This window comes from Brachycentrus maculatus, unplaced genomic scaffold (assembly GCF_059751285.1).
Source record: "Brachycentrus maculatus isolate JH-2025_06_01 unplaced genomic scaffold, ASM5975128v1 h1tg000049l, whole genome shotgun sequence".
NCBI lineage: Eukaryota > Metazoa > Arthropoda > Insecta > Trichoptera > Brachycentridae > Brachycentrus > Brachycentrus maculatus.
The window spans coordinates 1,429,024-1,489,971 of record NW_028280803.1 but is presented as its reverse complement, the minus strand read 5'-3'; the positions used below and the strand labels follow the sequence as shown (position 1 = coordinate 1,489,971).

The 60,948-nt window shown below is 34.8% G+C and overlaps 2 protein-coding genes across 2 annotated transcripts in view; one reads left to right on the top strand and one right to left on the bottom strand.

Moving 5' to 3' along the window:
• Nucleotides 1–6,567: 6,567 nt before the first annotated feature.
• On the bottom strand, nucleotides 6,568–41,228 carry LOC148312178 (G1/S-specific cyclin-D2-like). The gene is made up of 4 exons (XM_088277640.1): nucleotides 40,740–41,228; nucleotides 34,806–35,021; nucleotides 26,525–26,681; nucleotides 6,568–6,857 (listed from the first exon to the last, which is right to left on the bottom strand). Exons 1-4 carry the CDS (start codon nucleotides 40,977–40,979, stop codon nucleotides 6,568–6,570), a joined length of 903 nt encoding a protein of 300 aa, XP_088133766.1. The 5' UTR covers nucleotides 40,980–41,228.
• A 19,608-nt stretch (nucleotides 41,229–60,836) lies between these two features.
• tho2 (THO complex subunit 2-like protein) overlaps nucleotides 60,837–60,948 on the top strand; it is a 46,345-nt gene continuing 46,233 nt past the window's right edge. Inside the window, exon 1 of the mRNA XM_088277694.1 lies at nucleotides 60,837–60,948. This exon is cut by the window's right edge and continues 3 nt beyond it. Within this exon, the coding sequence (XP_088133820.1) occupies nucleotides 60,890–60,948 (59 nt within the window). The 5' untranslated portion in view covers nucleotides 60,837–60,889.

Below are 60,948 nucleotides of genomic sequence, written 5' to 3'. Positions count from 1 at the left end.
AATTTATCTTGATATATTACTATCAGGAGCTAAATCTAGCATTATACGCAATCACATAAGTAAAAAATGTCGCTTATAAATATTTTATAACGTTGTAATTAATCAGTTATATATTTAGCTCCTGAGAGTAATATATCAAGATAAATATAAATTCAACTAACTAACTAACTAACTAACCATCACGCCGCTTCCCCGCAGGGGTAGGCAGAGAGAATAGAGCGCCACACCACTCTGTCCTTGCAAACATTCTTCGCCTCTTCCACGTTCATGCATCTCCTCATACATACCCGCCGATTGTTACGACTCCTAACCTGACCACTTTCAAGTATTTGGCATACCTGATCGTGCCATGTTTTTCTCGGTCTTCCTCTGCTTCTTTTCCCGCTAACATTCGCCTCATAAATTTGTTTTACCGTTCTTTCCTCACTCATTCGTTCTACATGTCCAAACCATCTCAAGACACCTTTCTTAATTTTATCGAAAATGCTTATCTCAGCTTTGCATTCTTTCCTTATTTCACTATTCGCACATCTTTTAAATATTCGCACATCTTATAAATTCATTCGTAAAGTATTCATTTTTCTGTTTTGATGATTGAAAATTATTGATAATTTAAACATTTTAGTGCCATACAAGTTTGATAGAACTATCTACAAGAACTATGTATGTGATTGCACTGTTCGGCATTAAAATAGTTAAAATATCATTTTGTTAGTGTCATTGACTGTAATTGTCGTAGATAATGTTTTGACCTCCACTGCAGGGGGATGGAATTACATTTAAAGTCTTTTTTTTATCAGCCTTCTATCTTCGATTACTGGATTTGGCCTCTTCCGCATCCTTCCATTTCTTTCAGTCGGTTGCTGCTCGCAGCCAATTTTTAGCCCCCACAGCGGCTATGTCGTTGGACAATCTTTTTTTAGTTCTTACAACACCTCTCTTGTTCTCCCAAGGTCTCCATCATAAAATTTTAGGGATCCATCTTGTGAGGTCTTGTCTCGCAACATGTCCTGCCCGTTGCCACTTCAGTTTTGCTACGCAATCCATGATATCCGCTATTCTGGTTCTGCTCCTAATTTCCTCATTTCTTATTCTGTTACTTAGGCTTACATATGCCCAAACATAAATCATTCCATGGATCGCTGTGTGCATTTGAGCTTTTCTACATTTCTTTTTGTAAGAGCCATGATCTCTTATGCATATGTAGTCCCTGGCAGTAACTACGTAGTGTAGATAAATTTACCTTTACTTCTGGACATTCATTTGTAACGGAATATTGAAACCGTTTGACAGTCAGTATCGTCAGGAAGTTAATGATGAAGAAGATTAATGAACATTTGTTTATTACTAAAAAGAAATAACGTCTAAGCTATCTCCGGTACATAGTTGAATTATCAACTTATGTATGTAATTGATATTTTATTTATTGTTTCGGCATTCACTTTTTTGAATGAAATTTTAACTGAAAACACTTGTTTTTTAACAGTTGAGTTACATTTATTTTAACAACTAGTTTCGGAAATTACAGATGCTTCCATCTTCGGGTCTGAATATAAACTAATATAATATAAGTTTATATTCAGACATGAAGATGGAAGCATCTGTAGCTTCCGAAACAAGTCGTTAAAATAAATATAACTGAAGTGGAAAAAAACAAGTGTTTTCAATTACAATTTAAGTAACTGATGCCTAGAGATTGTATACAGGATGTGTGTTATATGAGAAATGCTTTGTGCATTCAGCTATTTATGTGTAAAATTACCCAAAAATATTTTATTAGTGAGTCAGTGGGAACAAAATGTGGGAAAATAACAGTGTTTAATTTTTAATAATTAAAAAAATGTTTCTTGGTAGGTATTTATTTTATTTTAACTTATTTATTTGTACATTTTATTGCTGACACAATAAAGTAGAATTTTACAAAATATGGCAATCACTTTAAATTATAAATTACAGCATTTAAGGCACATTTCAAATGCAATTATTATAAGGCACATAAACTAGTGCAAAGTCAGTGAACAATATATTTTTATTGACATCTCAACATAGATGAAGAAGAATATAACCAGTCTGGGTATTTACATGGCTTACGGCCTGTTATAGGCTGGTTTTAATTATCACTTTATACATGTGCAACATTCACCATTCTACCCAAGATTGAGTTTTTAAAAAATTTCGTAATTTGCATATATATCATATAGTTGACGCATTCATTCGCATGTGAGTTCTCGGCAGCATCTACGGTTGAGTTGAGTAAGTTTTTTTTTCTTTGGCAGAGACCCTCATGTGGGTAAGATTGTTCCCGAATCATTTTACACACTAGGAGACATCTTCTTTTATGTTGAAATGTCAATATAAATAACTCATAAGTGGAGAAACCCAAATTTATGAACAAAGATTGGGACACATGAAAAATATTGTGAATAGTTTTTGTTTATTATTTTAGGTAAGTTTTCCGTTTAAACATGCTAAAGAAATATTCAGATAAGTATTCTTCGAGGTGGTAGTAAATATTTATTTAAAGAACTTATAAAAATGGATATTAACTAAAAATCTTCCTTTGTGTCATTGGGTTCACAACATGATTGGAAGTTTGGCAATAATATTTAAAAAGCTTATTTAAAAAAAAAAGTTTTCATATGAAAATAGTCACATATTCAATATATAAAAAGAAAGTATTAAATTAAAATGTTTACGGTTAAAGATTGCTATTAAGTCTTAAATGTTCCAAGATTATAAATGCTTATAATCTTAGTAGACTAGAAAACTATAGCGAGACATAATTTCAAAAGTGAAAATATTATTTTTACAAATTATTTGGATCTAGCGAATGACCTAAGTTTAATGTATATGATCATATTATACTTACAGAAATATATGTTTAAATAAAAATGAAGAATTCTAATAAAATATTTCACTCGGAGCAACAAAAAGCAATTCAAGGTTCAATTTGCTCGGAGAAAAAAATTAAAATAAGAATTTTATCACGCATTTCACTCGGATGAGTAAAATTCTAATGAAGAGCTTTCATAACATCTTCACCCGGAGGAACCAAATTTAAATTGAGAACTTTCACGATATATTTCACTCGGAACACAAATTTAAAATGAAGAACTCTCTTTAATCCAAATTAACATACTTCTTTAAAAATAGCCAGTCGGGATTTGTTTTAGTCGGTACCCTTAAAAAAATAAGAATATTACTACAAAAAAACATTCTAGCTAATTGAAAAATCACACAGGTGATACTTAGTAGTACAAACATATTAAAGTCAAAACCCAACACAAAATAATAGTTAAGAATTTTCAATAAGAGATCAAATGTGTTGAGTAAAATAAGGGAATATTAAATTTATACATATTTATACAACTAAGCACAACCAGTTTCTATTTTAAATAGCCTTAAATAATTAAATTACAATAAGTATCAGTTATACATATAACATAGGTTTATTTAGCTATAAAAAATCTAGAATACGAAATTTAAAGAAACTGTTATGTACCTTAATTATTTTTCCGTTTGTTTTTTTTTTTAAGGGAATGTTTTGTATTATACAATTTAAATAGATAATTATGTACATTGTTGGAAATGTGAAATTGAAAAGAAAACCAACTCATTTGTTTATTTAGGACAATTTTGGTCGATAAACATAGAGGGTTACATTTTCCTGGCTCCTCGTTACAGTTTTCAAGTATTTAGAGACAGATCAACACGGTAAAATTACAATATTACTATAATATATTATATTTACATATTTAAATAATGTCATGTATTCATTATTCACAACCCTAGTGTGGACAAAAAGTGTTTAAAAAGTTGCATTGTTGCATTTAGGTACTAAGAATATATTTCTATAAAACATACTACTGCAAAGGTGTGATATTGATCCAACATAAATGAAATACAAAACATTATTTATATTGAGTTATCAAATTGATTTATTTTTCCATTATATTTAAAAATAATAATACTATATTGTATTTTTCATGTGTACAATAGACATATTCATGATAAATAGTTTACGCTTTGAGATCGTATTAGGGTAGGAATTATGCTTAGTAAAATTAACCTTTTGCTGCCACACTTTCAAAACGTCCTATTTGATATATTTAAAAAAAATTCACTATTGAAAAGGCTTTGTTCACAACAAAAAGATTCAAAATAAAAATTAGTTTAACTCGAATAAACTAGCGAATAAAATACAAATTTAGGTCTACTTAACATTAGATATTTTCTAAAAATTGAAACTAATTTTATGTCAAATTACAGACATTTCCTAATCCTTAGTAATAACCAACAGTTTGTAACAATTCACTCGTAAGTTCACAACCTCGTAAGAATACAACTTATCGTTAATTTGTGGCACCGAGAGTGGTGCTTACACACGAGGAAACCAACAAAGACAAATTCTAACATATTGTTGGTGCAAACAAAATATATAGAACTCCAATAACAACTGACAACAGCAATAAATAATCTTAAAAATAGTCGAAATATGACAACTAACTTGTATTATAATATTCACTTGTGTATACCATTTTAGTTAATACAGGTTCAACGCGTTTAAAATAAAGTCAAAATTTGCAAATTATTGGAAACCGATAAGTTTGTTCAAAATCAAATTGTACTTTCTATATAAACATTGTAAATCAGTGTATTCATTAGTGTTTTAAAAACACACATAACTGGATACGAATCTTTATCTTTATTCAACATAACTCCCGTCAACACGCAGCTGCAATATTTGTATAAACACGGGAGCCGTGTTTGATGCACATAATGTGTTAACATACAGTCGGTATATGATTTAAAAAAATGAAAATACTACATTTGAGGGCCAGAAAGTCTCAGATGCCTGTTGAAGTGAAAAAATTAGTGAAATGGCATACAAAAGGAATGATACTTTGGTAAGAGCAGATAGGTATCGTTTCTTAACAATATGTATAAAATATACAAAAATTATCAAGTATATTAAGTTATACAATACTAAAAAAGTTACAGTAAACATACGTGTATTTTATTATACGATACTAGCCGGAATGAAATGAGAAGTCTTATATTAATGGATTAAATGTAACATTTACATGTGTAAAGTAATCAGGAATACCAGAAACATAATTAAACATAATATAAAAGTCTTATATCGAGCTTTGGTAAGTCTTTAATTACGACGGTGGGTGAATCATAATAAAACAGTATCCAATGCTTCAATAACAATCAAACGACAATTAGGACTTGCAAATCTTGAATTAAAAAGTAACTAAAACCATTTTACAAGTCATGAAATGGAATTTTTAAGTAAGCTAATCCGATGCCTTCTAGGTAATAAATATAATGAGCCGCCACAATCTTTGTTAGTAAGTAGATAGCTATAAACTATTTAATAATAGCAAGAATTGAATTTTTAGTATTTTGATTGTTCCACAAAACAAAAGAAGATCAATTTGCCTGAGTATTCTCTGCTTAAGGTGAGATGCTAATTTATTTTTAAAATAAACATTTTTTAAAAACCAAATTACTATGAGTTTTAGCTTCCTTAATGCCAAACATTAAATTCTACAAAAATACACTGTAATATCAGAATTTAATTTACTATTGATGCAAAAAAACTAGGCCGATAGTCGCCTGGTTAGTGTTGCGGGCTCTGAATAAAGTTTCTGGGTTTATTTTTAATAAAATAGTGTGATATTGAAATATTTTTGTATATTCAATAAGAATAATGTGAATATTATCTTTCCTTTAAAAATAAATAAAAAAATGAAAACAAGTTTACTAAGAATAGCTAATGTGACGTTGCCAAATATACTTGTGGCTTGTGTATTACTACATGGTATTACATAAAGTGAACACTGAATGATAAGGAGAGTATTATATTACCATACCACTAAGTCAAAAATGATTTTTTAAAACACAAAACATAGAAGGCAATGGTTGAAAGTATCCGAGAGAAGTATTTTTTGCCAGCATCAACATGATATTGACAGCTAATATATCGCTCACTCCTTTCAACAACGTCATATATCAAAAAACTTGATTTTTCAGGAGATGGTTTTTAAAGTTTAAAAATATAATGATATGTATTAAAAATAAATATCAAGCCACTTATTGAACTTTTTACTGTGCAACAGATGTTTTTAGGTAAAACCTCAATGTTTTTTCTCCATTTGAAAAATATAACAATACCTTTTCTTCAAAATGCAAAAACGCCACTTTCTGCCCTGTAGCGGGTAAATATTAAGTTAAAAATATGCCTCTTTCGCTGGGATATAGTACGTTTTCTGGGCATTCCAGAAACACGCACAACAGAAAATTGACAATTTTTGATTTAAATTTTATTTTGATTTGACTTAAAGGGAGTGAGCGATATATTTTTAATGTAATTGTTATTCAAGCACTGTATACATAACTAAAATGGTGGGGACTGACCGGAGCATTTCATAATAAAGTCGCTCGTGGCGAGCGCTCCGACTATGGATGGAGCGCTCGGCTCGCTGTACTGACAATACAAATGGCTCCGGTCGGTCCCTACCATAAGATAAATAGACGTGGAGAGATCACTAAGTCAGGTTAGAAGAGCACGTCCTGCACGTCCGTGGGCGTGCCGGGCGGGTCGGCGGGCGAGCCCGGGCGGTAGGCGCTCTTGGGGGGCGCCGTCTCGCGCGCCACCAGGCGCTCCACGCACTGCACGGCGCGCTCGGCGGCCGGCGCGCTGGCGCCGCTGAGCGCGCACGCGGCGGCCAGCGCGTCCGGCGCGCGCGCGCCCGGGGCGCCCGCCACGCCCGCGCCCAGCCCGCGCGCCGCCGCCACCAGGCAGGCCGTGGCGGTCAGCGAGGGCGGCGCGTACATGAACTCCGTGTCTGCAACAAGGATGAATAAAACGTAAATATAAAATAATATTTTTTGTTATCTGATAGTCAAGTCTTTTTTGTATTTTATATACTATTTTTCTAGTTCTACTTATAAAACCTATACCCTTATACCCTTTACTATGACTTAATTATATTGTATACCCACACACAGACCATGTCTTTATGGGATTTTTTTTTGTGTTTATATTTATATTTTATTAATATTTTTTTTGTATTTGAATGTATGTCATGTAATGCAAAACAATTAAAAATAAAGAAAAAAATATATTTACATTTAAAAGCTTTATACATAGTAATGTTTATATAAAGCTTTTTAATGTAAATTCACAGTAAAATTGGGATACAATTTTGTTTCTTATTTTTAATAAATTTCGCAACGTAGCAAAAGAAGGCCTGTCAGGAAGCCTGGAGGGTTCTGTATCAGATCTGGGTATGCTATGGGATGGCAAAAAACACATAAGTATAAATACACATACACAAACGATGAAATTCAGAACGTGACCGGCCGCGCTAGTATGCATGTGTGGCTACATATACAATTTATTTTATGTTATAATAAAGGGTACTGGTAGAATACAATAAATCTAAAATACAAAGATTTTTTTAGAATATACATCTATTAAAAATAAAAAATAAAATATATATATATATATATATATATATATATATATATATATATATATATATATATATATATATATATATATATATATATATATATATATATATATATATATATATATATATATATATATATATATATATATATATATATATATATATATATATATATATATATATATATATATATATATATATATATATATATATATATATATATATATATATATATATATATATATATATATATATATATATATATATATATATATATATATATATATATATATATATATATATATATATATATATATATATATATATATATATATATATATATATATATATATATATATATATATATATATATATATATATGTATATATATATTTATATATAAATATATATATAAATTATATATTTAAATATTTTTAAATTATATATTTAATATATATATATAAATATTTTTTTTAACTCCTAACCTTTCAAAAACTGTTTTCTTTTCAAAACCATATATTATTACGAAGAAAATCTTTTTCAATACAAAAACGGTGTTTTATACAAAAAAAATCGATTACGTCCAATATTACCTAAATTTATAAAAAAATAAAGTGCTGCATGGACATTTTTTAAAAACTATTTTTTTGGAATTTTCTGGCTATTTTTAAAACCTCATATGAGGGTTTAATGTAGGAAAGGGTTAACAGCCTTACGTACAAAATGCAATGGCAGTGTAAGCAGACTTGCTAAATACTAAGTTATAAGTGGTCCAATTTTCGGAACACATTGTGACCTCTGTATTGCTTTTATGAACTTGCTAAATATAAAGTTGCGAGTGGTCCAATCCTCGAAACATATTGTGACCTCTGTATTACTTGCAAGAACTTGCTTAATACTAAGTTGTAAGTGGTCCACCAATCCTCGGAACACGCTGTATGACCTCCGCATTGCACCTTTTGTTTTTGAGATGTATCTACCATCAGGTGCTCGGGCGGGTACAGATGCTGGCCGAGACAGGTGGCCAGCGATGCACCTTGCGTCTGCTACCTTGGCCGGATTAATGACTCGTAGGCGACCGAATGCACCCGCGCAGGCCTCCACCGACTCCGCGATATTAGATACCTACTACACTATGTTATATTAATCATAATAATGCTGATAAATTTAGCTACTACACTTCTGAGGGGTCAAAAAACCTATACGCGGAAAAAATATTACAACATCTTGCTCAAAATGTTGTAAATAAATTATCAGGTCAAATTATAAGCTGAAATAATAAAAAATGAAAGCGATATTTTCTGGCGATTCTCATGTATGTGATTATAATCCAGGATTCGGACCTCACATACTGATATAAGAGTTTCTAGTGAAGTTCTAGTGATTCAATAACAATGTTTCTGAATTGGTTCATATATATAGAACTTACAAGAATTTGAGTAGTGTGGTTGTCAATAATGGGTAGAATTTGTGAATGTTACACGTGTATAAAGTGATCACTTAAACCAGCCTATGACGGTCGTCAGCCCCGTAAATGCCCAGACTTCCATATTCTTTTTCATCTTTGATGAGATGTAAAAAAAAATTGTTGAATTCAAAAACGTAAGCATAAAAAATGTAGGACGTCAGATTTTTTAGTTATGGATATTTTTAATTCTGATATTGACTAAAGTTTATCTTATTATTTGTGTATAAATATATTTAAACATATAATGCTATCGTATTCAATATTCATAAGTTAATATATTTATACTGTTACTACATAATTATCGATACTTTTTTGTAATCCCTTAGACCTTAGACTAAAGCATGTCTAGATATCAACCACTATTACGGTTTCAACGTATGGGGTCCATACAAACAATAATATGACTGTAACATCAAAACTTGACGTGATACAAGCTTGTCACCATATAGAATTTGAATAAGAACGATTAACTAAATCCAAATCAGTCATCAAAATTTCAGTTTCAAAATCATTGTTGGCCAGTGTTATTAATTCAATACGCACATTTATTATTTTTCGATATTTGTTATTGTTTTGAAGAAGCTACGTAGGGTAACGTATTGTTTGCAAGTCCGACAAGCCCTAAGATGAGACATCGTATAATATCCAACACCCTACATCGACGCATGTGTAAGAACTGGTAATGAAATAACATCTGCTCTCGTACTTTTACCTGCCGCAGTATTCGCAATGCTTTTTTGCACCGTTAAGAGCGAGTACCTGAATAAACCACGTGGCCGGACGAAACCATCTCAAATTTATTTCATGACATCTCAGCATAGATGAAGAAGAATATAGAAGTGTGGGCTTACGACCGCTGGTTTAAGTGATCACTTTACAAATGATTGACAACCACACTACTCAAATTCTTGTAACTTCTAAATATATTGTTCAAATTCGAAACATAGCGCTTGAATTCATTATAATTTAACTAGAGACATCTATGGTGAGATGAGAGAAGCTTTTTATTAAGTAGAACCTCTTTTATTTGTATGTGAGGTCCGAATCCTGGATTATATTCACATACTCGAGAAACGCTAGAAAATATCCTTTTAATTTTGTGAGCTTATAATTTAAACAATTGTTTTATTTAAACATTTTGAGTGTGTCGAAATATTTAATAAAAAATAAAAAAAATACTCCTCATTGGAGATAATTCAGATTTGTGAATAAGTATTTGGACACACTAAAATTTTTTAAACCATCTCAACTTATCACCAACGCCAATTTATGCGAAAACAACAAAGGGTTCTGATACAGCCATTTAGTCCGCAAGTTTTATTGTTATTATTTTTATTAGGCGAACGGCCATAACAATAAAACAAGAGTTATTCATCGCGTGTAGTAGAGCGGTGTGTCGAGAGGTGGGTAGCCATACAGGTTCTAAAACATCTGTTCGTGTCGGATAAAAAAATTGGTCCAAAATCCGAGCGGCACGCTGCAGATCCAGATTTCGGTAATTTGAAGATAATTTAGGGCATGTGCGATATTCGAAGGACTCAAGCTCGATATTCGAAGGGCTTAAATACGATATTCACAAATAAGGATTACAACATTTTTAGTGTGTCTAAATACTTGTTCGCAAATCTGGATTATCTCCAATTACAGGAGTTATTTTTCATATTATTTTTTGACATCTCATCAAAGATGAAAAAGAATATGGAAGTCTAGGCATTTACGAGTTAAAAAAGAATTTCTGCTCAATAAATAGCTTCTTTTCATTTCACCAATAGATGTCTCTAGTGAAGTTTCACTAGAGACATCTATTGGTTAATCTAGTGAAGTTTCACCACTATATTTCACATGGTATTAACCAAGTAAAGCTTAAATTAAAAATGAAATACAGTGGAACCTCTCATAAAGAGTAATTCGCATAGCGAGCAAAAAAGATGCAACAAAGTTATTCCCTTAACGGGCGACATTTCGCATAACGAGTTACAGAGAAAGGTTAAGTCCCTTTTTCACGACATTAGAGCCGGGACTTCCGCGCCAGCCAAAACAAAAGTGTTTCGCTTAACGAGTGTTTCGCTTGTCGAGTAAGATTCTGGAACGAATTATGCTCGTTATGAGAGGTAAAACTGACTAACTAACTAACCATCACGCCGCTACCCCGCAGGGGTAGGCAGAGAGAATAGAACGCCACACCACTCTGTCTTTGCAAACATTCTTCGCCTCTTCCGCGTCCATGCATCTCCTCATACATACCCGCCGATTGTTACGACTCCTAACCTGACCACTTTCAAGTATTATGAGAGGTTCTACTGTATATCGCTCACTCCTTTCAAGAACGTCATAAATCAAAAATCGTCAATTTTTAGTTGTGCATGTTTCTGAATTCCCAGAAAATGTACTATATCCCAGCAAAAGAGGCATATTTTTAACTTAATATTTACCCGCCACAGGGCAGAAAGTGTTGTTTTTTCATTTTGAAAAAAAGGTATTGTTTAATTATTTTTTTTTTAAATATACAAAATATTTTTCAAATGAAAAAAAAACCTTCAGGTTTTACCTAAAAAGATCTGTTGCACACTAAAAAGTTCAATAAGTGGCTTGATATTTATTTTTAATACATTGTGTTATATTTTTAAACTTTAAAAACGATCTCCTGAAAAATCAAGTTTTTTTTATTTATGACGTTCTTGAAAGGAGTGAGCGATATGTGAAATATGCTAGGACAAAGGTGTTTAACGAATAGCTGGTCTAAATACCGAATTCTTCAATGAAAACATGGGCCCAATTCTATGTCAAATAAAAGAATAAAGCTCATCGCATAGTGTTCCAATAATTACTCGCATATTTGTAAGTATTCCATACGTATTTGGACAAAATAAGGGCATACGACGATAATGAATGGTCGCGTATTGTAAAGAAATGGAGCGACATCGCTAACACGTCACACAAAAATCAAATGTTTGGTTAGCGACAGCTGTTTAATTTTTTTCATCGGTCGAAACATCTGATAGCCGAAGAGACGCGGCTTGGCTCCGTGTGAAGTGCGATATGTGTGTCGTTATTCCAACACGAATGTAGCGGACTCGTTCCAGATAAAGGAAGCAGACCGGCGGATGGATGGCCACGGCTACCCAGAAACAAAGTAGGACATATTCCTTTCAATGTATCAATAAAACACCATAAGAGAAGATGTGGAGGGTGTGTTTGTGACGTAGACGAATCTGATCAAATGAAAGACGACAGAAGAAATAAAGGATATCGCTCACTCCTTTTAACAACGTCATATATCAAAAAACTTGATTTTTCAGGAAATCGTTTTTAAAGTTTTAAAATATAATGAAATTTATTGAAAATAAATATCTAGCCACGTATTGAATTTTTAACTGTGCAACAGATCTTTTTAGGTAAAACCTGAAGGTTTTTTCTCCATTTGAAAAATATTTAGTTTTTTTGAAAGATAATTAAACAATACCTTTTCTTCAAAATGCAAAAACAACACATTCTGCCATGTAGCGGGTAAATATTGAGTTAAAAATATGCCGCTTTTGCTGGGATATAGTACATTTTCTGGGCATTCCGAAAACATGCACAACTGAAAATTGACGATTTTTGATTTATGACGTTCTTGAAAGGAGTGAGCGATGTGTTCTTAATGCATATCTTAGAAAAGTGGACTAACAACATTAACGACATAAGTATATGGTATTCTCCATATTTTGTATATTTAAAGCATTGCCAACTTTGTAATATGGTAATATAGCACTCTCCTTATCATTCATCGTTAACTTTGTGTAATAACTTAAAAATACTACTTCATGCCTAACGGGTTTCGGTATAAGCATTCCATCATCAGGTCAAATGTAGTCTACATTTGACCTGATAATGTATTAAACAAAGTGAACGATAAATGATAAGCAGAGTGTTATATTCTCCAGAATTTTGTCCGCCTCCGTAGTGTAATGGTCAGCAAGCTCGGCTACCGTTCTGGAGGTCCCGGGTTCGATTCCCAGAGGGGGGTCTAACAAATATAAGTGATTTTTTTCACTCTTATATTTATTAAATATTACTTTGGACTGGTACCTGAAGCGGAGGGCTGATCACCTTTCCTTCGTGTATTAACAACGATCAAGATAACACTGCGTTTATATGATGCAGTGCCCTATGCACCATTGGGGTGCGGATAAGGGTTCGAACGAACGAATATATTCTCCATGTTTAATCAAAGCTTCACTTGTTAAATATTACTATTTCTAAAAATCCATTGTAACACGTGTTTCGATTCATTCAGGATCTAGACAGAGAGAATCGAACGCCACACCATTCTGTCTTTGGTCTTTGCAAACATTATTCGCCTCTTCCACATTCAAGCATCTCCTCATGCATACCCGCCGATTATTCCGACTTCTGACCTGACCACTCTCAAGTATTTGAAATACTTGATCACGCCAAGTTTTACTCGGTCTTCCTCATGTGTAATAGAGGTTCGAATGGTGAAATAAGGAAAGAATGCAAAGCTGAGAATTCGAACATCTATCACACGTCGTTTCGCCACACATTCATCAAAGGGATCGCTTTCATCCTTCTTTCGCCAACTCCATGCTTTTGTCCCATACATAGGTTTGGAACCAACCAATCAAAAGCGACAATTTAGAAAAATATAAACAGTAGTTCTTTTAATATGATGATATTCCGATACGGGTTTTATATCCAAAGCACCTTTAGTAAAAAAAAGACCATTCCACGTTTTCCATTTTTACAGAGATGTATCCTACCCCGAGGTGATCCAACACCTGCCATTTTAGGTGAACCTTTTTGATTCGGAAGTTCCTAGTTTAGACCTATGCGCCACATGGTCTTTAAAAAAAGATATAAAAATAATAATAAAAACGTGGCAACAATAAAGGATTTTTAGGCTAAAGGCGGCTGTGTTGGACCAAGTTAGATCAGACAAAAATTACAACTCGATAGCAAAACAATTTGATAATATGGAAATAAGAAAACTGCGAAAGCTCTATCTATCGTTTCTCAAGGCGGGATAATCGATGGCAACTAAATTTTCTTTACACCCAGGTAACATTTAACGTAATTGAATTTTTTGCTTAAAACGCCTTTTTTAATGAAAAAAAAGTTTTTCATCGAAATAAATATGAAGTTTTGAAAAGAAAAGAGTTATCGAAACGTAAGGAAGCCCAGATGACATTTAGCGTAATAGTTTTTTTTTATTGAAATACCATTTTTGTGTTGGAAAAATACGTTTTTCTTCGAAATAAATATGTGGTTTGGAAAAGAAAAGAGTTATTGAAAGGTAAGAAGTTTTAATAAAATATAAAAATATATACACATAAATAAAACACAATACACATAAAAAAATTCAATACATATAAAAAAAAACTAATAGAATAATCAACGGGTACGTATGAGGAGATCAATGAACGTGGAAAAGTCGCAGATTGTTTGCAAAAACAGACTGGTGTGGCGTTCTATTCTCTCAGCACCCCTACGGGGAAGCGACGTGGTGGTTAGTTAGTTAATATACAATGACCTGTAATATTTTGACCTATATTTTAACATATTATTGTTAATTTGATGTGATTTGGAACAAATAGTTAATAAACATCAATATTTTTATCGTCGACTCAAAAAATGATCGATCGCGCGGCAGTATAAATATTTATAAAACTATCGCATTTAGTGTGGTGAATCGGGTAGGCCCGCGGGGTGTCTCAGTCGATTCCTCAAGACAATTGCTATAAAATGTTGCCGGGAGGGTGTGTGTGGGGGCGGGGGGCGGGGGTGCAGCTGTCGCCGTCACCTGCCCTACGTCATTATGCCTCGGCGTGCCTTGGGAGGAAGCCTTTGTACGGGGCGAGTGGCGAGTCCAATGCCCGGCTCCTTTTTTAGCTCTTATCAACGACAAAAAAACGGGGACCGTATATCAACAAGAACTAATGGCACCAAAATTTCCGAACGGGTTCTCTAGTGTGCGGTCATTGTTGAAATTAGTGGCATACAATCGTTATTGAAAATTGAAAGTTGGTACATTTGTGTCGGGTTGTGGTCGTGTGTGTAGTGTCGCGGGCTCTCGAGTCAGACTTCATGGGTTCAAACCCACTCTACCACAATTCGATACCTATTTTTAATAATGAGCCGCTTAGGCCCACAGAAATAGTATAAAATTGAAGTATTTTTGTAAATAATAAAAACACATTTTTTATTAATGTTTTTTTTTATATTTTAAGTAAAATACTCGTATAATAAAAAAACAACTATGTATATAGTTTTATCCACATTCCGTTTATTTGAAAAGTGATCGGGCTTTGCCGTTACCCACATAATCGCACTGGTTGGTTGAAAATCTGGCAAGGGTTGAAAATCATGATTTTATATAATTTTTCTGACAAAATAAATTTTAATAGAATGAATTTAAGTAGTGTATGTATTATTATGTAATTACATATATATTATAGTAAGAGTTTTAATTAGAATTTTATATAAACTTTATTATACAAAAACTTTAAAATAAGTAGGTATATTCTAATTTAAATACATTATAAAAAGTCAAATAAAATAAAAAGTGGAAAAGTGTTTTTTAAGTAGTTTGAAGGGGTGGTATTCGTTATTTGACCATTAAAATCAAATAAAAACAGATGAGATTACCGTTACTTTCATTGTACTACCGCTGACAAATCAAACATGTACATCTTAATTTTTTTAATCTTTTCACCTTGTCTTAAAGACTAAAAAGCAAAATGCTAAGAATAATCCATTAATATTCAACGCGCATATACAGTCTGAGCACGGAATAGGATTCGACCGTAAGACGATACCGACATAAGAATATGGGCGATAAAATGAGTTTCAAACGTTAAATGCCGATGACCGCGAGATCAGTCGATTCGGGATCGATGACGATTGAAGAGTTCACGCAACATTTCGAGTGTGTCCAAATCCTTGTTCGCAAATCTGGGTTTCTCCATTTTTCATTTTTTACAAAGCTACATGGATGAATATGAAAAATTACGTTTATAAAAATATGGAAAATGACGTTTAGAAAAATATGGAAAATGACGTTTAGAATATGGAAAAAAAGTGAGTAGCGTGGTTGTCACTCGTGGTAGAATGGTGAATTTTAGACGTGTATAAAGTGATCACATACCAGCCTATGGGGGGTCGTGAGCCCTGTAAATACCCAGACTTCCGTATTCTTCCTCATCTACGTTGAGATCTAAAAAACGGAAGAGTTCACGGTTTTCTAACGAATATCTCACCGGTCCGATGAACCCCTTGACCGACCTCGGTATCTAAACGCGACTAGTTTCATTAAAAATGCGTCATTCTTACAATGTCGAGGACATCACAAGGTGGCTTTTCCCCGAGACAAACCCGATAATGCCAGTCATTATCGAAAACGATCGTGTGTGACAAGAGTCGGGCAGTTCTGTAATTAGGCGCGACCTACCTACGTCACAAGTACGTGCTGAATAGGTAGATAGGTAGATGGGTAGATGGGTAGATAGGTAGATAGGTAGATAGGTACATGGTGGCCAAGTCACGGGGACAGTTGGCCAAACGGATAAGTCGAGTCCAACTGACGACACACAAAGAAAACGGTAGCGGTAAGGAGAATGGGGCGCGAATAGGAAAGGGCGATACACCCTCAAGACGGGAGGGCCGGACGAGCAGGGCGTAATAATTAAAGAAAATGTGTTTGCAATAAAGAATGGCCAGATACACGTGGCACGTCGGAGAGAAAATAAACATTACACCAAATTAACGTTTTTCATTCCGAGAAACATTAAAAAATATATTTTCAAAGGAGAGCAGACGATATAATGAAGCCTGTTATAGAGAGGATAAAATAAACAATATATCAAATCGAAAGTTGTCTGTTTTAAAAAAAAAACACTCAAAAATATATTCAACGGAAAGTAAACGTCCTAATAAAGCCTGTTTTAGAGAGAAGAAAATAAACAATACATCAAATTAAAGTTGTCTTTATTCAAGAACCACTAAAAATATTTTTAAATGAGAGGAAATGCTCAAATAATTATGCTCTTATGGAAAGGAGAAAATATATAAATAATAGATCAAACTAAAGATGTCTTTATCCAAGAGACACAAAAAAAATATTTTCAAAGGAGAGGAAACACCTCAATAACGCTTGTACTCGAAATAAAATAAACAGTAGATCAAATTAAAGTTGTCTATATTCAAGAACCAATAAAATATATAGAGCGAACACTCTAAGAAAGCCTCTTATAGAGAGGAGAAAATAAACAGTACATGTAAGTAAAGTTGTGTTTATTCAATAAATAAATAAATAAATAGTCGAAGGAGGAAACGTTCTAATAGAGGATCTCATTTTAAGCAAAGAAAATTTAACTAAAAATGTATAATATTTACAAGCGATAGCAAATTTTTTTTTTGGGAATTGTTTGATTTTTTTAATGTCACGTGGGTGGTGTAAATAATAAATAAGAAGGGCGCAGAAATGCCTTGAGCCGACCCGCGGGTCAATATACCCCGAGCGCGATTCCATCGCACCTCGGCCGCCGTCCGCCTTCCCTCACAAACAACAGGTTGATTTTCAGTTAAACGACTCCGCAGCTAGCCGGGTGGAGGTCGGCTAATTATCATGTATGCTAATGCTGCACGGTTCAGTTCAGCTCTGAGATCGGACCTCGATAAGCGACCAGGATAGCCAAAACGTAAATTTATATTGGCAAGGTGTTTCCTTCGTATGGACTTCCCAGGACTAAGCTATCGATCCAATTCTGGATCATGTAGAACTGTACCAATTACGACCAAATTTACCAAAAAAATTAACTAACAAACTAACCGTCACGCCGCTTCTCTGCAGAGGTAGGTGGAGAAAATAGAACGCCACGCCACTCATGTGTCATTCTTCATTCTCCAATACATTTTTGCCTCTATCAGATACATGCAACTTCTCGTACAAACACACCTGCCGATTATTCCAACTTCTGACCTGACCACCCCCAAGTATTTGAAATACTTGATCATGCCAAGTTTTCCTCAGTCTTCCTCTGCTCCTATTTGAGACAACATTCACCTCATAAATTTGTTTTATGATGTGAATATAGTAACTTTCAAAACTTATTTAAAAAAAATTAACGATAATGCTTATCTTAGCCTTGCATTCTTTCCTTATTTTACTATTCGAACATCTATCATAAGTCGTTTTGCCGCACATTCGTATCAAAGATAGCATTTCGACTGCATTCAGTACGTTCATCCTTCCTTTTTTGCCAACTCTGTGCTTCACTTTCATACTTCATCATATTATTGTACAAAGTTGACCCCAAATCAATAAATAATTCATCAAATTTCGTTAAATTGATAAGCAAAATCACAGTTACAGTTTCAAATGTGAATTAAAGAAAATTGTGGAATAATAATTAGACCTAGTTAAAATTTTGGGGTGACGAAATAAATGTGTAAATTAAATCAGTACGACTTACTTGGAGGGTTAGCCAACAAGCCATAGTTAAACGATTTCCATGCGTCTCACTTTGTCTCACAGATCATAGAATTATGCAAATGCCCCGCTGCAACAACTAGCGACATATCAAGCCAAGTACGCATTTAAAGCTACTCAGATGCTTAACAAGACATAAAATTAGGTGCGTCCTACGGATAGTTAGGCAGTAGCAGCAACCCCTAACGCTAGAGAAAATAGAAAACTAGTTTTTTCGAAAGCTCCGACATTTCTGTCTTGCAAAGGGAAAAAACGGTGGCGAGTACAGCTACCCCTAAACTTTTGAAGGGGTAAAATTGTTTAACAGTTATCCATGTCTCCAACGAGTGAATATAATATGATGCATAAGATGTTTGTACAAGCACTCGACGCAGTCGAAGTATACATACTTTAAAAAATATTCCCCTCTTTTCAGTTATTGCATTATGCGTAGGCAATAGTTCAGAATCGATTGAAGTGCCTACGACATTTTTGAAAAATTGTATTAATAAAAAATATAAATGGATAGTGCAAGGCAATTTTAAATTTCATCAAGTATTTGGAGCAACGCAACGCTTTACAAAAATCCCGATTTAAAGGAGCCTATTGTGAGGCCAAAATATAAACGAACCCAATTTTTCGACTCTATTTTCTTCATAAACTCATATTCCCCGATCCGATTCTCATTGTTTCCTTCTAGTCGCGCAACTGCATTGTACTCTGCGATGTTATTTCTTCTCAGACGTCCCAACAATGGTTTGCGCTAAAATTTATTTGCGCTAAAATTGCAGGATCGGAATAATGGGGCCACGTCACAAGGCGAGAACAGGCAGCTGCAAGGTACAGCCATTGTGTCTGGAGTCTGAGATGCCCGTTATGTTCTCGAGCTAAATTGCGGATCAAGATCCCTCGGTGACAACTGTTCTACCTTCAAGGAATAACATTTGATCGGGAGAAATATTATATAAGAGTGCAAAGGTTTCGAGAAAGCCGATTACGTCCAAGGGATGGTTCAGCTGCCCGAGACACGCGCCTAAGATGCAACTGCCAAACATAAGATACAAAATCGGGAGCAAAAAACCAAAGCAAACAATGAACCGCGATCTTCGTACAAGGGTCAATGCGGAATAAAAAGTTACTGTCTCCCAATAAGACCCTCTATAAGATTCATAATCTTAGATTGTTCAGTTTTGTGTATCAACTGCGGCGACTGCGTGTCCATTATATTTCGTGAGGGTCCGTAGAATAATATCACAGTGTGTTACAGTCAACAGTTTGATATTGGAAATGATAAGGGTGGCAGTTGTATTTACCACATGGCATGTATTACCGAAGTACCTACACGGGCAGGTTTAAGCTTACATAATAATATCAAAAGCTATAGGAAGTGAACGGATGTGTTGCGGGTGCATAGGAGGCCATCGACTCCTACGTAAATAAAATTAGAAGATTGTTTCGCCTAGTTATTACATTTTCAAAATGTCATGCCATAACTAGGCGAAACAATTGTCACAACATTGATCTTTATGTGTTTTTTTTAACAAGAAAATGCAACTTAGTAGACACAAAAAGTGTATGTTTGATTTAACATTTAATACATAAGTAATGGAGTTCTACAAATTAAACGCCAAATTCATTCATTCATCGTTCATTTTGTGTAATACCACTTTAATTAATGTGGTATTACAAAAAGCGAACGATGAATGATAAGGAAAGTGTTGTATTGACATACCACAAAGAAAACAATGCTTTTAATATACAAAATATAAATTAATATATTCGAGTCACATAGTTTTCAAATCAAAATCTAACCGAGAAAATATTATATTATTTTGTAATAACAAAACACACCGTGTTTACACAAAAAGGGATTCCTTGTGGAATACACGTGAAAGAAGAATACAATGACTTCCGAAACACACCTGGCGGGGTGTAAAGAAGACGGCATATCTGTCTCGGCCAATGTTTTGTGCATCTAGTCGCATCGGGGTGGAAAGACGGAGAAGGGTGTAAGGGGTAGTCGAGCCAAGGAGACTTTCCTTTTCTCGCTCGAGGGTATTGTGCCCTCGCTATTGTACCGTCACCGCCGGGCCAATCTTAGGGTATCTTTCGGGAAGGGTAGCTTTTTCAGGAGCGGCGACACAATGCAAGCAACAATTACCGCGGAGCGATGAGTACAGTGTAGTAAGAAAACGGATGCTGTTCCGTTGTACCGCGATGGCGAAACTATCGGTTGGTTTGTGAAGATTCATACGGATGCGAGGTTCTCTAAAGATCATCTTACTACATTACTGTTAGATACAAATTATGTAATAGATTCAACGTGAGTTGAAAAGAATCGCATAATCAAATTAACGGGGCAACAGCCTACTTCCTTTCCCCCGAAAATGAACGGGTTAAGTATATTATTACGACAGTTGAATTGCAAGGAGTTGAATCAAATTTGATAAAAATAATCTCGCGCGTTAGAAGTGAATCTTTTTAGGATCTAGAAACAGTTCATTTTATGCATTGCTCTTTGCATTTGTTGACAATTTTATTATTTCAGGGTTAGAAAATGGTTACTTGGAATTTAATCGAAGAAAATCTCTCATATAAATTATATTAATTTTTTATTCATCGATTTCTATTAATTCATACTATGACGTATACGACAGAAGGAATAGATTTTTTAAAATAACCTAAGGTCAAAGTCACTCTGAAATCTAGCTACGGCTTATGAAACATCGCTTATCACGTCTCTGCTTCGGCTTCAACTTCATAAGTTTCAAGTCTCTTCCTACTTATGACTGGGTTTACTCTATGTTCAAAATTACGTTAATTTTAGAAACAGTTCTCCCACTCTTTCCTTTCAACTGATGTTTTTTTTCGGAGAAAGGAAAGCGTTTCACTTTTCCGTCTTATCCAAGCTAATTCTTCCAACCGCGCGTAATAAAGGTTCGCCTCAATAGCGTTCAGATGAACGGTAAAGACGAATACGTTTTAACGGCACCCTGTTACAATTTCGGCCGCATGCAAAGTAGGACTTTGGTTCCTCCGATGCAACGTCAGAAGGGTGGGGAAATGGCGCGACCCCTAATTCCATACTTCGACCGGATTTGCCCATTAATCTTTAGGATAAACTTCTTTTCGATTCAGACTCTCCATTGTGCGGCGATACACGAATTCACGGCGCAAGAATCAAGAAACTGCGACGGCAGCTGCAGGGGACCCGAGGAACAAAGGGCTTCGCAGACTGGAAAATGTTAGCGCGCCGTGATAACTCTAGGAGGCGGTGGAGACTATGGCACTCGAAGTTAACGAATTTGATTGTATCGGCGAATTAAGATCAGATCCATTGTTGTTCAATGGTATTTGAATAGGGCACAGAGGAAACCGTTGGCAATTCACGGTCATGGATAAACGCATTGTAATTGAGCGTTATACTCGTCAATTGCAGACAAGAGACCACTAACTACCTTAAAAATAATAATTAAACACGAAATTTGAAAGGGTTTACAGTGAGCACAGTATTGATGTCGTGGTGTGTCCCTCGTTTCGTACAATTTGTCTTTGACTTGAGCTTTGATCTTTCACTTTTCCCCTTTTTCTCCCTCCCGTCCCTCTTACAGGTATTCTTACAAATGTGGAATTTTGTAACTGGAACATTAAAAATACTTTTTTTAACCCTTGTTCATCGGTATAACTTTATGCTACTCTTCTGTTAAATTCAAAAATAAAATTTAAAAAATCTTAGGATGTAAGGAAAACAATAAAATTGTTTCATGTCTATGATTAATAATTTCGTTGATTGATTTGGCAGTCACTTTGTGGTAAAATCTATCCACTTTTAATTTATGTTTTACTTCTATTCTATTTTTTTTAAGGAATAACCCGCAAAGACTCTATTAGAGGCTTGTCTGCAGGTAGGACAATAAGGATAGGGAAGGTAAATGTTAAAAATAAATCACAAATACCCAGACGAATTGAAAATAAATCTTTCTTGAATTTATTTTACACTTGGCGAGAATCGAACCCGCGGCGCCAGTTTCGAAGTCGAGCGTCTACCCAACTACGCCACGGCGACTGTCATGTCATTTCTAGTGGTATTTACTAAGTAGAACTAAGTTAAAATGTACGATTAATGTTTGATCTCTTAAAAGATGAATTAGATATAAAAATCCGAAAATTTATGAAGGGGCCAAATCATAGCCCTTGGGGAACGCCGTAAAAGTCTTAGCGCCGAAGGTGATTTATGACGAATACATTCAATGCAGCTTTGGGGCCGGTCGCGCGCTGTATGGAGGATTGACACGTCACAGGCGAGACGTAATAACACGCCTGCCGATTACAATAACAATGATAATAAAACCAACAGCTGTAAAGTCATGAATCGGCGACTGTAATTTGAATACTACGGCCAGCAACTGGCGCGCGCCGAGATCACGGAATAATGACTTCGATATTGTTTCGCGTTTCGTCAATGGCGAATGGCCACTCGGCGGGGTGGCCCTAGAATCCCTTGGTCTAAAACCTTTTACTATCGCCTTCAATACAATTTAATGCCTGACTAGAAGAAATGAGGATGTAGAAATATCATGATACATAAAAAAGAAATTAAAAGTAATTTCTATTACTAGGATAATCTAACTAATTTCCTGTCATTTTTTTTTTAACTAGATTTTAGTTTTGTTCCGAGGTTTGTTTTATTTTTTTAATTAGTTACTAGATAGTTTTTTTTTATTTATTTTTTTATTTTATTGAACCAGTTATCGGGTTTTGTCGTTACCGACATCTCAAACTGATGGGAGGCTAGAAAAATTCTATGTTATATACACAACTGGGTATGTAACAAGTTGTGTATATAATATATCATTTTTCTAGTCTCCTGTGTATATAGCATAGAAATTTGTCTAGACTCCCACCAGTCTGATGATATTGGTAACAACAAAACCCAGTCACTACTAAAATAAAATAAAAGTGGAAATAGCTGTAAAGTTGTTGTTTTATTATTATTTAATAAATTTATATTATCCACTGACACTTCGTGATGGAATTGCATTTTTAATTTATTATTAGATTAAAACCAATATTTTTAGCTTTTCCACTTTTTTATTTGACCAGCGACCGGGTTTCGTCGTTACCGACATCATCAGACTGGTCTGATGATGTCGGTAACATAACCAGTCTGATGATGTCGGTAACGACGAAACCCGGTCGCTGGTCAAATAAAAAAGTGGAAAAGCGAAAAATATTGGTTTTAATCTAATAATAAATTTAATAAATGCTTTTCTTTCGAAATTTTATTTTTTCACTAAGGCTCATTCTTTTTATCATTAGTTCAATTTACCATAGAATAATTATTATATTACTTTAATATATTATAGAATTTAATATACCATTGAAGCGTCCTTGAGATGGTATTTTACAAATATGGCGCTATATAAATTATGGTATCCAAATTTATGATTTTTTATTATATTTTTAAAGTTTTTTTGCTTGATAAGCCCTCGCACCAAAGTTCGCCCGGTGCTTATTTTGTTCCCTTTGAAATACAATTAACTTTGACTGGGTGGTGTACTTTTTGAGGGCGCGGGGTGGGAGTGAGGTGGGGCGAGGGTCGGGCCAAGGGCAGGTGTGCACATTGCAATACATTCAATCCACGGCATAAAGCCATTGAAGGAATTTTATCACCCGTAATAGGGTGCCAAAAAATACCCCAAATTTGGTTGGTAAAAATAATAATAAAATATGTAACTACCTACAGTATAGGCACGAGCTTTCTTGCAATAAAAAGCACAAACGTAATAATTTTAACAATGAAAGATCGATTAAAATAATATAATAATATATATTTTAGATTAAACCGAGTGTCAATTCATTAACAATTGCTAACTATTTGGAAAGATGCACATTTTTAGCTTAAACCGAGTATCATTTTTTCAGCAAATGCAAAATATATTAATATAAACCGAGAATCCATTTTATCAGTAATAGCTACATAAATACCTGAACAAGTATATGCACATTTTTAGGTGAAACCTAGCATAATTTTTTTCAACAATAACAAAATTTTTGACGTTTTTTAGGTTAAACCGAATATCATTTTTATCAATTGCAAAATAACTTAATATAAACCGAGATAAAAAATTTCATCATTCACATTTTTAGGATGAATTGAGAGTCAATTTTTTCACCAGTTCCAATTACGATGACGGTACTTATTTTAATGGTGGTAGAATTAATTTATGGATTTTCGATGCAATAAAATTGGATATATAATATTTTGTTTATGAATTGGCCAGCCATATCAGGTTTGCACCCTTACACGTCGGAAAATTAGTATATCCAGCCATTCAAATGACAAATGCTAACCCCCGATGTCTGGCATCTTAAACAGGCTTGACCAGAGATCGCACATCCTACCCCGGTCTAACGAGCCACCGGCCGAGTGCTCGCCAAGTTGGCTGTGCATAATACAGAACGGCTCTTTGTGGAGCAATGCACCTGGTTATATAGAGTGCATTGTTTTATCGGCGGGGCATGGAACTATCGGGAATTTTTTAATGGCACGCGACACTGCAGCTTTAGCGATTATTATAAGGGTAATAAACTAGAGCTAATAGATGGAAAGATGGACACAAAGCCCACTGCACGTGGTTATTTATTAACATAACCAGAACTCGCCGTTACTTAATTCATGGCTAATGATCGAAAAACATGTTCATCAAGATTTTTATTGATATCTCATCGTAGATTAAAAATTCTGGACTGTCATTGGCTTTGCCAATTAAATGTTTGGCGCATTATACACAGTATACAGTATAATATTCCCATTTTTTTAAAGGAATAACCCGCAAAGCCTCTATTTATGGCTTGTCTGCAGGTAAGATAGTTTGGAAAGGTAAGGTAATGCGAAAAAGGGATAAGAATGAGATAATGAACTATCTCATGATTTGAAAGATATTGCTATACAGCCCGTAAATGTACTCAATTTATCACAAAAAAAAATTGAATAAAAATAATTAATATATAAAATATTCATATTTTCAATTTTGAGTATTCAGTGTGGGTTCCACTATACTTATAAGTATTTAATTTGTCAAATCAAACAGATTTCATACTGTTTTATAGTAATTACTGTCGCGTTTTTATTTTTTTAATAAGTATATATTTCTAAGAGGGAAAGTGTAGCCATTTTATTTGAGGAAACATAAATTTATATAATTTAAATTATCGGAATTGGAAATGGTCAAATTATCATTAATTACGCTCGGGCAACTTGCCGCGTTATCGGCTCGTGCTGGTGGAATTACTGATGCGTGGTCGTGTCAAATTTAAAACAACGAAAAAAAACACAATCACCCCCAAAAATAAGGGGAGATCTAAATTACCGACAGAAAAGTGTTTTATACGAAAAATACCGATAGACACAAAAACTACGTATTGCACTTTCGAAAAATGATCGAGGGATGAAAAATATTATAAATATACGAGATTGGACGGGGATCAGGACCGTCGAGGTGCTTATAATCGTTTTTATTTGCTAATTAATTTGATTTTTTCACTATAATATTTATTCAATATTACCATGGACTGGTACCTGAAGCGGAGGGCCGATCACCTTTCCTTCATGTGTAAACGATCAAGATAACACTGCGTTTATATGACACAGTGCCCTATGCACCATTGGAGTGCGGATAAGGGTTTTATTATTATTATAATTAAAGAAAAATACTTTCGCTTTAATTCATTAGAACATGTTTTTTCCTGTAAAAATTGCAAAGAACTTGTTCTTCCTCCATAACGACAGCCTGATCACGAGAGGCGCAATTTATGAGTGCTAAAATATTTGATTATCTCTTATTATCCTTTTTTAAATCCATGAATGAGAATACGTTCAAAAATAAATATTCTTATAAAAATTCCATATTAAAATCATCCAGTTTTCGGTAATCAATAAATAAATAATGCAAATTTTTCAAACGCTAATTCTCTTTATACCGAGAACTCCTCTTAACAGCTGCCCAAGACAAGGACAATTACTCTATAGTCGGCGTTAGGGGGACCTGACATGACACGCACAGAAGAAGAAGAAGAAGATGAAAATTAATATCTTACCGGTGTAACAGAGGGCAGCCAGGGTGTGGGCGTGCCTCCTCATGAGGGCTCTGGTGCTAGTCCAGGGAATCCTCACGAGAAGGTGTTCGATGAAGTCGTAGTTGGTCACTGCGTACGTCTGCCACTTCAAGAGTTGCAAAACCAGCATCTCCCAATGCTGTGAAAAAGAAAAATTTCAATAAAATAAAGGGTAATATAATTCTCTTATAATATAAAACTACCCTTTTGCACTAAAATAATTGAAAAAAAAAATTATGTATTAATTTTAAATCAAACACAAATTTTTCGAGTCTACTAAGTTGTATTTTATTAACAAAAACACATAAAAAATTATATTGTGACAATTGTTTCGCCTTGTTAGGGCATTATCAAACGAATGTTTGTTTCAACAAACATTCTTTCAACAACACGCATTATCAAACGAATGTTTGTTGAAACATTCGTTTGATAATGCCCTAACAAGGCGAAACAATTGTCACAACATAATTTTTTTATGTGTTTTTGTTAATAAAATACATCTTAGTAGACTCGAAAAATCTGTGTTTGATTTAAAATTAATACATAAATTAAAATGGAGTTCTACAAATTAAACGCCAAATCAATAAATGAAAAAAAATCTTAAACACACAATTATGAAAATTTATAAAACAGTAGTGAAGCTCTTATATTGATATGACTTGACAAAAATTCAAAACAAGAATCAGGGAACGTTTTCTTTAATTTTAAATTTTAATTTCAATTAGTAAATACCAATTCGTAATATGCAAAATGCAAGTTGATATGCAAAATGGTAGTCAAATATTTTGAATCGGTAAAAGTAAGAAGATAATAGATAAACGATAGACAGGAAGTTTCATATTAAGGAATGCGAATTCATGACGACCAGTTCTGGGAATGCGATAAGAATTTGTCTCGGCAGTGAAACGGATTAAGGCTGTTGGTATTGAAATAAGATCAAACACTATTATTATGACATACGAAGAAATCGAGCGCAAAAATAAAAGATAAAACCGAAAGGAATTTGGCATTGTTTGCACACTGCATCTATGTACACCCGTATCAAATGGCAAGGAGCCAGCCGTGGGTGAAAGCGGTCTACTGTTTATCATCAACAAACTAGCGAACGACTATTCATTCATCGAGTCCGGATGTTTTGACTGAGCTTTTGTTTGACCTTTCACTCACACTCAGGCGCCACCTACAAACAGACTTGACCAGAGATAAGAAATACATACAGCACAAGAAAAAACCGAAAGAAATTTAGCATTGTTTGGGCATTGCATCTACACCCGTACCGCATGGCAAGAGGCTAAGGATGGTGAAAGGGGTCTACTGTTTATCATCAACAAACAAGAGAACGCCTATTCATTCATCGAGTCCGGAAGTTTTGAATGGGCTTTTGCTTGACCTTTCACACTCAGACCTAGTCGCCTCTTAACGCCTACAAACAGAACTTGACCTGAGGTAAGAAATACAGCGCAAGGCAAAGCTGAAAAGAACTTGGGATTGTTTGGGTATTGCATCTACTACACCCGTATCGCATGGCAAGAGGCCAGGGGTGGTGAAAAGGGTCTACTGTTTATCAACAACAAACTAGAGAACACCTATTCATTCATCGAGTCCGGAAGTTTTGACCGAGCTTTTGCTTGACCTTTCACATTGAGGCTCAGACGCCTCCTTACGCCTCCAAACGGAACTTGACCCGAGGCAGAGGTCAATGGGACCTACGACCGCGCAAGAAAATGAGTGCATTTAACGGAACCGCAATCCTTTCATTGTTCCCCGACTTCCTCTCTTACGACCAGTCCCCAAGACATCCTGGGACACCGCCCCGTGATAAGGGTAATTTATATAAATATTAACTTCCTGATTCAACAATACCTACTCGACAAGGGTCGAGGTAGAGATTTCAACACTGGGTATAATTTGCTTACAACAAAAACCTAGTAATAAATATAATAGCTACTAGCCGCTTATAACAACTACTCGCAGAGGTAGGCAGAGAAAATAGAACGCCACACAGGTCTGTCTTTGAAAATATTATTCGCCTCTTTCATGTTCATGCATCTCCTCATACATACCCGACGATAACTTCAAATCCTGGCCTGTTCATGTTCGAATATCAGTTTTCCTAGACATTCTGTTTTTATTCCTAGCTATATTCGACGCATATATTTGTTCTAACATACAATTCCTTCCTCACTCATTCGTTCCATATCATGAGAAAATAAATATGATGCAAGAAAATTTAAAAATATGATAAATAAACTACAACATATAATTTAAAGAGTAGTGTCTCTAACAAGACAACAATGCAATAATACAAGGTTGAGATAAGCATTATCGATAAAATTAAGAAAGGTGTATTTAGATGGTTTAGACATGTGGAATAAACGAGGGAGGAAAGAATAGTAAAACAAATCTGTGAGGCGAATGCAGTTAGAATTAGGAGCAAATGAAGGCTAAGGAAAACGTAGCATGATCAAGTACTTGAAAAACTCGAATATGTTCAGGTTAGGAGTCGGAATAATCGGCGGGTATGTATGTGGAAATGCATGAATATGGTAGTTCTATTCCCTCTGCCTGCCCCTGCGTGAAGCGGTGTGATAGTTAAACTAGCAGTATTTTCAAATACCATGCTAGAACAATATTTACATTTCAATAAAGTAATTGAGCCAAGATTGTGATCCTTGGGTAATTTTCTACGACAAAAAATAGTGTTGTTTGGTCGTGGCTCGTTGCACACCTTTCAGGAAGCAGAGAGGGTTGAGTATATTGTCATAACTGCGCCAAGAGATGGTAATTAAAATATAGAATATCGTAAAAGTCCTAACATAAGTATAGTATGAAATTCAAACGATTTAAACAGAAGAACTTTTTCATTGTTCCGAAAGAGGCCCAATAGTAGCCCTTCAGGACTGGTATAGTAATTATCAACAAAAAAACAATTGCTTGAAGTGTTTAATAGCCAGTTAAGAAAACCGAGTTTACAATGGACCTTAAGGGAGCTCTGGGACCCCTTGAAATAATCAAAAGGTGTTGTAATTTACCTAGCCGTTCATTGTTCATTGCGCTGAAAGCTGAACCATTTTTTGTACGATTGAAAATATCCACGCTAGTTAAAATGTAAAGCGAATGACGCAAAATCAGTCTTCGGCAAATCTTGTCGTGCGTTACAACCACAAACTAGAAAATTACGTGAGATTCCACGGCCAATCTAATCGACAGAAGAAATAAAGGGTTCTTTGACGAAATTAGCGGAAGGGTAGCAACAAAGTCACTCGAAGAAAACGAGCTCCGCAATTATTTTATTGAATACCGAATCATTTATTTCAATAAGAAATGGCCACAGTCGTTCATTAGACACTAGCAGTGCGTGTCCTTTTAATAAACCGATTCAGTTCCCATCGAATTGTAATGAGGGCAAGTTGTGTACATAATATTCATAAGTAATTTGGCCGTATGGGGGTTCGCGGTGAAGACGCGAGGGTACTCGCCGTATGTCGCGAAGGATACAGGCGATGTGTGGGTTGGTGGAGCGTCGGGGTCGACAGTGCGCGATGCTCCAAAACGGGACTTCCGTCTTGGGAACCACCGGCATATGGCACTGTAGATGGGCAAGATATGACCGCAATACTGTGTGAACATTTTGAAATAACCATAACACCATTGGGTTCAAAATGGAAGGCACACCGTGATGACCTTTCAATTATTCATTTATGTATAAATAATTCAATTTAGCTTAAAAACTCTAATTCCTTCTAATATACCCAAAACAAGTTTGGATTCTTGTAAACTTTCTTTGAAGAGCTTTCAACAGGGGCCGAAGTGAACACCACCCAATGAAAATCAATTTCGGAGGAACAGAAATAATTTAACATTTTAAGCTTTGAATACCTTGGAAGCAAATGTATTTCGCAATCTATGATATTCAAACTAAATTACATTTTTATATAATACAAAAAAAAACTTGGTTATCAATCATGGCTAGGAGTGGTGAATGTTACACTTGTACAAAGTGATCACTTAAACCAGCCTATGACGAGTCGCAAACCTAAAATGTTGTGAATAAATTACTTATGTTTAATGTAATTGATAGAAATATATACAGGGACTTGGAGCGAATATAAACGACAGAATGTAAATGTGTTTTATTAATACCATACATGTTAAGAAAGGGAAAAAAGTTACAATGAAGATCGTGCGAAATATGGTTCATGCGAGGTTTCTTAATTCGTCTGCAAGGGACTTTAGTACAATTTATTCATAAAAGTTCAGAGGACCTGCATGAAATTATACTATTTAGATGCATCAGATAGTCAGGGTGCGTGTGAAGTATGCCCCGTGAGAACCAGCGCCCCCGGAGCGGCAACTCACCAGAAGGTCAGGGATTGCAGCCCTGAGGTACCCCGCGTTGGGGAAGATGTCCTTTCGGCAAGACAAGGGTCGTGTGAAACGGAGGGGGAGAATGCAAATCTTTATGGAAATTTCTTTCAATTAACAACACGGAAGCGGGTCATATGTATCATACTTTGCCGTATTAAAATTTACAGTAAGTCTATTCCCTCATATAAAAGCCCAATTTAAACAATTTGGATGTATGCAAAGTTCACATGGATGTTTGGAAGTTAAGCATGAAATTGTCAAAACAAAGTAGACTAAATGCAGTCGAAATGCGTTCTCTCAGACGAATGTGCGTCAAAACGATGCATGATAGATGTTCGGATAGTGATACTGTGTAAGGAAAGATTGCAAGGTTGAGGTAAGAATTGTCGATGAAATTGAAAAAGGTGCGTTGAGCCGCAGATTGTTTGCAAAAAACAGATTGGTGTGACGTTCTATTCTTTCCGCTTACCCCTGCGGTAAGTGCCGTGATGGTTAATTACTTAGTTTTTTTATCAAACTATTTGGATGTGTGAAAGGTTTACAAACACTGAATTCGAAAAAAGGTTGGAATTGTCGATGCAATAAATAATTGACGACGAAGTTGGAAACAAGAATATCAATGCGGATGTAGTTGAGACAAAAAAACAGGGCAGCTACAAGAAAACCAAATATGGATATACGTACAATTTGAAACAACAAATATTATTTTTAAAACAAATTATTGTTAATAGAAAACAGGATGGTTTGATCTACTTCCGATCACAAATGACATGTTTCCCGTGTAACCAACTTCGTAAGGAACAATAGACCCTCAGAGTTCAGACCTTTGGGCGGCATTGTTATTTGAGTCTCGGAAATACAGAGGTTTAGATCACACACAAAAAAAATCATGGGATCTTCTTCCGATTCGGGCTACGTGGGAATTGCGGACCCCAACACAATTATGAATCGAGCACCTAAATAAGTTGCAGGTAAGAAAACCAGGGACGATTATTTAATAACTGGTATTTGCGGACAATTTTTACCCAAGTCTGGATTGCGAAATTAATATGAATTTAGATAAGGGGTATTTTAAATTGACAACTAGGCCATGGTTGCACGAAGAATAACATCAATACAAAAGGTGCAATATCGGCAATTGATTTTGACAGCGTATTATCGATCGGCCGAAATGGGCGTGAGAAAAATGACATAAAACCACATATCACATACTGCTGACGGTGTCCTACATAGGCGATTTTGTATTGTGAACCCATTGCCGCGGAAATTATGACAATTAGTTCGGAAGTCAAGGTGCGAGGTGCGTGGATCAAACAAACACTCTCGAATCCCGTGAAACAGGATATGACTCCAAATAATTAAGTCCATGAGAATTTATTTCTGTCACCACCTGCTTTCCTTACACACTCACGGAATTTAATGCACAACTCATTATTTGGGAATACGTATTTACTACCACGATCATTCGGCGAGCCACCCATTCTTTGTATTCTAAATCAATAAAGAAAACAAAGCTCGAAATTCCGAAACGAACTCCCACAGAGGAACTGTTCAACAAATTACACTTATAGCAGTCATACAACAATACGCTTGAATAATCCTTTAATGTGCATTTAAGAATAACTCTCGCATATCACAAGAAAACACCTTCCAGCAAAGCATACAAATCACAATCTTAATCGAAAGTCAATAAATAACTAAACTAAGTATAAAAAAGCTACGCATAAATGGATAATGGGGTGGGTAGATCTGAAATGGATCACCTCATTCGGCCATGTCTCATTTGATTGCATGCCATAAACAATTTTCTTTTCATATGTGTAGTTTTACAAATTGTAAAATATGCACAGGAAAACCCCGTGAGGGCACATTATTGTAAATTGTAATTATGTGTACGATGAAAAGTAAATAAATAGATTCTCGAGGGATTGCAAGAAACTGGTTTCATAACTCATTAAAAAGGAGAAATTACGAAGATATTATTTTTCTTCATTTTAATGGCGTGTGTCGACACGCATCACGGACTACTCCGGGGTCAAAGTTGTCGTCCGACGGAGGCACAGGAAATACCCCGGTGTCGCGTGATGTCAGCGAGGCGCGAAAGCAGCCAAGACGAGAACGGGCAGCAAGGAAGGAAGAAGGAACCAGGCGGAAAGAGTCACGCGGGTTGGACTGATGTCTTATATCGGCAGGATGTCCGAGGCGAGGAAATGAGTGGGCCAAGACAATACCAAAACTCGACAAGTGTGACAAAGTGAGGCGAACTGACACGTGCTATTAAATACAACCAAAGTACCGTAGATATAAAAACACACAAAGATAAACCACAAGCTAATTACGGCACATTGAAAGCCCTCCCTACCGCGTTCCCGGATCTGATACATAAGCATATAGGCTTCCTGACAGACCTCTCTCGCAAAGGAATTTTACTTTATGAACTAAGTTGCATTAGAAAATGTGGAACAATGCAGATTTTACTGTGAATTTACATTAAATAGCTTTCAATTTTCCTATCATGCCGATCTAAGTAAATACAAGTTTGTAAAACCACCACCAAGTTTCTAGAGGTGCCCCAGTGTAGGCAATGAAAGGGATTAGTAATTAGTTAGTTGAGTTCGTCAGCTTGATCCAATTCCAACCCGACGTTGACCTGTACACGGATACTTCCACAACTCCGACCAGCGCAGGAGACAGACAGCAGTGCAAAGGCATTTGCAGAAAATGTTCAGTCATCGCATATTACACTCAACCACAATTACGATACACTAATTAGCCTAATTTACCCAAGCATAAGCTGGAAGAAACTATTTACTAACTAGTCAAAAAAGGGTTCATTGTAGGAAAGCCACATTCTGGAGAACATAACCTTTCTTCCTTTCACAACCTTACATTACAAGACACAAAGCTGTGTGCAACATATGCTATAAAGTCTTATTAACACAGGAAGCAGAGGACAGTCACGTAAAGAGTAGTGTTCGGTCGCGACGGAAACAGTGATCGAACGATAAAGAATAAAAAAGACGGCACAATAATTATTAAAAGCGATGACAATCTCTGGACACATGGTAAGGCCAATTTAAAAGCGGAAGAAGCAAGTGGATGAGGATAATTTAAGGCGGACGGGAAGACGCATACAGAAATATAGATTACTCGTGCTTGACCAAGGTATTAGAAGTGTGTCATTTATAACGCATACGAGTATATGCCTAAGATAAACTCATATTCAAATTGCAATTACCCGGAATATACCAAATTTCTTTTGATTTTGGTTTGTGAACATTGACAGATTCATTGATGTAAGCCAACAAAACTATGAAAATCGTAAGAACCTGACCATTGAATTAAGTTTTGATCGCAAAAAGGTAAAATTCAGATAGAAAAGTAAGTGTAATGGAAATAATATTCCATTGCAAAACGATTACAATAAAAGTGTGCTTTTCAACAAAAATTGTTAACTGAATAATAAAATAATTTAACAACCGGTTTCAGAAGTCAATGTAGAACAAAGGCAGATTTCAAGATTGTACAAGGTAAGCTACCTTGAGGTAAATTATTTATACTATAGGTGTCTCAACTTGAAATGAAACACATCTATCGTTTGCATTTGAAAGAGGATGGAAGTCAGAGCATCGCAGAGATTTGAGTCTGAGAAGGTCAGACTTCCATCTTTTTTCATATAAAAACGACAGATGTTTCATCTCAATTTGGGACACTTTTATATTGATATATCATCCGTAGGGTGAATAATCCAGTGTCTGATGATAAATTATTTATAACTATACCGAAATTTAATTATAATATCATGCAATGGATACAGAAGTTCTAGATTTTGATCAGTAAAAGTATCAGGGTATCATATATGGGACAGAGGATTAAGAATCTAGTATCGACTGACCCTGAGCTCCTCGGGGGTGATGCTGTTGTCCGTATAGGTGCAGAGCATGGCCACGGGCAGCACTCCGGCCTGGCGGATCTTGGAGGCGAGCAGGAGGCACGCGGACGCCAGCAGCTGCAGCTGGTGGCGCGGGATGGCGCGCGTGCACAGCGTCCGGTCCAGGAAGTTCACTGCCAAGGGGAACACTTGCTCTTCGCAGGACTGCTCCTCGCACACCTGATGCAAATTGGTCACATAAGACTTTAATACGTTCATTGCATTCAATACACATGTAGTTGAAAGTTTACCCTTCCAGTCTTGATACAATATATTGAACGATTGGTGTTTATACTCGCTTGTCTCAAAGCTAGTATAAACGTGAGCTGCGCGTGAATGCTACACGCAAAGAGAATAGTGTGTACGGGTAGGTACAAATAGATTGGGGGTTAGATTATACTTAAACACGTACGAGTATGTGCAACATTTGAAACCCCAAAATAAAAATTTAATAACTAAACTAACCATCACGCCGCTTCTCCGCAGGGGTAGGCAGAGAGAATAGTACGCAACACGCATGTATTTGCGAACAATCTTCGCCTCTGCCACATGCATGCATCTCCTGATACATACCCGCCGATTATTCCGACTCCTGACCTGATCGTAACCAAGCATTTGAAATACTTGAGCATACCAAAATATCCTCGGTCTTTTTCTGCTTCTATTACACGCCACATTTGCCTCATAAATTTGTTTTACTATTCTTTCTTTACTCATATGATTTACATACCCAAACCATCTCAACACACCTTTATTAATTTTATCGATAATGCTTATCTCAGCCTTGCAATCTTTCCTTATATCAGTCATTCGAACATCTATATCATCATCCAACTAACCATCACGCTGCTTCCCCGAAGGGGTAGGCAGAGAGAATGAAACGCCACACCACTATGTCTTTGCAAACACTCTTCGCCTCTTCCACGTTCATGTATCATATATATACATCTTATAACCATCATTCGAACATCTATCATACAAAATTGTTTTGATAAATCAATTGCTACCTGAGACGAAGAACGTTGAATTGCAAAAAAGTAATGAAAGGCATCACACGTGTGCCGACCTGAGCTAGAAAGTTTCCTCTTGAACTATGTATTTAGTCTTGAATATTGAGCTTTAGGCAGAGGGGGGTGACAACGCATAAAGGATTCCAACATCCTCGTTTCACCCGTTCGCCGACGTCTTCCAGAGATGAATTGAATGGCGCGTTTCCTGCAGGAAGCGAATTTAAAGCCCTGAGAGTCCTCGCGCAAACCTTGTAGGCACAAAAAACGGATCAATGCAATCCTTTATGATCGAAACGCTCCGAGACCTGTTTTAAATTCAGGGTCAGGGTGGTATTCGATTAGAGGAGTTCTCCAATGTGAACTTGAAAATCCTAAGTATGACTATCCTGTATTTGTATCCTGTAATTCTGCGACAGTCGCCTCAAATGATCTTGTTCATATATATTATATAATAAAAATAATAAAATCCTTATCCGCACCCCAATGGTGCATAGGGCACTGCTTCATATAAACGCAGTGTTATCTCGATCGTTTACACACGAAGGAAAGGTGATCAGCCCTCCGTTTCAGGTACTAGTCCAGGGTAATATTGAATAAATATTACAGTGAAAAAATCACTAATATTTATTTGACCCCCCCTGGGAATCAAACCCGGAACCTCTAGAACGGTAGCCGAGCGTGCTGACCATTACACTACGGAGGCGGACATATATTTATATAAATAAATAAATAAACATACATTTAAACAATGGATAAAAAATGTGGTATGTGATCATGACCACGTGAGTCATAATAAAGGATTAATAATAGTGATTCAAGAATAATGTTTTAAAATTGGTTCATATATAATAGAACTTCCAAGAATCTGAGTAGTGTGGTTGTCAATAATGGGTGGAATTGGTGAATGTTACAAGTGTGTTAAGTGAACAAATAAACCAGCCTATGACGGTCGTCAGCCCCGTAAATGCCCAGACTTCCATATTCTTCTTCATCATTGATGACATGTCAAAATATAATATCATAATAAAGGAGTCATATTAAGGATTTTTTTTACGTATACAAACGAGTATTCCGGCTATAATAGCCCTTGCCAAAATACACATAAGATAAACATGTACATATATAAATTAATTTGTAAATAAATAAATAAATTTCTTGGAGTTTCCTACGACTTGCTATACTTTTTTCAAAATTTAAAGAAAAATTTGTAACTAACTAACTAACTAACCATCACGCCGCTTCCCGCAGGGGTAGGCAGAGAGAATAGAGCGCCACACCACTCTGTCCTTGCAAACATTCTTCGCCTCTTCCACGTTCATGCATCTCCTCATACATACCCGCCGATTGTTACGACTCCTAACCTGACCACTTTCAAGTATTTGGCATACCTGATCGTGCCATGTTTTTCTCGGTCTTCCTCTGCTTTTTTTCCCGCTAACATTCGCCTCATAAATTTGTTTTACCGTTCTTTCCTCACTCATTCGTTCTACATGTCCAAACCATCTCAGCACACCTTTCTTAATTTTATCGATAATGCTTATCTCAGCTTTGCATTCCTTCCTTATTTCACTATTCGCACATCTATCATACATCGTTTTGTTACACATTCTTCTGAGAGATCGCATTTCGACTGCATTAAGTCTACTTTCATCCTTCTTTGAAGAAATATTTGTGTTTTTATTATTTACAAAAATACTTATATTTCATACTATTCCTGTAAGCCTTAGCGGCTCATTATTAGAAATAGGTATCAAAATGTGGTAGAGTGGGTTCGAACCGAGAAACTCCGACTCGAGAGTCCGCGACACTAACCACGGGACCACAACACGACACTTTATGTATTTCAAGTACTTGAAATATCAATGGTCAGAAATTATTATTATATTATTATTAAAAATATGGTCAGAAAATGGAATAATCATCAATTATATATATATATATATATATATATATATATATATATATATATATATATATATATATATATATATATATATATATATATATATATATATATTTTGTCCGCCTCCGTAGTGTAATGGTCAGCACGCTCGGCTACCGTTCTGGAGGTTCCGGGTTCGATTCCCAAGGGGGGTAAAATAAATATTAGTGATTTTTTCACTGTAATATTTATTCAAAATTACCATGGACTGGTACCTGAAGCGGAGGGCTGATCACCTTTCCTTCATGTATCAACGATCAAGATAACACTGCGTTTATATGACAGTGCCCTATGCACCATTTGGGTGCGGATAAGGGTTTTATTTATATTATATTATATTATATATATATATATATATATATATATATATATATATATATATATATATATATATATATATATATATATATATATATATGTATACATATATATTTTATGTACATACTTATATACATATATTATTTTCAATCATAAAATTTCTCTCTGGAAATTCTCGTTACTTTCCGAGTATGTTTATCAGCATTAGAGATTTTAAGAAGTAGCATACATTTTGCAGATTCCAGGTTTGAACACTATGTTCATTTAAGGTAAGCACCATACTTACAAATACCCGGGTAGGTACCTACCACAAAAGGAAGGGTGGTGCATAAATACCCATATAGCCGTAACAGGTATTCCGAGAAGTTGATCGATTGTTTACCTTGGGTATTTTTGCATGTCGTTATCAGTAGAAGGTAAGATAATCTATTTCAAGGTAGATAAACTTACTTTTTAAACCTAACTTCGGAGAAAACTAAGCCGCGGCCGATTTAAATAAGGTCTCGAGTGACCTGCGTTAAGCGATAGGCGATCATGTGCAGAAATAAGGCACTTTGAACATTTAACTAAACTAACTAACCACCACGCCGCTTCCCCGCAGGGATAGACAGAGAGAATAGAACGCAAGACCATTGAATTTTTTTATTATTTAATAATGAGGTCAAGGGATCTTGCGTCCCTTATGTCACTGCGACCATATTAGGTCCATTGTGACCACTTTTAACATAAGCATAAAAATAAAAGTTTTGCAACTTGATATGAATAAAATACATTTAAACACTCTCCTTATCATTCATCGATCACATTGTGTAATACCACATTTAAAAAAACACACACGAATTCGTGTTTTCATTCTTAATAATGGAACGATTATTCCGAAACCGGTAGTCACGAATTAGTGTGCGTGTTTTTTTAATGGTATTACACAAGGTAAACGATGACTGATAAAGACAGTGTTATATTACCATACCACAAAGTTTATTTATTTATTTAATTGAAAAGAAATAAAGTAGACTGAATGTAGTCGAAATGCGTTCTCTCAGACGAATGTGCGTCGAAACGATGCATGATAGATGTTCGGATGGTGATATAAGAAAAGATTGCAAAGTTGAGGCAAGCATTGTCGATGAAATTAAAAAAAGGTGCGTTGAGCCGCAGATTGCTTGCTAAAAACAGATTGGTGTGGCGTTCTATTCTCTCTGCCTACCCCTGCGGAGAGTGGCGTGATGGTTAATTAGTTGTTTGGTTGGGGGTATGTACCAAGTAAATACAAATAAAGATTGTTGAAGGAAATAATTAAAATGTCTCAAAATTTTTGAATAGTACATATCGCTCACTCCTTTCAAGAACGTCATAATCAAAAATCGTCAATTTTCAGTTGTGCGTGTTTTCGGAATGCCCAAAAAATGTACTATATCCCAGCAAAAGAGGCATATTTTTAACTTAATATTTACCCGCTACAGGGCAGAAAGTGTTGTTTTTGCATTTTGAAGAAAAGGTATTGTTTAATCATATATTTTAATATATTAAATATTTTTCAAATGGAGAAAAAATCCATCAGGTTTTACCTAAAATGATCTGTTGCACAGTAAAAAGTTCAATAAGTGGCTTGATATTTATTTTTAATACGTTGTGATTTTCGAAATTTAAAAACGTTCTCTTGAGAAATCATTTTTTTTGATTTATGACGTTCTTGAAAGGAGTGAGCGATATTTCAAAATACAAAATTTTTGATAGTACATATTTCGTATAAATATGCACTTAAGTGAGGTATTATTAAAAAAATTATACTGCACTTATTACATTTATATATATAATACCACACACAACGATAATTTCTTTTGAAAATATTTGATTAGGTGTCATATGGTACAAAGACGTATGTGTGCATGTAACGTTATACATTAATATGAATATCATGTTATGTGTATAAGATTTACATACGTAAAAGCCTCATTGTTACGCGTAATAACAAAAACATTCACGATAAGAAAAAAATAATAAGGCATTTTACATAACTAAACATTTCAATAAATCATTCGTAACACTCTCTATCCTGCCTAAAATAATATTAGGGATAATAAACTAATATTGAAATTGAAGTTATTTATGTATATTTTTCTATGAATATCCTCATAAATCCTTTAAAACCGGAACTTCCTCGAGTCACGACATCCTTAGTTGTATCACGTGTGTGATGAATGATCGGAAGTGACCGAGACACGATGTCAAGATTGTAATATTTTCGTAACCGTTCACAAAAAGACACATGATATTTCTACTTAATATCGGAATGTAAACAGTAAACTGTAAGCCCTTTTTATGGTACAGTGAAATATTCTCTTAAATGTTCGGTCGGGTATTCTAGAAAATTATCCAATAAATTCTTGGGTTGAATAATTTTATCATTTCAATGACAATTATAATACTTTCACCTATTGTATGTTAAAAGTAACGATGGAAAATTGTGTTTAATATATAGGGGCTAGTGTTAGTAATTAGTAGATAAAATAAAAGGAGAAAGTATGTTTAAATTGCGAATTTAAAAGTCAAAAATGGCGACCATAATCACTTGTAGTAAACGTGTAATTTTTACAAAATGTTGTAGGTAAATATGTTTTTTTATACCTCCAACATCCACGTGGTGACAACTTTCCTCATGAAAGGCTCAATATCGTCCTGGACGTGTTTGAAGTAATCACAACTCGGCATGGACTCCTTCTCCAGAGCCAAGAGATTCGGGATAATCCGAGGATCCGTGCTCATCATGGGATCAATGGGGGCGTAAATAGGCTGCGGCTCCGCCCCGGGGGGGCTCACGGGGCCCGCGGCCTGAACCTGCATGTCCTCGGCACAACTGAGATCCATCGCTCAAAAAAAATCAATCAAAAACGCACGTCACAATCAGCTGCTTTTCGCGAACAGCTGAGCTAAAGAATCCGCTGACACTGTGGGAAAACACCGCAACAAGTTCTCACGAAATGTTAATTTTTATTATTTTCACTCTTATATCGCACATTTGTTAAATATTTTTTTTAAATTTTGTCAACTGTCACTTTGTCGTAAATATTCGTGTTCTGGTGCGCAGAAGGGTGCGCAGAGCGGCGCGCAACACGTACCGCGGTCGGCTAACGAATGATGGAATTCCGGAGTACAGTGGCAGAAATATTACTTGACCGTGTTGATTCAAAAGGCTTTCGTGCGAGCGTTGGGTTTTTGTCCAGGGGTCGCAAACCCCCTTTCCTTAAGTATTTATTTATTTATTTGAACGTATCGCCCACTCCTTTCAACAACGTCAAATATCAAAAATCGTCAATTTTCAGTTGTGCATGTATTCGGAATGCTCAAAAATGTACTATATCCCAGCGAAAGCGGCATATTTTTACTTAATATTTACTCGCTACAGGGCAGAAAGTGTTGTTTTTGCATTTTGAAGAAAAGGTATTGTTTAATTATTTTTTTAAATATACTAAATATTTTTCGTATGGAGAAAAACATTCAAGTTTTACCTAAAAAGATCTGTTGCATAGTTCAATAAGTGCCTTGATATTTATTTTTTATACATTTGATGATATTTTTAAAATTTAAAAACGATCTCCTGAAAAATCAAGTTTTTTGATATATGACGTTATTGAACGGAGTGAGCGATACTAAGTTGATAACCACACTACTCAATAGGGTATTATCACTCGGGAGGAATATTTAATTACATACCTATAAAGGATTGTGAAAAGACTCGTTTTATGTTTATAACGGCCGATATAATCAATATTTTCATACATCATTTTCTTTGGCAAAATTTGCCTTTGTAAAAACGTCTCTTTTATAAGTTGGTAACGAATGACGTCACAGAAACGAATCCGAACTACTACTATTTCAACTATTTAAAGCAGATACATAAAAGGATACGCCCCACAACACACCCAATGATGTAAAATTTGATGTCGTATGGCGGTGTCCGTTTTTCGTTTTATGAAAAAATCTCAAGTTTATCTTTCATATTTCTCTTACTTCTCTACAGATTTCAATAAGAATGCTTCCGATAGTCTTGTGATTTTTCATATTAATTTATTAGCCAATCGACCAACATCAGAAAAATATTTTTTTCGGAACTCCTTGATGTACGATTAATCTCATGATACATATGATCTTACAATAGCTTTGTATATTGGATTGAAAAGGCTTGTATTTATCTGAGAACCTTTTTATTTGGATGCAAGATCCGAACCCCGAATTATTTTTATATATCGGGAAACGCCTGAAAACATTTTTTTTCTGGAATGCCATGTAAATAAACTGGCCCGTATTGATCTTCGAGAGAACCCAGATGGAAGAAGACCTCCGAAGCGATGGTGTGACAGCTGGCAGTCCATATCACAAGAGACTGATGACGGAACAAACAGATCCTCACATCGGAAGGAAGAAGAAGAAACAAGTATATATCGCTCACTCCTTTCAAGAACGTCATAAATCAAAAAACTTGATTTTGCAGGAGAATGTTTTTAAAGTTTAAAAATATAATACAATCTATTAAAAACAAATATCAAGCCACTTATTGAAATTTTTAGTGTGCAACAGATCTTTTTAGGTAAAACCTGAAGGTTTTTTCTCCATTTGAAAAATATTTAGTATATTTTAAAAAATAATTAAACAATGCATGTTCTTCAAAATGTAAAAACAACACTTTCTGCCCTGTAGCAGGTAAATATTAAGATAAAAATATGCCACTTTTGCTGGGATAAAGTGCATTTTCTGGGCATTCCGAAAACACGCACAACTGAAAATTGACGATTTTTGATTTATGACGTTCTTGAAAGGAGTGAGCGATATGTCATCCATGACAGGGTCCAATTGTAAAATTCGACTTAACATAAAGATATGCTATAATTTGTCGCAAACATTTAAGCGACGCGCATGTCTTACTAGTTTTTTACACATTTAAGACGAAAGTTTTTTTAATTGATTCTTTTCACTATCTAAAAAAGGTTTTCTATAACTGAGCCGCAGGGTGCAAGCTGCCCTCCAAGCGCATGGTTTTTTTTACCTAACGTTCAAATGGCTGTGAATCTAGCTACGGCTTATACAACACCGCTTATCACGTTCTTACATAGGCTCTTGCTTTTTTAGTTTCACGACCTTTTTAAAAATATCAGTAGTTTTACTATTTTTTAAATAATTAGTGAAAATTTCAAGGAAAAAACGCTCGCTAGCCGCAGTCAAGGGAAGACTGGTAAAATGTGAGGAATAGTAAAAAAGTACACAACATTGAATGCAACTTCTATAGTATATTATCTTCTGTATGTTCACCTTTTTACCCGGATACTCCCAGTTACATAAACCCACGAACACCTGGACATTAGCGCCTACCTGTTGCAGACGCAGTGAAGGGGAATATCGCAACATATTTTTTTTATTTTTTTTTATTTTAATTAATTTTATGTATTTCTTTCTTAAATAAACATTTACATATAATTCATCTGCAGTTTAGCTCCTTAGATGTAGCCTGTGTTGAGTCGAAATACATACTTACATGTTTTTTTAGGATGAAGGTCAAACACTTAACAGCACCCCAATGGTGCATAGGGCACTGCATTATATAAACGCAGTTTTATCTTGATCGTTAACACACGTATGAAAGAAAGGTGATCAGCCCTCCGCTTCAGGTACCAGTCCAGGGTAATATTAAATAAATATAATAGTGAAAAAATCACTTATATTTATTTTACCCCCCCTGGGAATCGAACCCGGGACCTCCAGAACGATAGCCGAGCGTGCTGACCATTACACTACGGAGGCGGACAAGGATTAAAGTATTAGCTTGTAATGTTTAGTTTAATACAATTTCATATGTACTTTATTTATTGTTGCGGCATTCGCTTTGTGGTACGACATGATGAAATTATAAAAGAAAAACACTTGTTTTTTACCACCGAGTTATATTTTATTTCAATATAACGACTAGTTTCGGAAGCTATGCTTCCATCTTCAGGTCAAAATAAAAAATGAAAATATTATGTATATTTTGACCTGAAGGTAAGATAGCTTCCGAAACTAGTCGTTATAATAAAATAAAATATTACTCAAGAGGTAAAAGACAAGTGTTTATCTTTTACAATTTAATGAAATTTTAGTACGATTTAAAACAATTTTAATACAATACAATTTAAATTGTCGAAATAACAGATTAACTATTGCTTTTGGAACAACGTGGTGTTGTTATTAAATTACCTTGTGACAGTATCCTCAAAGTAGAAAGCGAGAAAAAATTGGAGGGGTTCTAAAGAAAATATTAAGATATATGTATTTATATATTTCTTTTATATTTGAAATGTCTTTGACCCTGAACTCATAGTCATCGACCTTTACCCAAAGGGTATATACAGGAATCCAAGATGGCGTCGAAGATATCACGGGCTGTGTAACTAACTATCATATTATTTTTTTACATCTCATCAAAGATGAAGAAGAATATGGAAGTCTGGGCATTTACGGGGCTGACGACCATCATAGGCTGGTTTCAGCTATCCAGATTTTGTGAACAAGTATTTGGACGCACTCAAAATGTTGTAACTTACTAACTACTAACTAACCATCACGTCGCTATCTCGTAGGGGCAGGTATAGAGAATAGAACGTCACACCACTCGGTCTTTGCAAACTTTATTCGCCTCTCCCGCATTTATGCATCCCCTCATGCATACCTGCCGATTATTTTGAATCCTGACCTGACCTTTCAAGTATTTGACATACCTGATCATGGCAAGTTTTTCTCGGTCTTCCTCTGCTCCTTTTTTCAACTGTTAATTCATAAATTTATTTTTCCGTTCCCTCCTCACTCATTCGTTCCACGTGTCCAAACCATCTCAACACACTTTTCTTAATTTTATCGGTAATGCTTATCTCAGCCTTGCATTCTTTCCTTATTTCACCATTCGAGCATCTATCATACATCATAACATAATGAGATCTTAATCGTTCAAATTAGAGCGCGATCGGCTGCGCTAGAGGCTGGACGTCTCTCCGGTTTAATTTTTTAAAGAATATACAATACATTGGAATTAAAAAAAATTATAATAAAAAAATAATAAATAAAACCCTCATCCGCACTCCAATGGTGCATAGGGCACTGCGTCATATAAACGCAGTGTTATCGTGATCGTTTACACATGAAGGAAAGGTGATCAGGCCTCCCCTTCAGGTACCAGTCCAGGGTAATATTGAATAAATATGACAGTGAAAAATTATGTAATGAAAAAATATTTTAATATTTTTTTTACCTCCCTACCTTTCAATTACTCTATTCTTTTCAAATCATAAATTTATTTCAAAGAAAAGTGATTTTTTTCAATACGAAAACGGTGTTTAAAAAAAACAATTACCTACGTCAAATGTGACCTGGGTTTACAAAAAAAAAAAGTTGTGATTTATCATATATTGGACCTTAATGCCTACTGGTGCAAGTCCGTATTGTACTGTATTTCCTAGGGGTAGGCAGAGAGAATAGAGCGCCACACCACTCTGTCCTTGCAAACATTCTTCGCCTCTTCCACGTTCATGCATCTCCTCACACATACCCGCCGATCGTTACGACTCCTAACCTGACCACTTTCGATTTATTTAATCCATTTTTTTTTAATACGTCATATTACGAAACACAAAATAATAATTATACGCCGCCTCTGTCTAGGTACGTATGTATTATTGTGTGTAGGTATTTTTACCTTAACATCTGTCATTCCGGTGAGAGGTTACGCAGGTATACGTAGTATTTTACTATCGGTAGCTGTAGTCGTAGTAAGTAGTAACCCATGCATGTGGCCAGGACTTCCACTGGTTCCGAACATTTAAGGGCCCTCAAGATAAAATAATATCTAAGTGTGTCGGCTGTCCAAATTTAAAACACAGTAACGGACATTTTTTTGTAGTACGTTTTTTTTGCATTTATGGACTAAGTAGACTCTACTTAGTCCAAAAATGCAAAAAAAACGTACTACAAAAAAAATGTCCCTTACTGTGTTTTAAATTTGGACAGCCGGTGTTTGTGTTTTTTTTTTGGAAAACCAACAGCTACAAATACATGACAGCTTACAAAACAATTAACACAAAGCCAATTATATTTCTTTACCAACAGATACATGGGATATAACTAAAGTGACCATACGTCCCGTTTTGAACGGGACCGTCCCGTTTTTACATAGCCTGTCCCAATATAAAACAACTTTTTTTCATTTTTATAAAATTTATTCCTCTTATTTTCTTTATCAATTCCTTTCTTTTTAATAATACATAAAAACTATGAAAAAATACGTATTTTCTTGAATATCCATACTTTAAGGTAAATATTGGTAAATGTCCCGTTTTGGGGACAAAAATAAATGGTCAGTTTAGATACAACAAACATTTATTCGCAAACAAAAAGGTTTTTTTTTCTTTTTTTATAAAAGTGTGTTAAAACCACGGCTTTTTTCCATGTAACGCGATGGAACGGAGTTCCGGCACCTTGTTCCGACACCTTTCTTAATTTTATCGGTTATACCTTTGCATTCCTTCCTTATTCGAGCGTCTATCATACATCGTTTTGCCGCACATTCGTCTGAGGGATCGTATTTCGGCTGAATTCAGTCTACATTCACCTTTCTTTTGTTGTTGAAAAATATTTTTGTACCATTAACTCCTTACCTTTCAATAACTCTGTTCTTTTTAAAACCATATATTTATTTGGAAGAAAAACTTATTTTTTCAATACAAAAACGGTATTCTGGGAAAAAAGTTCAATTATGTTAAATGTTACCTGAGTTTAAAAACGGCTTAAGAGGTTATTTCATTATTTTTCCTAGAAAAATGTTTATTGTATTGTATATTTACATAAATGTTCTTAATAATATATGGATTTAATAATTAAGACAACGTAGAGCCTGCATCTTAGTTTCGAACTTTAATCAATTCTTGAAAATAAAATAAAACCCCTCCAATTTTCTGACGCCCCCTATTTTGAGAATACCTGTAACAAACACATCACAATGCAACCAAAAAATAACAGCACCACGTGGATTCGATACATTTTTGAAATACGTTTTTACATGATGGAAATATATTTATTTATTTTTGAATGTTACTACTTTATTTTTATCTATTTAATCTTGATTACCTGTTTTTAAAAACACTATATTTTTATTTTTTGAATGGAATATTGTATTCTTATGACATACAAAAATATTTCAATGCAATATCGTATTCAGGCAAGCCGAGTCAAAAAACAAGCAAACTTGAAAATATGAATCAAGTTGTAGCAGGGTGGGATCGAATCTTAAGCATCTCAGCTACAATCCGTTTAAAAACATTTTACTTAATTTAACCTAACTCGACTAAACAAAAACACTTAAGTGTTATAAAAAAATCGATATCTAAAAAAAAAAGTTTAATAATTACATATATTAGAACTTCTACTACTACCATGACGCCGTTTCCCTGTAGGGGTTAGTAGAAAGGATGGAACGCCAAACTTTGTGTTGTCGAGATGGTTTGGACATGTAAAACGAATGAGTGAAGGAAGAACGACGAAACAAATATACGAGGCTAATTTAGTTGGCAAATAGAAACAGTGGAACCCCGATAAAAACTCGACTTATATATTTTTTTTAAAAGAGAAATATTTCTGTTATTATTGTGTACACAAATATTTCAATTTCATACTATTTCTGTGAGCCGAAGCGGTTCATTATCAGAAATAGGTATCAAATTGCGGTAGAGTGGGGTCGAACCGAGAATAATAAAAATAAATAATAAATTTGGATAACTTATATAGCGCCATTTTCGTAAAAAAAATACCTCAAGGGCGCTTTACTGTGAATGAATTGGGGAAAATATTATGGTGGAAATGATTTAGCAAACAAATGTGTTTTTAGTCTTTTTCTAAAGATCATCTCACTCTCACTATGTCTAACCACTGGTGGAAGAGCATTCCACGCCGTCGGTCCTGCAACAGCAAAGGCACGCTCGCCAAATTTAGTGCGTCGGTTGCCAGCTGGTAAGATCACTTTGCCCATTGCAGATGTTGTAGCCGATCGAAGCGTGAGACGTCTATCAAGAAACTCTGACTTAAGAGTCCGCGACACTAACCACGAGACCACAACACGACACTTTATGTATTTCAAGTACTTGAAATATCAATGGTCAGAAATTAATTAATTAATTTTTATTTTATTTTTCAAAATATGGTCAGAAAATGGAATAATCATCAATTATATATGAGGAGATGCATGAAACCAGAACAGGTGAAAAATGTTTGCAAAGAAAGATTTGTGTGGTATCCTATCCTCTCTGCCTACCCCTATGGAAAGGGGCATGATGGTTAATTAGTTGTTATTCGAATCGTAATACAAAATACATTGAAGAAATTGTGATAAGTTATTGATACTGGTATTACAATCTCACACTCGATTTTTCCTCTTTTTTTATCTAGTTTTTTAAGTCGTTAAGAGAGTACGGTAAAATTAATATTCGAGAGTTGCGATGCCCTTAGGTTCGAAAAAAAACTTTAAGCTCATATCGCTCACTCCTTTCAAGAACGTCATAAATAAAAAAAACTTGATTTTCCAGGAGATCGTTTTTAAAGTTAATAAATATAACGCAATGTATTAAAACAAAATATCAAGCCACTTATTGACTTTTTACTGTGCAACAGATCTTTTCAGGTAAAACTTGAAGGTTTTTTCTGCATTTGAAAACAATTTAGTATATTTTAATAAATAATTAAACAATACCTTTTCTTCAAAATGCAAAAACAACACTTTCTGCCCTGTAGCGGTAAATGTTAATTTAAAAATATGCAGCTTTTGCTGGGAAATAGTACATTTTCTGGGCATTCCGAAAACATGCACGACTGAAAATTGACGATTTTCGATTTATGACGTTCTTGAAAGGAGTGAGCGATATATGAGCGTTATATAAGCACACATAAACGCTTATATAAGCGTTTATGTGTGCTTATCTTCTTTTTTCACCAAAAAGAGAATACACAATATTTCAACTAGTTGAGTCTTGTTGAAGGATTGTGATGTGAAAGTTTTAAAAATATCAATGAATAAAAAATGTAATCACTTTTTTTCAGTAGATTATTAATATTTTAAACATTATTGTTATTATTACGCATAGATATAAGAAGATACTTAATTATATAATAAAGGTACGATAGTGTTGGATTATTGAGTTTTTGTAAAGATATCCCTAACAAGTGTCTGTACTTATCGGAGTTTTTTGTGCTTTTTTGTGATTTTAAATTAATCCATAGTTGATAACGGGACATCATATTTATCTTGTACGATTATCGTTTATGAAAAATATATATTTATTTTTTGTACGAGAAAGGATATACATGAATGAAAAAGAAAATACCTGTACAGAAACTTATACATGAATATTACAAGCTAAAAAATGTATATTGTAGGCATCAATTGAAAATTCTCGTTTGACCATATTAATCACAATGGATTTACACCATTTTGTTCCAAGCTTTTTGTCTTCTTCTTCAAACCCTTATCCGCACCCCCAATGGTGCATAGGGCACTGCTTCATATAAACGCAGTGTTATCTTGATCGTTAACACATGAAGGAAAGGTGATCAGCCCTCAGGTACCAGTCCAGGGTAATATCGAATAAATATTAGAGTGAATAAAATCACTTATATTTATCTGACCCCCCCTGGGAATCGAACCCGGGACCTCCAGAGCGGTAGCCGAGCGTGCTAACCATTACACTCCGGAGGCGGATAAAAACCAGTTTTTCGTACTTGAGCAAAAAGGCATTTCTTATGTTGTGTGCTGGGCTTTAAATGTTTGCTGTTGCGGGCCCGATGGCGTGGAATGTTCTTCCACCAGTGGTTAGAAATAGTGAGAGTAAAATGATCTTTATAAAAAATAAAAAAAAACTCAGTGTTTTGCTAAATCATTTCCACTGTCATCTTTCCCTAATTCATTCGCAGTGAAGCGCCCTTGAGGTAGTAAATATTTTACGAAAATTTCGCCATACAAATATCAAAATGTATGCATTGGAAAAGGTATCCTAACTAAATAACTAACTATCACGCCGCTTCACCGCAAGGGTCGGCAGAGAGAATAGAACGCCACACCACTCTGTCTTTACAAACATTTTTCACCCCTTCCACAGTCTTGCATACATACCCGCCGATTATTCTGACTCCGGGCCTGTCCACGCCTAAGTATTTTAAGTACTTGATCAAGTAAATAATAAAACTAAATATAATAATATGTAAAAATGAAATAGTAATAATGAAGAAATAATAGATAATATGTAATGATGAATAAAAAAATATATATCCAACAAAATTATTATTTACGAAATTTCAAGTCCCAAACATAGTAACCATTTTTAAAAAAACGCAATTTTTCAATTACTAAAGGGTGACAAATATTTTAATAAAAAAAGTTTATATTCGAGATTCTTAAATGATTTTTCAACTCCAAAATGTAATACTAAACAATTTCAACAAAACTTCAAATATTTGGGAATTAAATATTTCAATAAACTCCCTAAAGAAATTAAAAAATAGAAGAAAAAAAATTCTTAAGAAAAAAATTAAGGCCTATTACATATAAATCTTAAAAAAAAACATAAAAAAGACTTTTATACCAATGGTATAAATTAATGAATTATATAAAACATCATCATTCATTCGTCATTCGAATGATGAAATAAGGAAAGAATGTAAGGCTGAGATAAGCATTATCGATAAAATTAAGAAAGGTGTGTTGAGATGGTTTGGACATGTGGAGCGTATGAGTGAAGAAAGAACGGTTAAACAAATTTATGGAGCGAATGTAGTTGGAAAAAGAAGCAGAGGACGACCGAGGAAAACTTGGCACAATCAGGTATGTCAAATACTTGAAAGCGGCCGGGTCAGTAGTCGTAATAATCGTCGGGTATGTATGAGGAGATGCATGAATGTAGGCAAAGAATGTTTGCAAGGACAGAGTGGTGTGGCGTTCGATTCTCTCTGCCTACCCCTGCGGGGAAGCGGCGTGATGGTTAGTTAGTTAGTTAGTTAGTTTTAAAACATTAAACCATGAGTGTAAGTCCCTCTCCAAGCACAAGACCTCAGTCACTTTTTTGGAGAGGCACAGCGAATTTAAAACTATAAGTTTGCCATATGTATAAATGTTTAGAAATTGTATTATGTTGTACTTAAAAATGTAACTATATTAAATAAAAAATGTAAAGGTAGGTACTTTATACTTAAAGATTTCTAAGTAGGAATCATTCATTGAGGGACCATAAATGGATAGGTTCCGATTATCATTAAAAGAAAGGGCTTTCCCGCCATTTACGCGCTAATGGAAGAACACCTTTTGTACGGATTACCTTATTATTATATTGAGTTAGTTAATTCTATGTGGAAAACCCCTGACTTGAAGATCGGTGGCAATATTTAAAAAAATGAGACCGAATGCAGAGCGGACACCGCAGTAACAAAAAGTGTGCTAAGAGTGTCAGAAATGAAGATTCTAAGGAGCAAATCTGACAAGAGTCTACGAGATGGAGTAAGGAACACCAGGATAAGAGCAATATGCGAGATCGAAGATGTCGTTAGGTGGGGAATGCAATGACGAAGACAATGGTATGCGCATGTGAGGAGAAAGGAACCATCCAGACTCCCCCACATTGCATTGCACGACCAGCCTTGGGACACCACCTAAGAGATAGATGGATTGACAGCTAGGAATCAACATCGCAGGGTGCTTTTCACTCTTAAAAACAGGCCACAAGGCCTACACACCAAGAAGAAGAAATTAGTGAATCTTTGTAACTAACCATCACCCGCAAGGGTAGGCAGAGAGAATAGAACGCTGCACAACTCTGTCTTTGCGAATATTTTTCGCCTCTTCAACTTAATCAAGGGAATATTTATTAAATACAACCTGAAACGAACGACTTATTACCTTGCCTTCATATTTATTTATTTATTTATTCACGGCATTACTGCCTTAAAAAAAATAACATAGAAATTAGAAATTAATATAGATTACATAGAAAATAATAATAAATGATATGAAATAAAAATAACAATAATGAAAAACGAAAAGATAAGTATAAGTAAATGCAAAACTTGATGAAAAAAAAAAGATTTATAAATTAGTACAAATTAGGGAAGCTAATAATCGAAATAAAATTCATACCATGAGATTCAAAAAGTGCTCTATTATAATTTATATATTAAAATTAACGATCAAAATAATATATCTTTATAACGCAGTGCCCCATGCACTATTGGGCGCAGAAATTCAGAAGAATAATTTATTGTATACCTACTCATATACCTGTTTACATAAGTAAAAATGGATTTGTTATTTATATTCAAAGCATTTACTTTGTGGTCAAACATTTTAATTGATATTAGTAATGTTAGTAAATAACCACTCACCGACTACTTCTGTCTACCGGTTTCGAGACATGCACTACAATTTAACAATCATGCGAACAACACTACACCACACCCACTTAGTACTATTCACATACACTATCACTACACATGCAAAACATGCAGAGCGAGTTGTTAGTCCCACCATGCTTTTGGGAAACTAAATAATAAAGTAAAAAATGTAATATAAATATACGCAGGTTGGAAACTATATTAGGATTCAAAGAGAAGGGGGTAGGTTCTGGGAAGTGGGAGGAGTTGAGTTAGGAGCTGATCGGTTCAAATTTTCCATACAGCCCTTTATTCGACGTAACATTGAACCGATCAGCTCCTAACTCAACTCCTCCCACTTCCCAGAACCTACCCCCTTCTCTTTGAATCCTAATATAGTTTCCAACCTGCGTATATTTATATTACATTTTTTACTTTATTATTTAGTTTCCCAAAAGCATGGTGGGACTAACAACTCGCTCTGCATGTTTTGCATGTGTAGTGATAGTGTATGTGAATAGTACTAAGTGGGTGTGGTGTAGTGTTGTTCGCATGATTGTTAAATTGTAGTGCATGTCCTGACGAAGAGACGGGTACGTCTCGAAACCGGTAGACAGAAGTAGTCGGTGAGTGGTTATTTACTAACATTACTAATATCAATTAAAAATGGATTTGAACTGTCTTTTCATTAAAACGTACTAAGAATACCTTGTACTACAATGTGCACTGTTTTTTTTTGTGTTTTACATACATGTTTGGTCAATTCCATAAAATTTAGCCTCCGCTGAAAACAGATAATAAATAATTCAGGTGCAGGTATACCGATTAATATTTTAAATCATATATGGGCAACCATCGATCCGCCGAAGAGGTATTTGCAAAAATACAAATTTGCAAGAAAAAACATTTGTCTTTTGGCAGCACATGTACTTTTGAATAATTTTTTCGGGGATGAAACACACTGAATTTAAAATTTGAACTAGGATATTGAAAGCTGTCCCACCGCATTCCCAGATCTGATACGGAAGCATCTAGGTTTCTTGACAGGCCTTCTCTTGCAAAGCATTTTTTAATGAACTGAGTTGCGAAATTAATACAAAGACTGAACATTTTTTAAAATTGTATTCCGTATCAGCTTGTTTTGTGTTTATAACAGGCGATATAATCAATATTTTCATTATTCGTTTTCTTTTACAAAATTCGCCTTCGTAAAAACGTTGTTTTTGTAACTTGGTAACGAATGACGTCACAGAAAAGAATCCACACTTTTACTATTACTACTCTATAAAGCAGATACATAAAGGGATACGCCCCATAACACACCTGATGACGTAAAATTTGATGACGTATGGCGGTGTCCGTTTTTCGTTTGATTAAAACATCTAAAGTTTAAACCTTCATATCTCCCTTACTTCTTTACAGATTTCAATAAGAATGTTGCCGATAATCTTGTGATTTTTCATATAAATTTATTAGCCAATAATAACATATCATGAGAATGATCGATTTGTCTCCAGACCTAGGAAAGGTTGCCCATGCCTGGTTTAAATCGTCCATTGTCCGTCCGTTTTTGCGACCGACTTCGCCTTCAACCTCTTAGCGAGTGCAGGGAGCAATTAAAAAGTTCTTTAACCTTCAAAGAAGAAAATCATCGTCCAGTTCTGTTCGAGTCGGGTGACTCCGCGACCGAAAGGGGAGCAAGCACGCTCGCCAATTTATTATTGTTATTAGCTATTATTATACGCGCCGTCATAATGCAGAAGCTCGCTTAGCTGCTTTTAAATTAAGCAAACACCCTGCTCAATACGCTGCAGTAAATAAAAATACTAACCAACTATCCATAACGCCGCCGCCGCTTCTCCACCGGGTAGTCAGAGATAACAGCATGCCACACCACTCTGTATTTGCAAATATTCATGCATCTCCTCATACATCGCGCACTCCTTTCAAGAACGTCATAAATAAAAAAAACTTGATTATTCAAGAGAACGTTTTTAAAGTTTAAAAATATAATACAATGTATTAAAAATAAATATCAAGCCACTTATTGAACTTTTTACTGTCCAACAGATCTTTTTAGGTAAAACCTGAAGGTTTTTTCTCCATTTTAGAAATATTTAGTATATTTAAAAAAATAATTAAACAATACATTTTCTTCAAAATGCAAAAACAACACCTTCTGCGCTGTAGCGGGTAAATATTAAGTTAAAAATATTCCTCTTTTGCTGGGATATAGTACATTTTCTGGGCATTCAGAAAACATGTACAAATGAAAATTGACGATTTTTGATATACTGTACTCGTAGAACGTTGTTGAAAGGTGTAAGCGATATATGATAAAAATACTCGTGTTGCCTTCAAAAAAAATAGAAACGAGACATCAATTCCTTGCGTCGCCATTTTTGCTTTTACTGTCGCATTTTGTTTTATCGACGGAACACTTTTTAAATTTAAAAATCAGAGTAATAGTTTAATTTATACCATAGAAATAGTGTTTATGAATTGTTTACACTTTTCTTTGTAAATCAAAGGCGGGAAAACATTTAAATTGTTCCTTTTGATTTCACATTCCGATTTCGATATTAAAATTAGTAGACTGCAAATATATGGTTCTGATGGAGATTTGCCGGTTGATACCAAATTGCTATATTAATTACATTTTTGTGATGTTTGTCAACTGTGCGTCCAGGGTCCAGGGTCCGGGGTACAGGGGACCCCTGCAGTCGGCGATCTGGGGACCCCAGATGCGGTCAGCGGTGGCTGGGACACGGTACACTTATGGACATAATTAAATGGCAATCTGCCCCCCACCTGCCACAGGTTGCACGTCACACGCCCCCATGTTGCGTTATGGTGACCGCTGCCAACCCATGCTTAGGACAATGACGCGTGTTAGCTGCGATAATCCATTCAATTACTTGACAAATTATTATTATTTATCAAAAAATATAATATAATATAATGCTCGGATTTTTTTTCATAAAAATAGAACAAAAAATATCAGGTTACATAAATATGTAACTTTATATATTTTTTTAACTTTAAATATGTAACTTTATATATAAAAATTTATATATTTTTTATTTAAAGAGTTTTATTTATTCAACTTCAAAGTTAACTAATTTTTTAATTGCCGTAGGCACTTCAATCGATTGTGAAGTATTATAAGACCTTACTAGCAATAATAGAATTCGTTGATTGTCCGACTGCGCTGATAGCCGGTCGTCACTTCAAGCCCGATTTTTATTTAGAATATATTTTAGATTTTTTTTTTGCTTTTTAGAAAACATATATATAAATATTGAAAAAGTATTTATGTATATATTTTTAAACTCTTAACCTTTCAATAACTCTTTTTTTTTCAAAACCATATACATATTTACCACGAAGAAAAACAATGTTTTCAAGACAAAAACGGTGATATCTGGGTTTAAAGAAAATTATGTTACGATTTATCGTACATTGAGCCTTAACGAGTTTATACAATTTAAAAGTAGTTAAAAATATATATAATTGCCATTGTAAAAATATCACTTTCAATTGGTATTACTTTCAATTGAAATATTACTTTCAATTGAATGATGAATGATAAGGAGAGTGTTTTATTAATTGAAAAAATTAATTGAAATTTAATTTTTTTAAAAAAAATAGATATTTAAATAATACAAAATAATTGGTACATATACAATACATTTCATATATAACGTTTCTACCTCTCTAATAAAGTAGATACTTTAGAGAGGAAGCTTGGTTTTACAATTATTATTATTATTATTTTTAAACTAATTAACTCACCACCATGCCGCTTCTCTACAGGGGTAGGCAGAGACAGTATAATCTGTCTTTTCAAACAATCCTCGCTTCTTCTTCGACATTCGCGAATCTCCTCATACATCCCGCTGATTATTCTCTGACCTCCTGTTCTGACCATTTTTTTTAAATATTTTACCACGCCAAGTTTTCCTCGGCCTTCCCCTTCCTCTATTACCAACCACTCCGGGTTGGAACCAGACTCCATCGTACACATTTCTAATAGCTTGTGTAAGTTTACACTGCTAATATCTAATATCGAGATACACTGCGATATCGAGAAAACCAATATCAGTACAAATATCACCAAGATAAGTTCAAAGGCTTGGCGGGTCATCTATGATTTCCGGCGCCGGTGAAATCTAATCTCCCTCATTACACTAAATTTTGGTATTTCCTTTATTGACATTTTTCAGTGTGTCATCACACATCACTTATAAAACATAATTCACCGATTTAGTTCCGAGATTTTTTCTTATGTACGTGCTAAAATTCTAAAGCCTTTTTAGTAAAATGGTCCATTTACCAAACAACTATAGGTTTTTACAATAAAATGCACTTCTATTAAATTAGTATGCAAAGTATACCAGAATCGATATATCGATTCTTAGCATTCTAAAGATAAATAATTAAACTTCATACTTAAAGCCTTACTCGAATTCATAGAATTCAGTATGTGTCTGGCAGCGCCAGACGTCAGTTCACAACCTATTTTTTAGAATATATAATGCATACTTATATTGGATTTTGTTTTGTTTTTTTAGAATATAAAAAAAAAAAATTTTTAACTCCTTACCTTTTAATAACTCTTTTCTTTTCAAACTCATAGGTATACATATTTATTTTGAAGAAAAATCCATAAACGGTGTTTAAAAAAGTCCACAACATTTTGAGTGTGTCCAAATACTTGTTCCCAAAATCTGAATTATCTCCAATTGCAGGAGTTATTTTCATATTATTTTTGACATCTCATCAAAAAGCTTGCTCAATAAAAAGCCTCTTTTCATCTCACCAATAGATGTCTCTAGTGAAGTTCTAGTGATTCAACAATCTTTGATGAGATGTCAAAAAATAATATTACAAAAAATCAATTACGTCAAATATTACCTGATTTTATTAAGATGCAATTTATCGAATACTAGGCCTTATACCGAATAGTCTGCCATTTTTTATAGAAATCATTTGTATGGCTGTACCGGTCAATTCAATCAGGATTAGGAATCACAGAGTGTCCTAATATACTCGTATACATTTATGTATCCATATTTATTACATGCACTTTACGATTTATGATGCACCCTGTAGTTTCAGCCACCTGGATATGCTGGCAAATACATGCATTATTGGAATCACACTATTCATAGGTGAGTAGTTTCGGTACCTACCTAATGAAACCCGTCATTAGTCAGGGGTGTCGCGGACCCGATCTGTGATGAGCAGCGCAGATAGTCGGCCTCCAAATTGGTTAGTGTCCCAACACTAACGGTCCCAACATTTCTCACGATGCCCCCATAGATAGGGTTGAAGTTGGGGTTGGCAACATTACGCAATTTGTGGTCTTATTATAAAGCGATCAAATTTGTCACATGTGTTTTCGAATTTGGTGCATTCCTTTAGGTACCTACCTGTACATACTAATACTGTTATATTCCTTTAGGTACCTACCTGTACATACTACTACTATTACCTTTTCTCTAGGTACCTACCTGTACATACTACTACTATTACCTTTTCTCTAGGTACCTACCTGTACATACTACTACTACACCCATACCTCGCTTTACGGCCTAGATACGTTCCACGAAACTTGGCCGCAAAGCGAAAAGCCGTATAAGGAATCAATTATTCTAATACAAATTCATACAAATTCAATGGGATCGGTTCCAAATTTGTTAAATAAGTAACATGCTTTATCATTCAAAATGCATTTTATCTTGTTATTTCATTTGAATTAAAATTACATTCATAACAAGTACTTACATACATTTGTACGTAAAATGATAACAGACTCCAAAAACCAACAATAATCTATAAATAAAAATGAAACAACTTCATGTTACATACAATATGTATTTGCTTCTTCTCCGTCTTATTCCTCATTGCTGAGGGTTGTGACCCTTGCAGAAGCAATGACTCTTCTCCAGTTATCCCTTGACTGCGCTGCACGTAGCGCTCCAACCACTGAGGTGCCTGCTGCTGCCTTAATTTGATCGATATGTAAACAAACATATTTTTTAATGGCTTTAATCTGAAGACCATGAAGAAATGGTAACCTGCAGATCACTGTCGTCATCAATTTTCGCTGGTAAGGATGGGCCTGGCTTTAAAAAATTGTCCAGCGTTGTTTCCCTTGCCTTCTTGTCTATTTCGCTCTTCAGTGATTTATTACAGCTAATGGCTGAGTTAATTCCTCGAGAAATTTAAGCATTACGTTCGACGTCAGGATCGTTTCGTTATAGCGAAATGCCGTATAAAGAGTGGCCGTATAGCGAGGTATGGGTGTATTACCGTACCTTTAGGTACCTACCTGTACATGTTCAGTAAAATTATGGATTATGTGTACACCCTGCTCATTGCTGAGCCAAACTCGTCCTGTTCTGCGTTCTGCCCATGAAGACGACGACCTGACCACTTAATTTGGAAATCGTGGGCTTTCAAAAATCATTGAACTCTACGCCGCCATTTTATTTTGCCTCGTCATGTCATAGGCAGACAGACATAAGTCGTCCGTGAAGACCAGATCTCAAAGATCCGTTCATGTTCTGTCATTGAGAGACAGAATCCCATTTTGATCGAATATTGTTCACGAACGCTGAACCGTTCACTGTCTTACTGATTAATTAAATAGCTAACCAACCATCTCGCCGTTTCCCCGCATGAATAGACAGAGAGGATAGAACGCCACACCAATGTGCCTGCAACCAATATTCGCGTCTTCCACATTCATGCATCTCCTCATAGATACCCGCGAATTATTTCGACTCCTGATCTAACTACTTTAAAGTATTTGACATACTTGATCATTCCAAGTTTTCCTCGGACTTCCTCGGATTTAGTTCACCCCTTAAATTTGTTTCACCTCATACATTTCTCTTCCATACATCAGACTTTGTACCAGGACTCAATTGCGTACTGCCAGTTTAGCTTTCGCTGATAGGTAATTATTTGCTAAAACTGAAATGAGTGAAGTATTCACTCCGTTTCTATAACTGATTGGTACAGAGTGAATGGATTGGCTTACTGATTCAATGATTTAATATATTCACTGATACTCTGATTCATTGCCTCAGTCATTTGATGGATTGATTCGTTAATTCATTCACTGACTCGTTGAATCATGGGTCCAATGATATTATTGACTCATTGATTCAGGTTTTCCAAAATTTTGAAGAGATGAACTATAAAAAAGATGCTAAAATTCGTAATAATACATTTTTAAAATTATTTTTTAGGGACAATAATACATAACAATATTTTAGTAATATATGTTCGAAATGTTTTAACCACCCTTCCAGAGGCCTGCTTCAGAGTATTTGAAAAAAGATGGCATTTAATTAACAGGGACCTTGAAAATCTTCATTCATGTCGAAAAACTAATTTTTAGATTATTCAAATAAATTTGATGAATCGGCTAAAAAACAAAATAAAAGTTATCGCTAAATCTTAAAAGTAATTGGATTTTGATTAGATCGTATCGACAGTAAAAAGGTTATTGACTACGAAATCTTGAAAGGAAAGGTGAGTCCAAAATTTTGCATTTTTTGGTATATACATATAATTTCACTTATCAAGAGTTTTTTTTTTTTTAGATAAGAAAGGAATGTAATGCTGAACGAAGAATAATTGAAAACATTAGGAAGAGTACTTTGCGGTGGTATGGACATGTGGAGCGAATGGATAGCGAGAGAATGACTAAGAAAATATATGTGGCGAATGTGAGAGGGAAAACAGAACGTGGACGACCGAAAAAGACTTGGCACGATCAGATCAATCAGAACCTAAAATCTGGCGGTGTCAAAAGTCTGCGTAATCGGAGGGCATGTATGACTAGATGTATGGATGTGAAGGAGGCGAGGAGTGTATGTCAGGACAGAAGAGTGTGGCGTTCCATCCTCTCTGCCTACCCCTGCGGGGAAACGGTGTGATGGTAGTAGTAGTAGTAGTAGTAAGAGTTCTTTTTGTTAGTATTATGTGTGTAACCATTCTTTAAAATACATGTATATAATTTAAAATTAATAAGCAGTCAAATCATCAAAATAAAAGAGTAGGGTTTAAGAATGCCTAAAATAAACTTTTCTATTTTGACTTCATTTTTCAATGCGTTCTGCAAGTATGCCCTCTCGATATTAAAATCATGTAATTACTGCCATCTATGAATAAAAACTTTAATTTTTATTATTTTAGGAAGGCAAGTACTTACGTATTTTATTTAAATTTAATGTAATAGCAACACCTTTGTTTATACACTTAACCATAGATAACAATTAAGATGTTTTAACGTTTTCTTTGCCATTATTTTGCCCAAAAATTCATAAAAATAAAAAATGGCTACCGATTGGGGACCCGGAATATGGGAATCGTGGGACAAAACGGGGAAATCAGA

Coding starts and splice junctions, on each gene's coding strand:
- LOC148312178 (XM_088277640.1), bottom strand. CDS start 40,979: ATGGATCTCAGTTGTGCCGAGGACATGCAGGTTCAGGCCGCGGGCCCC. Junction 26,682..34,805: donor TCACCCCCGAGGAGCTCAGG/GTCAGTCGATAC, acceptor TCTTTTTCACAG/CATTGGGAGATGCTGGTTTT. Junction 6,858..26,524: donor GGCTGCCCTCTGTTACACCG/GTAAGATATTAA, acceptor TCCTTGTTGCAG/ACACGGAGTTCATGTACGCG.